At 35.1% G+C, this 72,089-nt stretch overlaps 3 protein-coding genes across 3 annotated transcripts in view; 2 read left to right on the top strand and 1 right to left on the bottom strand.

Annotated features, from left to right (window-relative positions):
• CASC1 overlaps nucleotides 1-9,053 on the top strand; it is a 25,491-nt gene extending 16,438 nt beyond the window's left edge. Inside the window, exons 12-16 of the mRNA XM_051219083.1 lie at nucleotides 2,320-2,517; nucleotides 4,283-4,759; nucleotides 7,043-7,198; nucleotides 8,009-8,110; nucleotides 8,816-9,053. Of these exons, the coding sequence (XP_051070046.1) occupies nucleotides 2,320-2,517; nucleotides 4,283-4,759; nucleotides 7,043-7,198; nucleotides 8,009-8,110; nucleotides 8,816-8,953 (1,071 nt within the window). The 3' untranslated portion in view covers nucleotides 8,954-9,053. The remainder of the gene's footprint in view (nucleotides 1-2,319; nucleotides 2,518-4,282; nucleotides 4,760-7,042; nucleotides 7,199-8,008; nucleotides 8,111-8,815) is intronic.
• A 13,198-nt stretch (nucleotides 9,054-22,251) lies between these two features.
• GTPBP2 (GTP binding protein) lies at nucleotides 22,252-48,762 on the top strand. The gene is made up of 7 exons (XM_051219082.1): nucleotides 22,252-22,658; nucleotides 25,066-25,374; nucleotides 33,016-33,267; nucleotides 35,163-35,551; nucleotides 40,029-40,482; nucleotides 41,994-42,782; nucleotides 46,933-48,762. Exons 1-7 carry the CDS (start codon nucleotides 22,347-22,349, stop codon nucleotides 47,683-47,685), a joined length of 3,258 nt encoding a protein of 1,085 aa, XP_051070045.1. The 5' UTR covers nucleotides 22,252-22,346; the 3' UTR covers nucleotides 47,686-48,762.
• A 16,770-nt stretch (nucleotides 48,763-65,532) lies between these two features.
• Nucleotides 65,533-67,196, bottom strand: MS3_00005926 (uncharacterized protein; the record flags this gene model as incomplete). The annotated part of the gene is made up of 1 exon (XM_012937494.3): nucleotides 65,533-67,196. Exon 1 carries the CDS (start codon nucleotides 66,595-66,597, stop codon nucleotides 65,533-65,535), a length of 1,065 nt encoding a protein of 354 aa, XP_012792948.3. The 5' UTR covers nucleotides 66,598-67,196.
• Nucleotides 67,197-72,089: the final 4,893 nt, after the last annotated feature.

Raw genomic sequence — 72,089 nt, 5'->3', positions numbered from 1 at the left:
TATTTCTATTGTAAATGTTCTCTAGTTATTTGTATTACATTTTCTGATGGATCAAGGGATAAGTGATTCAAAAAAATTCTGCTTTCAATCAGATAGTCATAAATCCTGTACGTTATTACACTCGATTAGATTTCACTAGCTAAATTGTATTGTGATGTGTGCTACTAATGTCGATAGATATAAGTAGTATGTATCATTAATCGAAAGTGAAATACCTGAAGGCAGAAGGTTAGGAAGATCGAAGGAAGAAGAACGATAACAAAGAATGATTGCTGTAAAAACGAAAGAGCCATGACATCTGAGACGATTGATTAACATTTTTCAAATTAAGTATATACTGTATAGTTCTGAGATTCTACTAAGTGATTCTGTAATTTTGTATTCAAATACATTTGGTTGTCTCTATTTGTGTTGTCGTTCACTACAGTATCAGTCCAGAGTAAAACTAGAGATAAATCTCTGCTTTGTTACAGAGTTAAATGATATGAAAAGACTTTTTTTTAATTGTCTAACTTGGATTAACTGTTGAAATTTAACATTGATAAACCGTCCTTATGATGACACTGAATCATGATCATAACAGTTTATTAATACTGTTTAGCCACACCTGAAGCCTTTGACCTAAAGGTCTAATCCATAAGGCGTGGGAGCAACTTTAGTAAATGCAGTCTCATGGTAGGCGATGACCAACAATAGATTCATACGTCATTTGTTTCCTTAGGATCCTGGAGCTCATGTACACCATTAGTTTGGAATCAGTGTTTTCCAACTAAATCCCCTAGATGGATCTTCCATATCCACCAACCTGGTTAAAGTGTTGGACATTCACTTTTCGTTCTCTCAACTTAGTAAACAACACCTCAGCTATGAGAAGGCAGTGAGTAGAACTTCCCTGACAGTGGTTGTATGCACGCGGCCACTTGAGAGCGTTTGGAGAGGGTGAGCTGACTCTCCCCACTCTCGGCCGTACCAGGGCATTTGGATGCAATAGTATTTCGTAATATCCGCAATTTTAATGTTAAGAGGTTAGTGATAATTATCTGAAATAATCCTGTGTTTCTGTCGTAGAATATACCCTCGAAACTAAAATGCATTCGGAATCTATAGTTTAGATATGTTCACCAAGAATAATCTTTCCACATTTAAAAAGCCAAAGAATTAGTGTTGAAGTTACGTACGTAGTTCTATGAAAGGTGAAGTCAGTTGACCAGATAAATGAAATATACGTTAGATATGTAGTACAATGTAATATACTGGCTAATTTTCATCAAATATGATAATGGTGGATGTGTCGCTCAATTTCGTGGATTAGTTGAAGTTAGACATTAACACCGTTAGATACCGGCTCAGTGGTCTAGTGGTTAAGCGCTCGCGCACGAGGCTGATATATCCTGGGTTCAAATCCCTTGACGCGGGGTCGTAGATGCGCACTACTTAGGACTCCCACAATAGGACGAAACGGCCATCCAGTGCTTCCAGTTTTTCCATGAGTGTCTATCTTCAATTGACTCATGATCTGAACTACTGAAATTACTACAATCTCCACAAAACCCCTTCTGAAATATTAAAGTGACCATAGTCACATAATACATCAGTATACCAACTCGCTTACTATTCATTTCACAAGTATTAAGCAACTTCCAATTTCCTTGATAGTGTTTAAAAAATGAAAGGAATTTATTAATGAAGGTTAGTGTTATATGTCTTGCCATTCATGTTAAATCTTTTAATTCGTTTTCCTTATCACATGAATAGATCTGTTTGAATTGATAAGTATTTTAATCAGATCCTAAGTTGCTTCTTTCTGTTTAAATGACTAAATCATCAATCAATTTATGAATATCTTGTTCCTACTGGCATTTATCTGTAGCCCTGAAAACTTAGTAGTAGCGTTGTTGAATTACTGACTGAGTGACTTGGTATCAGTTTCATCAAGATACCATGTACATATTGTTGACGAGTTCCAACTAATATGAAATTCCTACCGACTACCTTTAATCATCTTATCTCTCAAACGTCTTAAATTATGAAACATATTGATTTTGGTGGAGTTTTGTTCTCTGAGCTGGATGGTTTGGTCGTGGAGCTTTCATCGTTCTTCTGAACGACATCATCAGCACAAACTTCAGATAGAAATGAAGTGTTCGAATTTTTCCATATGTGTTTCACAGCGTGATCTGTGCACCTCAATGTTTATTGGTTCTTATTGACCTTAAATTTATCATTGTTTACTTCTTTGTTTTGGTTGTGTCTCCCATTGGTTTGAACTAGTTTGAACTAGTATACACTAAGTTAATGATTGACTGAACTTTATTTCAGTATTGGGAATTACGTCCATTACCATTAAAAAGAAATGATCTAATCAATACAACAGTACAATCAATTCATTCAGATCCAATAAATGATCCGACAAATATTAAAAACTCTTTAATAACAAATGAACATCAATCAATTACAATGATCAAATCAACTACACCTATTATGAAATCAAATAAGCCAATGAATCAAGAAGTGATTGTAAGTTAAAAATTAATATTATATAATTCTTAATTTGTAATTGATTGATACATTGAAACTAGATCTCATTTACATGGCTCAGATAAAATCACATTAGAATTGAAAGCCAGAATCTTTAAGTTTTGTGATAAACCCTTAATCATTAGAATGGTAATCCAGTGTCATATAGTTTCAATTTAAATATAGAGTGATGATCATTAAATCCTCATTGAAGACAGATATTTTATTCTTAATATGCTCGAACTCTGCCAGTCATATCTTTTCACTAAGATTTCAGAAACATCATAAAGCGAATCGATAATGAGTTAACTATTCAGCGAGACTGTAATTTATGGAAGCATCAACCACGTATAAAATAGTAGATCTCAGATTTTTGGCACGAAATTCACTCATTCATTTGGCTAAATAGCTCTTTGGCATTATAGATGATGTCAATTCATGATGAAAACCCTAAATCTAATTCCTAACCTTAATCATTAACTGTAAATCATAATTTTAATTCCTCACACAGGTTTATAACCGTCATTTGGTCCTGGTTATTAGGTGGACACTCTCAAGGTCAATTTAGCGTCGTTCAAAAGTCGTCCATAAGTTATAGACTCACGAACTATTCTAGTTTAGATGAATATATGAAGTCAAGAATTTACTGTCAGTACAAATAAATATTGTACGACCAATTTATTCATTCTTCTAGAGTTGCATTTTGACCTTGTTAATTATTCGATTATCAACCTTGACTGTTTTTATATGAGCGTATATGTGCTAATTACTTACCTTATCCATCATGTATCTCTAACTTATTTTTGTTCAACTAAAAATGCCGACTCACACTTGGCTAAGTTAAGTTGGCTCACTCGCCTTCTCGATTGCGCTTCATTTAGTTTTGCTGACTACTGTTGGAGATGGTAGGAAGAAAGTTAGGGGAGGCCAAACCAAGACGTGGAATCAGTCCACAAAGTCACTAACTTCTAGTCTGAGCCATCTTGGTAGATGCAGACTACTTGGTTGGTGTCAGCGTGACTATCGTGACCAATGGTTGAGAACTGTGGGTGACATGGTTGAGAATCGATCACAATGGCGTGGGTGTATACACTCTCTGTCTTCCCTTAAACTAAAAGATTAAAATCGCTTGATATCTTTCTTTCTACGAACTAATTCTTTCTTCCTGTACTATATCATTATATGCTATCTTTCTTTTATATATTACTACCGTTGAATTAACTACTTCTATGATTTCGGTGTTCATCTTGTGGTGTTAATGCGGTATGGCAACTTGGACCGATACACATATGAGCCTGGTCCTACGTTGTAGCTGACTGACTGACTGCTTCTCTTTCCGACCAACGATTGTACAAGATATACGTATTCAAACCTTCATTCTCGTATTGAACTTATTTAATTCCGTTATTCACTAACGCGATTTAAGTCGATGATTATACACGACGATTGGCGAAATGTATATTTCGATAACGATTCAATTGGAGTCAGATATAGGGCCACTAAAATATTTTAAAAAAGCGAGAAATCCTTTACTTTGAAACTCATTTAAATACCATTCTATGACAAAAGAAAATATACTGACGGCATAAGTGATTAGAAAAGTTTACAGATTAAAGTGAATGATAAGCCTATATTACATACATATAAATCGGTATGAGATATGAATTAGTTATAACATTGAATATATTGCTCTAGGAATTTTATGCTTAACTCATGCTTATTATACTCCATATAAAGATTTTTTATTACTTATTCCTCATTCTAGACAGCTAGTTCCCCTGAACCAATTGGAATAGAACACAATCAAAATGGTATTACGGATCAATCGAAAGAATGTATCATTCTTGGACCTGTAACAACACTTGGTTTATCGAATGATGAATATCAATCAATATTACAATCATCCTCGATAATAAATCAATGTTTATTAATTATAATGGGTGGTTGTATTGAACTTCGATTACATATTTTAGGTGATCGAATATCAATACTTCCAAGTATTCCAGTAACTGAAACAATAAAAGGAAATGGTGGTGATAGTTCAATGACTAATGGATCAAGTAAAGGTATAAATGTAACTGAGAAAAATGATACAGATTTATTAAAACATTCTAAACGAGAATTAAATCATTTATGGGGTAAATGGTTTACACTAAATGAATTAATCACAGTATTACAACAGTCAGGTATGAATATATTTCCTAGAGAAGATTCGGTCAGTAGGATTGATTGCCTTAACAAGGTTTGTATACTTTTTTTTGTTTTAGTCTTCAATATAGATTTTCTCTTAAATTATATAATCTAATTTAACAAAAAGACACTGTAAGGTATAGACACAAATCCGTCCTGTAGTACTGTTGTAAACAAAAATGCAAGTGGGGGGGGGTTAAACAATGTATTTTAATTCAAAATAACAGAAAGTCTTGGTAGAATATGAGAACCATACACTGAATACTTCATTGTAAATTTCCATCGTTGGTCCTTTACATTCTGAATGATACGTTCTATTCGTAATTCTTTTCTATTCTCTTCAACTTGATCTTCTTAGCCTTCTGCTGCTTGCTAGGGTTTCCACTTTCTATTGATGTTACATATTACTTATGTCCGTCGACATAAGTAGTATACATCATAGTATAATCAACCTTTATATCATAAATGCATTACATCTGCAACTCATCTTTTCATTTTATTCTAACAAAAATATTCATACAGGAATCTCGTCTTGATATAAATAAATAAACACATACTTTGACTATTGACCATTAAAAAAAGACTACCCTTATAACTTCATCAAAGATGTCTGGCATCGAAAAATTATGCCTAAACACTCAAAACCTAGAAGTCTTAAAATAGTTGGAACCAATTCGACGGTCGCAACTTGGATTTTATGGAATCATTAGATTCCTTTTTCTTGTAAATTAATCAAAGGACATAGAAACTACAGAAGACCAACCTTTTGCCAATCACAAGAAGTATAATATGGTATCTGTGTAAACAAGAACACGATGTCTCATGAATACATTTAGATAATTACGGAAACGAACTCAACTAAAAAAATATCAGAATTCTAGATGAAGGAAACTTTGAGAATGCTAACAAGATTGTAGAACTCGGGAACTCGTATCATTTCTTAGTCCAATCTATCAATTCATAATAACAAGGTTAGTCTAACGAAACAATCGAACAGAGTAAAAAAGACATGAAGCTAAAAACAAATATTCCCCTAAGACATTTAATTACGATTTGGTTCATCAGAACACACAAATTCGGTACTTGTGGATGGATTTCAAGAATCTTCTTTCAGTTAGGATTATACGTCAATAAAACTACTTCAAACTACAGTGAAGATTCTAAAACCATATTTATCTAGCTCAGAATGTTCCACGCCACCAAAAGAAGTAACCATAATTAACACTAAAATGTTCGGCATGGACATCGATTATTGTTTCCAGCTATTCACTTCATCATAAATAAAGATGATGTTGGGGACGTTAGGGCATTTCTTACCACCCACGCATATATTCGATTGACGAACTTACCGATTAAATGTTTTAAATATTTCAATGGCAGTCGATCGACGAACTTATCAATTAAATGGTTAAAAAATTCCATGGCAATATCGATTATATATATTTGTATAAATACGCATGATTTGTGTGCTTGATGGACCTGGTATCTTCTGGTTGTCTGTAGAATACATTTTCTACATCTTACCAAGACTTCTGGGTCGAGTTAGCTGAGTCGGGGACAACGGACCAGTATAACCTATCGATTCTCTGAATCCTTGATTCTTCGTTCCGTTCCGAGTAAAACGAATCAGTAGTAGCATTCAAGTAATCGAACATAACAGATGAAGAATTTCCAAACTCAATAGTTATTTGAATGATATCTTTCTTAGAACCATTGAACAAATGAGTAAAACTATTTACCATCTAGCTATTAGTACAATGTTCAAATGAATCAGTCAAGAATGATTCAGAATATGAATATATATATATATATACTTAAACATATGGAATCCTTCATGAAAACCTCTAGATGAACTACGATTTACGATGTACATCAACTAAAAATTTTTAATAATGATGTATATACTAAAAGATTGGGATTCTTCTAAGAAGCGGCCATAAAATATATCACATTACAGCAGGGGTTTGTGGAGATTTTAGAAGTTTTCACAGATTGAATTCATGAGTCAATTGAAGTTAGACCACCATGGAAAACCTGGAAGTACTGGACGGCCGTTTCGTCCTGGTATGGGACTCCTCAGCAGTGCGCATCCACGATCCCGCACCCAGCGAGATTCGAACCCAGGACCTATCAGTCTGGCGCCAGGCGCTTATTTGACCTGTAGCATACTCAATGCATTCCATATATTCTGTTATGGTCTATCTCTTCTCAAGCAATGTAATTTGACTACATTAATCTGACCATGGTATACCTAAATATTTTAGAATAAAACCTAAAAAAAAGTATTTTATTTAACAAAAATATTTTCTCATTAAAACATGAATCGATTGTTTAGAATCGTCTTGTTGAAGAAAATCTATATCAGCATATGGCATTATTAAGTCCATCCATGGCTTTTGGTTGGTCAAGATGGAATAGTGAATGTCATGATGATCATACAATCATTGTAACAGCTGTTGAACATATAGATCATGAAGATTCAGTTGATGAGGTAATACTAATTAATTATACTTATCATTTACTATAAATTTCACTGATCACCCCTAAATGCCCTGATACGGTTCTCCCTCTTTGAATGCTCTCATATAGCCACTTGCATATAACCACTGCATAATCACTGCCTTCTCGTGATGGGGGTGTTGTTTACGAAATTGAGAAGACGAAAAGTAAATGTCCGACACTTTAACCAGGTTGGTGGATATGGAGGATCCATCTAGGGTAGCTAGCCGGAAAACCCTGATTCCAAACTAATGGTGTACATGAGCTCCAGGATCCCAAGGAAACAAATGGCGTATGAACTAATTGTTGGTCGCCGTCTACCATGGGTCTGCATCTTCTGACGTCGCTCCACTGCCTTGTGGATTAGACCTTTAGGTCTAGCTAGCAGTGGAATCCAGGACGCACAATTTGTCCTATTTGCGACTCTTCAACTGGATTTACCTGTATCTCAGGGTTAATGTTCACTTCGGAACTGGAGCCCATTACCGTTCGTTTCAAACACCATTGTGTTATCCACTTAGGTACTGAGTTCATATAACTACTAGATTGTGCAATGGGCTAAAATGCCTAACCATAAACTTTTCATCTGATCTATTTCAAAAACCTAATTTTTAAACTCTCAACTTGATAATTATATTTCATTCAATATTCAACAGATTTTTACTATAGATAAAGAGTAGTACTAAATAATTCATACCCATTAACTTTTAAGTTTACATCGCCATACCATATAGCACACACATATACACACCTTGTTTAATTACCAATATGTGTTTATATAAGATTAGTTTTATCTATGTAGGAATCATGGAAAGTGTATAGTGTAACCAGGAAAAAGGTTCAACAATTGGAAATGAAAGAATATGATGAACAATTCAGTCCATTATCTAATCCTGATCAACCTGTAAGTACTAATATATCTAACTTCAATAAATGAATTCCCTGACATCTTTATTTCTCATTACAATAATGTTTTGAGACAATGTATTCTAGATACTTGAAAAACTTCATTTTCATTGGATCCATATCCTCACAGACAGATTATGAATAGTGACCTTCGGGCAAATCTTATAACAGAAGAAATCATATTTCGTGTCTTCATTTGTCAATAGTCAATTAACAGTAGCCAAACAATAAGATACCATCAATTCAAGTGGAATGTTATATGTACTGAAATGAAAGTTGATGAAAATAAGATTATCAGTTTAGGGGGTGTGGAGATTGTTAATTTTTTGATTGAGATCATGAACTGATTGATGTTAGACCACCACTGAAAACGTGGAAGCACTGGACGGTCGTTTCGTCCTATTGTGAGACTCCTCAGCAGTGCACATCCAAGATCCCGCTCGCGGGATTCGGACCCAGGGCCGCCAGTTGCGCGCGCAAACGCTTAACCTACTGGGTCATTGAGTCGGCATCCAATGGTGTTAAGATTACTCAGCTGTCTGTGTAAACGGTGTACCGAATTGACGCCACATAAACTGAAAGATATTAAACTGGGTGTCCATTTCACCTTAAACGTTTTTCTGACTAACGTTTTTTTAGATCATTTACAGTACTTACGTTAAATGTTGTTTTTGTTTTCATATTGTTTTCTTACGTTTTATAGTTCCATGCAGATTTTTATCACATGTATATGGATTTCGGATGTGACGAAGGTACACGACGAGTTGAAGAGATAGATCTAAAATATTTTAAAACTGTAAACAAATTACTTCAAGCCACTCGCCTTTTAGTTTTCTCTTAAAACATATATAAACAATAATAAATACTGATAACAGTCATGGTATTTGTACTGATTAAGTTACAATATATTAAATTTTTCATGAATATACCTATTATTATTAGAAGGGGTTTTGTGAAGATTGTTGTAATTTCAATACATGAGGTCATGAGTCAGTTGAAGCTAGACCACCATAGAAAACCTGAAAACACTGAACGGTCGTTTCGTCCTACTGTGGGACTCCTCAAAAGTGCTCATCCACAGTCCTCCACGCGGGATTCAAACCCAAGACTGGATAAGCAGTAGGTCTCAATATACACAAAGGGAGAAGCAGGATTCTCTGATACAACACAGCATGCACCAATCCAATCACAATTGACGGAGAAGATTTGGAAGATGTAAAAACCTTTACGTATTTGGGCAGCATCATTGATGAGCACAGTAGATCTGATGCAGATGTGAAGGCGCGGATCGGCAAAGCAAGAGCAGTATATTTACAACTGAAGAACACCTGGAACTCAAAACAACTGTCAACCAACACCAAGGTCAGGATTTTCAATACAAATGTCAAGACAGTTCTACTGTATGGGGCAGAAACCTGGAGAACTACGAAAGCCATCATCCAGAAATCACAAGTGTTTATTAACAGTTGTCTACGAAAAATACTTCAGATCCATTGGCCGGACACTATTAGCAACAACCTAATGTGGGAGAGAACAAACCAGATCCAAGCGGAGGAAAAAATCAGGAAGAAGTGCTGGAAATGGATAGGACACACATTGAGGAAAGCAGCCAACTGCGTCACAAGACAAGCCCTCACATGGAATCCTCTGGGTTAAAGGAAAAGAGGAAGACCAAAGAACACATTACGCCGGGAAATGGAGATGGACATGAGAAAAATGAACAAGAATTGGATGGAACTAGAAAAGAAGGCCCAGGACAGAGTGGGTTGGAGAATGCTGGTCAGCGGCCTATGCTCCATTGGGAGTAACGGGCGTAAGTACGTAAGTAAGTACTGGGTCAGTTGTCAGATAGCAACTCACTGAGGACAGTGGTGGATGTGTCGCTCAATTTCGTGGATTAGTTGAAGTTAGAAATTAACACCGTCGGACGCCGACTCAGTGTTATAAATATATAAACAATAATGAACACTGACAATAGTCATGGTATTTGTATTGACTAACTTACAATAGATTAAGTTTCTCATGAATATACTTATTGTTTTTAACTGATATTACATGAAATTTAATTAAACTTGACATTAAAAGTTACTCAATTGTTTAGTTCGACATTAAAGGTTTAATATCAATATACGTTGCATCACGTTATGAAGAAATAAACAGAATAACATGAAATCTCAACAACAATACTATAAGATTCTTAAATTACTGAATACAGTAGAATCACTTTTATTTACTCATAGAACTACTGAAGCTAATCACATCAAACAAAACTCTATAACTCAAAAGAAAAGCCATCGACAGAGATGGTTGGGCAACGTGTTAGGTATGCCTGAACACCGATTACTACGACGCGCAAGGCTAACTAGTGTTAGTGATGGTTGGAAGAAAGTTAGAGGTGGCCAAACCAAAACGTGGAATCAATCCACAAAGTCACTAATTTCTAGTCTGAGCCATCTTGGTAGGTGCAGACTAATTGGTTGGAATCCGCGTAACTATCGTAACTAATAGCTGGAGACTGTGGGTGGTATGGTTGAGAATCGATCACAATGGCGTGGGTGTATACACTCTCTGTCTTCTCTTAAACTAAGAGATTAAAATCAGTTCATATCTTTCTTTCTATGAACTAATTCTTTCTTCCTGTACCATATCCTTATTGCAATCCTTCTTTTATATATTACCACCTCTGAATTAACTACTTCTATGAATTCGGTGTTCATCTTGTTATGTTAATGAGGTATGGCAGCTTGGACCGATGCACATATGTGCCTGGTCCTACGTTGTAGCTGACTGAAATAAGATGAAGTTTGTAATTTAAGAAAATACAAACCATATCCAAATGATAAATAAGAACTTTCGTCTAAATTTGAACGAACAGTTTCACAATATTTGGGCGCCGAGTTAATGTGAGACATTAAGAAGAGAATGTATTTGTAAAATCCCGGCGAAAGAATTTGAAGTAGTTCCAACGTTTCGCCTGGCAATCTGGTCCAAATGATTACGTAATAAATGGGTCATGGCTCATAACTTGTATAGATGTTTTGTTTAGAAAGTTAAAATTTTATCAATAGAACTGATTCAGGGCTAACCAAACTTGATTTAAATGAACTTATCTGCAAAAAGCGTCCCACTTCAACTGAAATGTAATACGTTTTCGAACTAGTAGGGGTAAATCCATTTGCATACCAATCGAATATTTTGAGCAAATAACTGTAACTGGCTCTAAGTAGTCATATTTGCTTCCATGATTCACCGGTACTTAATGTCTGTTATGAATATTCTTGTATGCTTATATCCCACCATAAGTGAAATCTTCCGATCACATCCTTACAAATGCCGTAGGGCTTCACGTTCTTGCCTTACTTGAGTACCACTGTAGTGGCATTGGACAATAGCCACACAATCCACAAAGCTGTGAACACGAGACTACTCAGAAAATAGATATTCAATATTTAACGCGGAGAAATACCTAACAATGGAGAAGGCGCGAACAATGAGTTGAATGTACTAGAGTCGATCGAGTGGCATGGCTCGGCCATGCAGGCGTGGTCTCTGCTGAATGTTACCTTGTATCTTCTATTCATATTAAATATATTGTTCTTTCTCTAGCCTAACCTTGTTCTACATGATGTACTGGTAATTGATACGATACAGTGAGTTGATGTAGTCGATGGTGTGACGTCCACGTAAGATCTTATAGATTAGGCAGTTATATCATGACAAATCTACAATTTCAGGATTAGGTCTATTATTAGAGCAGTACTAATATCATAGTAGACTATAATTCGACACCACCGTCACAAAATCGTCACAAGTATAGAAACGCTAGTCCACTAATGCCCTCTTGTAATTGGTTCATGCTGTGAATGGTGAACAGCTTCTTACGGTACGGAAATTCTAAAACACTTCTGAAGTGGTTTTCAATGCTCATCATTAGTTATATTTACAAAATGACCAGATATAGTCATATATTTTGAATGCACCTTGAGTTCAAACTGCCATTCTCAAAAATGTTGTAATTACAGAAATCAATGAGTCACGTTGTTTTTCTTCTAACACAACTACTCATTGGCTACATCCAAATGATGAATCCAAAAAAGAATATGACTTGTCCCTAAACTCTTCCAATTGTCTATCTTACGAAAGTAATGCATGCTAAATAGCTAGTTGTTGGCTTAATACCCTTAGGCTCGAAATGCCTAACAAGTTAAATACTACTAGTCTCAATCCTATGCTGAATGATGCCTTACTTGACGGACTTAAAACATCGCTTTACATACTGTAGAAAAGAAAGTTTTGGAATGCACCGACTGAATAATTCACATTATTTAAGGTCGGAGCAAACAGTTGTTATGCCGTCTCTCGAGTGATTGTTTGTTCTTCATTGTTAGAGCGTGTATAGTAGAGTTTGTACTTGTCAAAATCACTAAGATCTTGGAACACTTAAAGCTCCCTAAATCCTCAGACTTCTATGGAATCTAACTCAATATCCTGAAGGAATGAGTGAATCTGAAGTTCAGTATTAATTACATTTGTTTTTGCTACTAGAGTAATAGACCTAATCCCAAAATCGTAAATTGGCTATAATGTGGCTACCTAATCTACATGATCTCATATGAAAGTCACATCATTGTCTATGCTGACTTGTCCTACTATGACAATTAACAAAATGACGTCTAGCACTCCTGAAGGATACATTTAAGCTGGGGATACAATGTTATATTTAATATGGAAAGGGATGAGTTACAGAGAGTGACCATGCGTGCATGGCTGAGCCATACCATAACGATCAAGTGTTCCCACGTTCATCACTTCTGACCTTCACTTCAGTGCAAAATATTGAATTCAAATTTTCTGTTATCGTATGTTCTGCTTCAAGGACCGTTCGGTTGAGAGCAAATGTCCCTACAGACCGATTTTTTACCTCTCTTATTATTCTCCTTATGTATCCACCTGTCTAGAGAACACTACCTGTTAGTCATGTCCATAACTAACCAGTCAGATTGTCGTTTAAGCGTCCGCCACATCAATGTGGTCTGATGTGTCTGTAGGCTATCCCTGCTACATGTGGCCTGCCAACTACAGGACATTATTATCCTATTATATTATTGTGACTCATGATTTTTATTCCTTACTATAAGACACGCAATACTGGTCGATATGTCCGTGCGTTCTAATTTATGACTAGAATTCCTTTAACTGTTGTACTAATCAAGTTGTTATCTCTTTGTTTAGAAACGAATAAACTTTACGGGCGAGTTGTCCTTGTTCTGACTACTGCTCATGTTTCCAATTTTATGCTGGATTAGCTATTCTAATAAGACAACCTATAACATGCTAACTCGGACTTTTACACAAGGATTGTGTGGCTGGCATCGGATGGACAGAAAAAGAAAAGAAAGAAAAAATCAGACAATGAAAGATATAGTCATCAGTATTCTTAACACTTCACTCTCTATATGCACACTCCCTTCTAATAAACCGCTTTCCTTATACCAACTTTGACCTCCCTTCCTTCATGTGCGCTTACTCCAACTTGTTGAACATCACAACTCGTTGTTCTTTATTAAAACATTCTCTTATATGGGGCTTCTGACTACATTTCAATCTAACAAGAGATAATATGAATGTAATCTAATTTATTATACCTCTGCCTGTTCTACTACACAATGTTCAGCAACGTTTGGCGTTCGTATCCAAATGCCTTGCTGCTCTTCTATCTCTCTTTTTTCCTTCACAGTCTTGCTCTGAGGGTACAGCTATGGAACTTCTGACGTCTTGAACAAACTTGACGTACGCGTCTCCTCAAGGTCATGGTTTACAGCAAGCGCTCTACAAGTCTACTTTATAACAACTATAAACTTAATAAGTTGGGAAGCATGTTGTGCGCCAACAAATGTTGTAATTTGTAGATCATGTCTGTAAAAATTGGCGTGTGCCTGCTCATGCAGAAATATATTATTATTATTATTATTATTATTATTATTATTTCACATAAACTCTGGAGACCCCAGTATCGCATTTACAGTTCTAGTAAAATGTCTATAGGACAAAACAAATTTTAAACTACCTACTTACTGGAGAAAATCTAACTATTCTTAAGTCCAAAGATCGATTCGCTTAAGTACGGATCGATTTTATTGCTCTATGAAGTTTTGAAAACCATAAATGGAGTAGTTAATGGAAATAGTTCGCAAACAAACTATCTGAAATGTCATTCCGTTCAACTAAACCATGATCCGAAAATGTGTCAAAGATAGGCCACTGCATCCAGTTGGTGTACTTTTCATCTAGCAGTTTCTATGCACTTGTGTAGCATGATATACTCATTCAAAAAGACATACTTCTTCGGGTCTCATAATCAAACAGTATATAATTTGGTTACACAAAGCTGTAGTTCTGCTGCTAAACATCTGTCTAATTCTGTGTAAATAACCGATACATTTACTGTACATTTTAATATTCCATAATATGTTGTAGTCTGCTACAACAATACAATTCTGAACACTTAAAATTTGACTTCTTACATTCGTCTTACCAAAGTTCAAGCCTTATTAGCGTTATCAGGAAGCCAAAGATATTTTAAAGTTTATATTATCTTTACAAGAATCCTCATTCTAAGTTATCGATAAAGTCAGATGAACTCATTCTGATGAAGGTTGTACAAGACATTTATTCATAAAAGACGAAATGGCAATACTTTAGTTCCAACTTCACCACTTTGTTCGCGAACAAAATGTCTATTTCGTTAGTTCATCGTAGTCCAAACAACCCTTTTGTTTTGTGAAATTCATCTGACCAGATTGTCTGTTCTCTTTCCTAATAACATTTTTAAAGCTCATAACTGCCTTTAATATAACCCTCTTCTATTTTATTTCTTATTACTCTTCGACTACAATTTAGCATTAATAAAAACTTAAAATCTTTATAAAAATCATAATATCTGAATTCTTAAAGCAAAAGTTTTAGTATTTTGTGGACAACTGTGTGTTAAATAGATGTAAAAACGGTTGTGAAAGTTTAACAAATGGTATCGTTAATGGAAAACTTTAATTTACTAACGTGAAATATCATTTCTTTCTCCGAGACGAACCGCAAGGAATGATTACAATATATGAAAGTGGAACAGCACTCTCAGAAACATTGGTTGCCTCACAAATATATCTTCGGACCCAATCATTCCAATTTTCTGGTTTGACATGCGTTTGAATCCTCTTTCCTAAGGGTGTTAAGGACAGCGGGGTTGTCACAGACTGATTACTAGCAACATCTTTAAAGGATTTTGCAATAAATCATTGTGTTCGGTTAAGCTTAAAGATGCCACAGGTATTCGGAGTTTGACAGCACCTTCAAATGCAACATCTTTGTAAACAAAGTATACAAACCCAGTTAAATCAGAAGTCAGAAATGAAGAGGTTTGAAAATGTATTTGGAAAGTTATTGATATGTCGAGAAGCGTTTGTTCTAGACTGGCTAGTAGTTACAAGGGAGGAGTAGCACGCCATATCCACTCGTGATCTGGTGCGGATGCGTGGACGAACGCTTTCATCAAAGACATATTCAGTAAAACTAATGCGGTTAGCATCAGTTTCGAAGACTTACATAATTTTTAATTTCGGGGATTCAGTTACCGCTCTAGCTCACTGCCCATCCAGTGGGGTGGTGATGACCCTAAGAATTGGATAGCCAGAAGTAAAAACCTGAGTTTTTTGTTGGTAATCACTCTTCTGATAGCTTGCTATGTCCAGCAGCACCTGGTCATCTTTTCCTAGTATGTGTAACCATGTGGCACAACATAATAATGATAAGTTCGATTTATAACTCAGAAATGGTAAATCAAATTCAGGACTGGTTTACAAACCTCGTCTACGATTGAAGACAGAGGACTTTCCAAGTCCTTGGGTTTCTTATATACGTATGCGTTGAAATTTTGAAGAATAATGAGCACTAATAAGTCAAAACACTAAGGTGATTTTGGTTAATCAGTTAAGTGATCCAAAGAATATTTTTAAACGAATAATTCCCGAAAGAATGTGTTGATGAGCGTCAGCTCCTTTGATAACTATGAATGTGCTATCATTGGTATTCTGCTCCCATAGGTGTGAGAATAAACCAGCTCAAGAGAAACTGTTAACCAAAAATGGAAAACAAAAAGACACGCGCGGCGACCAGCCATCAAAAGGTTTAACGTCTTATGACCACTTTGCAGAGCTCTCAAGTGACCATGTACTAAGCTATTAATCAGCCTTTGTTCCTTCCTACAAAGAGGATTGTGAACGATATAAGATATCATAATAGCGCTCTCTAGCCTTCTGTACCACGTAGTTTCAAGTTTGTACTCTCTTGAATAAATAACATAAAGCGAAATTCCTCATAGACAGAGCCACTCAGAACACCATAGAAGGTGGTCCCAAAATCATATTTTCGGGACCAAGGTGTGATAGCTGGGAATCCATGACGTCAGTATGTTCAGAAGTAAGTTTCCAGTATTTTATTTTACCGTGCTCCCTTTGAAAGGAAACATGGGACTCCACATCCCCATTCTTAACTTACAATAATAATAAGCGGTAAAAATGGATCTGTGCAAAATCCTTTTTTGCATGCATGTGCTAGTGTATGTGCAAAACGCATTTGTGTCTATTCCATGCAACGACAACTGTCTATATGAACCTAAATTTAAAACTACTAGTTTTGACTAATCCATTCTAGAGTGTTTTATTCATTTTTGGTTCCAAAAGCGATTATTATCGTTTATTCTAGAGATACTTTTAGCTAATACAATAGATATATTCTATTGTATGATGTGGTGGGCTGAAATCTTTATGGGAACAAAGATAATAATAGTGTGATGTAAACATACATATAAAAATTGGTTGGTATAAAAAACGAAAAAAAAGATCACATTAGGAGTTACTTGATGGCAAATACGTAGCTGAGTGTTCAGTAAATCCCTAACGTTTGTGTTGTGACGTGCGTTGTCCGAGATCTGATATTGACATACGGTGTGCTATACTCTAACCCCCCAAACGACCACCTCAGTGAGAAAAAAAGAGCAAGCGAGAAAGTGTGTTGGACTATCACTTCACAAATACTCATTCATATGTATACAAACCTATCCTTAGGAAATTGGCACTATGACCTCAATGAAATGGACTTGAACTTTAGGTCACTTCTGATTGTCGATGATTGACCCTTTGGTACTTCTGATTGGCTCTCCTCATCAATTTACTCCATGATTCCGAATTAGAAACGGTAGATATTCGGTGGCAGACATAATTACTAGCTGAAATAAATGATTGATAAAGATCTGGATAACTGAAATATTTAAAGGGTCAATGGAAGACGTGAGAACCAGGATAGGAATTGATGTAGTTTCAGATTACCACCAACTGGCGGTTGTCTAAGTGAGACCAGAACTAAAAAAAGTACTGGAAAACTGGGGAAACAGTATTACAAAGGCCCAATACAGCCTTCCTTTGAGATACTGACAAACTCAATGAACTCAAAACAGCTCTCAGTAACAGGTTCCAAGGATTACAAGATCTGCTCAAAGAGGAAGAAACTACTATGGAGAACAAGTGAAAAGGGATCAAAGAAGCGTTAACTTCAACGTGTCAAAAGGTTCTGAGCCACAGTGACCATCATAATAGGAGATGAATCTTCATGAAAACCCTGTTTTTGATTCAAGAAAAGAACAAGAAGACAGCAATGAAAAACATTTGAACAAGAGTAGAGATAGTCAAAACACAAACTGAATACACAGAAGCAAACAGGAGAGTGGACAGAAGCATTAACGTTGACAAGCAGAAATAAGTAAGAGATCTAGCAATGACAGCGGAAAAAGCTGTAAGAGAAGGAAATATGAGACAAATATATGACACAACGAAGAAACTGGCAGGGAAATATAGTAAACCAGAGATACCAGTTAAGGACAAAGAATGCAAGACGACCTTTGAAATCTAAGAACGGAGGAACAGATAAGTTTATCACTTTGAAGAAGTCCTGAATAGACCGGTCCTACTGAACCCATCAGACATCGAAGCAGCACACACAGACCTTCCAATAGATGTCACCGCATCAACGTTCAAAGAAATCAGGATGGTTATCAGGCAAATCAAGTTTCGGAGAGCAGCAGGATCGACACCAACAGCAACCGCAGACATGCTCCACGTTCTATTCAGGAAGATTTGGGGGAGGGTAAAGTGCCGACAGACTAAAGAGAAGTACACCTCATCAAGATACCAAAGAAAGATCTGAGCAAATATGAGAACTACAGAGGCATCACACTACTATCGGTACCAGGAAGCGTTTCCAACGGTGATGTTGAACCGCATGAAGGATTCAGTAGACGCCCGGCTTCGAGATCAATAGCTTGAATTCCGTAAGGATCGTTCGAGCACAGACCAAATCACGACACCACGGATCATTGTTGAACAACCAGTTTAGTAGTATTTGTCCCTACACATCAGTTTTCCTGATTATTAGTAGGTAGTTCACAGTGTCGACAAGTGTACCTTATGGAAGCTTCTTCAAAGATATGATTTACCTGAGAGGATCGTCACCACCATACAGAATTGCGAAGAAGGACTACACTGCAAATTAGCGAGTGGAGGACAACTAACAGATGAATTCGATGTGAAGACCAGTGTCAGACACTGCTGTTCACTCTCTCTCTCTTTCTCCTTCTTCTGGTAGTCGACTGGATTATGAAGACTTCCACATCTACAGGGAAACACGAAATACAGTGGAGAACTTGAGAGCGGCTAATAAATTAGAACTTTGTAGATCCCCTAGCACTTTTATCCCATTTACACCAATAAATGCAGGTGAAGACAGCCAATGTAGCAACATCCTATGCATCAGTAGGCCTCCACATGTGCGAGAAGAAAACCAAAGTCTTCAGGCGTAAACAAAAAATGTGATCACTAAGTCGAAGGTCTCATAAAAGTCTAAAAGTCTATGTAACCACATACGTCACTGAATATCAGAGTATTTCATTCAAGCAATGGGTTTCTGCTGCACGATATACGTGCTAGAGACTTATATTAGGATCTAAACGAGACAGGATCTATTTTCAAATAATGTCGAGATGAACTGTCTGTAACCAATAAAATACACCCATTTGGTGACAGTGTTTGTCAGGAAATCGCGAGCCGTGATTCAATAATGAACGAATAGTGACATACGAGCATGGTTTTTATTTTTCTCTAACCTTATTCACTATCGTTCCGTATTTTTTGTCAGGTAGAAACGTGTCCTTGATCTGTCTTGCATTTTACATTTGAGAGATAAGTCACATAACTTATTACTTGATGTCAATGTTGACCCATCGAATATGTCTGTGGAAGTAAATAAATCCCCGAAATTAAAAATTATGTAAGTCTTCGAAACTGATGCTAACCGCATTAGTTTTACTGAATATGTCTTTGATGAAAGCGTTCGTCCACGCATCCGCACCAGATCACGAGTGGATATGGCGTGCTACTCCTCCCTTGTAACTACTAGCCAGTCTAGAACAAACGCTTCTCGACATATCAATAACTTTCCAAATACATTTTCAAACCTCTTCATTTCTGACTTCTGATTTAACTGGGTTTGTATACTTTGTTTACAAAGATGTTGCATTTGAAGGTGCTGTCAAACTCCGAATACCTGTGGCATCTTTAAGCTTAACCGAACACAATGATTTATTGCAAAATCCTTTAAAGATGTTGCTAGTAATCAGTCTGTGACAACCCCGCTGTCCTTAACACCCTTAGGAAAGAGGATTCAAACGCATGTCAAACCAGAAAATTGGAATGATTGGGTCCGAAGATATATTTGTGAGGCAACCAATGTTTCTACAAGTAAGTGCTCTAAGTTGGCTCGTCGTTACGAGCAATGCTAATCCCGTATACCTTATTCTAACTTTCAGATAGGCCAATCTTTTCATTCTTCTTGAGTTATATTTTGACCTTATTAATTATTCGCTTATCAAACTTAACTGTTTTTTATATGAGTACGTTATATGTGTACGCTTTTTATTCTTTTCATCACGTATCTGTAACTTAGTTCATTGTGATTATAAATATTGATTACCGCTTGTCTAAAGCGGAGTTGGGTTATCCTCCATCTCCACTGTGCGTCATTTTGCTTCGCTCAATTCCATTTGCTTCATATGCAAAATATGTGTATTCAAAAGTCCATCACACTTATTTAAGTCCGTTATTGACCAACGCGATTTAAGCCGATGATTATACACGAGGATAGGCGACATACATATTCCAATACCAATCACTCATACGACCAAACTGGAGTCAGATCTCGGGACACTAAAATGTAACGCAACATACCCAGTCGTGATCTGGCGCGTACAGTCGACCTGATGTTTTTGCCTAGAGTATGTCCAGCAAAACTGGTGAAGTCCGATTCAAAGTCGAAGACTTGCAGAACTATTCATTTTTGTGATTTATTTACCACCACACCGCGTTACTTTTATGTTCGTAGATTTTGAAGCTTTATGGGATCAAACAACTCATTCAAATGGCTCAAATAGTTCGAATAATTTTGAACAGAATATAAGAAGCTCTCATTTAACGGGCCTTCGTGTCTAGTAGTAGTGGATCACTGATACCTCCAATCAGGAAGCTAGGTATATTATCGATAAACAAGGACAAAGAAATTGGTGATGAGAGGCTTTAGTACTGAACCCTGAGGGACCTCACTAGGACATTCCACAGCCTGAGAGTAAGTGAATTTAACCCTGACCTTAAAATGTCTGTTTTTTCAGATATGAAGTGAGCCAGTCAATTAAAGGTGATTAGATACATAATCGTTCGAGCTTATTTATAAGACATGTATGTTTGACCCTACTAAAAGCCTTTGAGAAGTTGAGGTATTTTACATCAACCTTCCCCTTGCTATCAAGGATGACTGTCCATCTGTCCAGAGTGGTCAGTAGGTTGATTATATAACAGTGACCTTTTCTGAAACCGTGCTGTTGGAGTGAAAAGAAGTTTACAGGTAATAAGTAGTCACGTAGAACGTCGCACATCAGTGACTCCATAATTTTTGAGGATACTGAGAGAAGTGCTGCCGACATGTAGCTAGAAGGTTCGCTGCGTCGACCTCCTTTGAAAATAAGTGTAATGAGACCTGGCTTCCAGTTTTCTAGTAACGTTCCTCGGCCTAGCGAATGTCAGAACGTCACGCTAAGCGGTGTTGCCGATTCTGAAGCTGCCTCATTCAGTATAACAGAATGGATCACATCCGGATCAGGTGTCGTTTTTAGGTGCTGCAGTTTCCGGTACACTAAATCCTGTGGAGTTTCAGATGAAACTTTCGCCAATAGAGTTAGTGAGGGTCGGTTCGAATGTCCGGGAGTACTGTCCAGTCAGGAGATTAGCGGCATCACCTTCACTGTTGGTTGGGCCTTCAGGACTTAGCAGTTGCGAAACTCCAGTTTTGGCTTGTCGAAGAGAGGCTTCATAACGGAACAAGCCTCTTAGATTGGAAAAAAATTTATCGATAAGCTTCATTCGGTACTGAAGCCTTCTTCCTTCTATTGCCTTTTTGCATATGTTCCTTATTTGTTTGTATTGCCTGTATGTGTCAGTTCGTTTGTATTCCGCCTAGTAGTGCCTTTTCCGGCTTAGCAAACGAAGAGTGCAGATCTTGGTGACTGTAGGTTGCTTGTAGATTTTGGGTACCATCTGAAGAACAGACTGCCTCCTAGCACACAAAACCGTGTGCAGTAAAAAATCTCAATAAGCGTTCAGATCAAGTTGAGGGCGAACTTCCCGATTCACCTGCTGTAGATTATCCCGTTAAGCTGACACATCCAACTGTTCGAAATTCCAGCGCCTGTTGTTGGTGTATTGTCTTAGCTCAGTTTCTCCGATAAAACTGAAGGCTGTGGCGGCGTGGTCGCTTTCATCTAGGAAAGCGAGGATTGAGAGGCTGTCAACCAGGAATTCTTCGTTTGTAAGTACCCAGTCTAAGCGCAACGGCGTAACTATTACTTGCAAAATTATTATGCTATCAATACAATTTATGCTTTGACGCTTGCAGTTTGCAAACGGACCTTGAAAAACAATTAACTATCAGTTTCCCTCTATCAAATTCGAAGCTCGAAACCAAAATAATGGACATTGAAAGCGGTTAGGTTGAATGACCCCGGTTTGGCCTTGAAGCGGATGTCGGAAAGGCATAAATTTTATCTTTGATAATAGCTTCTGCTTCATCTTTTACATGCCGGGATGGATGAGCTCTCTATGTATTTTTCAGCCGGTAATGAAACATCGAAGTCCAAGTTGAATGAAAAGTCAGCAAAATCATTCACAAGGCCAACTAATTTTCGTAATGACGCACAACAACGCAAAAGCTTCAGAGGTTGTATCAAGAAGAATAAAACTATAGATAACGGCTCAGATAATGCTAACAACCCGTTCCTTAGCCTAAACTCTACTCCCAATAATCCCATGTGTGGTAGCTACAGCTGTGGAAATATCTCTACAAAAATGCCACATATTCTTCCTCCCGAAATAGAAGAGGGAAATATTGAGTACAAAGTAAGCAACCTATTTTTATTTGTTGTCCTGTCAACATATTCAGTATGTAAGGAAGTGGTATATGATTAACCGTTCCCGTGTATATGATACCATTAGGCCTCCAAGTGGTTTTAGACAGTATTGTATAAGTGATAAGCCTGAACTATAGTGTCGAAAATTTTGCAGGTGTTAACTGTTTTGGCCAAAGAAAAGGGATTGATAATTGGATGCCTTGTTATGTCATGGGTCAGTATTCGGATGTTTTTAGGATTTCTGAATTGTAAGCAATGTTAGTTCATGACTACAAAACCCAAACCCTACCACACAATCCTAACTCCTGGCACTGATTTTCAATCCGGTTTTGATGTTTACACCCTAACTTCTCTCAGTCTTTATTGATTCATCAGTATAACTTGACTGAATAAGCTTTGGCTTGACAAGTTCCGCGTCTACTAGCTGTAAATCACTGATGTCTGTAAGTGTGGAATTACGTATATAAAGAAAAAAACAAAATTGGATACGAATCGACCTGCTGCTCTGAAATTTCAGCGTTGGAACATTTCTTTCAAAGTTGGTATGCAAAAATAATATGTTTGAACTATTTCCTAATAAAGGAACCTGAAATGAAGAATTACCCAGGCTGTATACGAGATTTGCATCGTTTTGCGGATGAACTAGTCCCGCTTTTCAAAGCGTCGGTCTACATGCTTACGTTGGAATTTACAGCCTCGATAAGTGTTGACTTTGAAGGGTTTTTCGACTTGTTTTTGCTAAATGAAAACAATGGGAATAGACTGACTTTCCAAGCATTTTGTTTGAGGCTCCTAGCAAATATTATTTGTTTACACAATGGATCAATAGTTATTTCACGTCATTTGACCACATTGGTCGACTGAGTCCTTGACTAGTCCTTCCTCAGATACATACTTGACATTTCTGTCTTCAACCTGCACGCGAAGTATTTCTATTGCGATTTCCGTATGTCCAGTAAGACGGATAGACGTGTCCTTATGAGGTGAGAGCTAACCACTGATCCGTTTGAGTGATGACTAACAGTGGGTTTTTAGCATTTATCACATCTCTACTGATCTATTTTTGTCTAGCCATTAAATATCATAATCTGATCAAGTACTTTGTGACCATGTAACTCTGTGTCTGTATTTTATTATTATTTATTTAAACGCATAAATATTGGTACAAGAGGGCACCAAATATGTATGCGCCACACCATATTTGTGTGTGGGGGCTGTGATACTGCCCGGGTGCCCAGACCGAAGCAGGTGTTTTTCTTAGGGGGCCACACCCCGAGCCTCTGACCTAAAGGTCCGATCCACAGGGCAGTGGAGCATCGTAAGTAGATGCAGTCCCATGGTATCTGGTGACCAACAATTGGTTTATACGCCATTTGTTCTCTCAGGATACTGGAGCCCATGTGCACCATTGGTTTGGGATCCGGTTAAAGCGCCGGAAATTCGCTTTTCGTCCTCTGATTTTCGTAAACAACACCCCCACCACGAGGTAGTGAGTATGGCTTCCCCGGCAGAGGCTGTATACGCGTGGCCGTGTGAGAGCATTTCGAGAGGGAGGGAGGGCCCACCCCACTCTCGGCCATACCAGGGCATTTGGGGCATATGACCCTTAGACATTGCGAGTAAAAAATTAATCATAAATTAACTCATTCACCAGGTACTTGAGTGTGAACGACATTCCATGTGTCAGGGTTAACGATACTACTTAGTTACCTGAATCGAGATAGTTGGAGCGGTGTTCGAATCTCGGATTTACTGGCTTCAAGTTGAACCGCCTAACCATAAGACCACCACTGCATCTTTTATAGTCTCTCTGCATAAGAAAATTTCTAAAGTATTCGTTTCCAAAATACTTTTGTATTCGACGTATCTCCTGTCACCACCAACGAGATCATTCGGAAGAAAATATGCGGGTTTAACGAGGTTCTGTATTTTTTCACTCATCCTTATTCACTGGAATAAATTAATAGATAAAAAAAGCTTACCTCTGTTCATCATTAGGTCAGTGTGACATGTCACTATATATGCTTAAAGCAAACGTTTTCTCGAAATAAATTTTTGTATGTACATATTTGCTGCAGTCAGTCATCGTTACCTGTCCGTTAAGCTGGGGCACCAAAACCTCTGTCGATCTGACTTACCCTATCTACATTAAACCTACTCACTGTAGTAGCTATAAATGACAAACAGTTCTATTCCAGGAGGCTAAAAGAAGTATAAAAATCTAAATGTTTGATAGTCGTGTTTATGCTAATAAGGTACGACTCCACTAATCTGCAATTAAGTGAAAGTCATTTGTAGTCAGTTATTTAAATCATAAATACTTTTTTAAACCCTTCTATCTCTGTTTTCGCTAACTTTTCCTTACACCGATTTTAACCAATTCCTTTTTTACGTAGCGGAAATTAGTTGATCCTACACCAAATCGTTTTGAACAGCTTGTTACTCAAATGAAATGGCGTCTTAATGAAGGTGGAGGCAAAGCCATTTATAAATTAGGTGTAGATGACGATGGTCATGTCAGTGGACTTCGTCCATCTGAATTAATCAGTTCGTTAACAACACTTGAACGAATGGCAAAGCGTCTAAACTCCACTCTTCATCCTCTCAGAGAGCGTGTTATTGAACCGACAACTATTTCTTCGGATAAAGAATGTCGTAAAGCTATTGAAGTGCTTGTTCGTCTAGCGCCAACAACCAATGAAGGTGTAAGTCGAATGTTATATTCAGTACTATTGTATCAATTTTTTCCTGTAATGTAACTCACCGAGTACATATCCGTGTACTCGGCTTTGGACTACATTAGGCGTGTGAGCTAATATAATCCTAACTGGTTGCCTGAACCAAAGTAGGTAGGACAGCATTCAAACCTTTGACTAATGGTCAAAAATAGAGCGCTATAGCTACCAGGCCATCTGTTATTATTTTTTTGCAAAGTCTAATAAATCTATACTAACTCTAATCTGAAAATAATTATCGCCACAAATTGATATCAACTGAAGCAAATCAGAGTATTAGACAGCGCCTGCACTCTGAAACATTTTATTTTTCCACTATTTATGGTGTTTTTTTATCAATCTCATATTTTATTTCCACTGTTATCCCTCTGTTACTGTTGATGTAATTATATTTACTGTCCTCTTTTTGCTCAATACATCAATTTCTAGATTACCTATTTGGGGTAATACTCATTTTTACAAACCTATCATAGCTTATTTCTTTAAAATGAGAACTAAGAGACTGTTCTTCTTAGTAAGTTCAATAAAAGGCGTCTATAGTTCCACGTTCAAGCTACCACACTTCGTAACAGCATCAGGACAAAATTATCAAGGTAAACAACCGAGAAAATATTGATTGAAATAGAAAATGACATACGTCAACTCTAGTTCAAAAGGAATAAGCAGGAATGGAAATTATGGGATGATTTCAAGCTTAAGATTTATAGAAGAATTAGTGGTGAATGCAGCTGCTACTCCGTAATCTACCCTCCCTTTATCAACCACAAATTATAGTTACCTTACGGTCCCCATCTTGGGAGTCTATATCTTCCAATATGGTTCAGCTCAACGGTCTGTAGTTTCATGTAATAATTCCATGCCTTAGTTTGCTTGTCTCTAGCTTTATCCTAACCAACAGTACACGTTCTAGTAGGTGATAAATAAACTGCCTGGTTGAAAGAAATAACACAAACCAACATCTTTGATCCTCTTCCTCATCTACGGCAATTTGAACTAGTTTAAACTATCTGCCGTTTTACACCTCAAATTCTTCATTATTCTTATCTGGCGTGGTAGTTAAAGCAATTAACTTTTAATCAACAGGTCTCAGGTTCAAATCCTATTCCTTGTACGTTAGTTCACTCTGCTAGGAGGGGACTTTTTTTACGGTCTGCCACAAAATCAAGTACATAGACTTGTTACTTGGTAAAGAGATTGCATTATTGTGTATGATTATCACACTAAATGTTTCTGTAAATTTGCTTATGTAACTAGTGAATATCGTTTACTTCCCTATTATTTAAATATTAATAACAATAATAATCATTAAACATATGATTTGTGTGATATGGTGTAACAGCTGATAAAACTACTAATCCAATTGATAATGATTAACATATAAATTAATTTATGAAAATATTAGGGGAATAGTAGAATGATTATTCTTTCTCTATTTGTGTTAGAAATTATTATTTTAGATCCTGGTAATTGTTTCTGTAATAATAATAATAAACAGTCAAATGACAACCGGCCATGATCGCAACGTGATTTAACTTACCTGTTACTTTAATCCATTCTATCTAAAGTCTTTATTCCCTAAGATTATATTATTATCGAAAGATTTATTGATTACGGAATATCACTAACTTCAATTCAGATCCATTCATTCTTTGTCTTCCCTGAACTTAGAAAGTATTTTAAATCTTATATTCTATGAATTTTTTTTATCCATCGTGATGTATTTTTTTGTCTGTCTAATGTTTTTTAACCATTGTTGATATTACTAATACTAATACCGTATTTATTTTGATATTTTCATCTCGTGTTGATATGGTGTGCCAACTTGAACTTATGCACGTATATGCTAGGTTCTACGTTGTGTGTTGACTGACTGGTTTCTGAAAGATGTTTCACTAACGGCTAATGGTGATCTAATGAACATAATGTGTTTTCCCTAACCACTCTATTTCCTTACTGATTTTTTCGGTGGGGCTATAATTTATGGAGAACCTTTGAGCAACGCTAAAATAACCTAGGGAATGTCCACCCACTAACTAGGACTAAATGATGGTTATAAAGCAGTGTGAGGAATTTTAATTATGATTTACAGTTGATGGATAGGATTAGGAATTAGATTTAGAGTTTTCATCAAGAACTGAGATCAGCTATAACGCCGAAATAGTATTTAGCCAAATAAGTATGAATTTTGTGCCAAAATCCGAGACCTTTTATCTTAAATCTGATTGATTCGTCCAAAAATTATAGTCTCGCCATTTTTTCTTCTGATTGTCGTAACGTTATGATGTCTCGGTAGTATTAGCAATGTGTTATTCAGTACAAATCTAACTATTAAGAAGATACAACCAGCCTCAATTAATTATTGACCCAACCATCAGACTCATACTAAGTAATACTACTATTTTTCAGGTACATGAAGAAAGTGTTAGTTTTCATGTTATCTGTATCTTACCAATCCCTATCTCCTGTACCATATTAATTTCTCTTAATCATGATGAGTATTCGTGATGTATACGAATACTTTTTTGTTGTATAATGTTAGTTGTATGATCCAATTACTGCCTATACTTTTACTACCCCTATCACTACGGAATTTAAATCGACAATTGTATCTGTGTGCCAACGTGGCATGACAACTTGAACTGATGTACGTGCGTCCGAAGTTCTACGTTGTTGCTGACTGACTGGCTACAGGCATAGATCCTTGAGTGACTGATATTAAGCTGACACAGACTGGATAATTAGATCATTTGTAAATTAAATTTAACTGACTTTCAATTCATAAAAATAAACTGTATGATCGGAAAAATTATTATTGCTTAACCTTCATTAATTACCTGCGGGAGATAACCGTCCCACACTCGATATGGTTAAACTGCACTGGTCACGACTTATCACTAGAACTCCAGAAATGGCACCAGTTCGTGAATTAAACTGCAAAAAGTTCACAATCTCCACAAATTCCCTCAATTCTAATAATCTTTAAACGGCCAAATTATTTTAATGAGTGAAAAATAGATTCATCATTTGCGGTTTAAACTCATTAACTACCTTTGTTGCAAATTGATGGATTCAATGGAGTTTTACGTAACCCATTTATAAAGTACTAGGATTTGAGTCACATTCATTTTTATGTGATTATGTTTGGAATTCAACTATACCGATAATTGTAGTACCGAGTCAACTCACTCGAATAAGATAATTGACTCATTCGATAGTTCACTGGTTCCCGATTCACTTGACCAGCACATCAAAACACCCAACCATGAGATGACAAGACTTCCAAGAGCGCTTTTATTTCTCAAGATAATAGTGAAATTAATAGGCATCACAGTATATATTATTTTATATTATCAATGAAGTTTTGTATTGTCCGGGTGTTCATATTCAGAACTGAATTCTGATCAGTCTCTGGTATATGACCATCCTGAGATGATTGCCGCTATATAGTTATTTTGTGAAAAATTTTAAATCATATAGATTGTGACTAGCGGTGAAATCCGAGACACATGTTATGTCCTATTTTGGGACTTGTTAGTAATATTTAATTATATTGTCGGTTCTGATATTCACACCGACTCGAACCCAGTACACATTTCTTCAAACACTAATGCGTTATTTACATTATGTGTCGTTTTTACGCCCCATAATAATATTAATAAATATGAATCAAACGATATTGGTACATTGCATAGGTTATATTACTATTTTATTTATTTATTTATTTATGTGAACACAAATATTTGTACAACGGGGCACCAGATACATGTGCGCCACACAAATCTCATTTGATTTGTGTGAGGGCTGTGATGCTGCCTGGATGCTCAAACTGAAGCAGGTAGTTTTCTTAGGAAGCCACACTCTGAGCCTTCGACCTAAAGGTCTGATCCACAAGACAGTGGAGCATCGTAAGGAGATTCAGTCCCATGGTAGCCGGTGACCAACGATTGATTCATGCGCCATTTGTTCCTTCAGGATACTGGAGCCCATGTACACCATTTGTTTGGAATCGGGGTTTTCCAACTCCCCTAGGTGGACTCTCCATGTACACCGACCCGGTTAAAGCGCCGGACATTCGCTCTGCGTCCTCTCAATTTCGTGAACAACACCGCTACGAGAAGGCGGTGAATAGGACTTCCCTGGCAGAGGCTATATACGCGTGGACATGCGAGAACATTTTGAGAGAGAGAGCCAACTCTTCCCACCCTCGGCCATACCAGGGCATTTTGGGGCAGGTTATATTACTATCAACATCTGGATGATTACCGATTGCGTAACAATATTGACTTAAATCAATCCTGATAGAGTAATACACGATCACCCAAACAAGAGTATCTGTAACGATGTTCGAATTTACATTCATTCTTACCCAAAATTCAAATACTCTAATTGAAAGATCTTCACTTTATAAATTGATAAATGATGATTAAAGTTATTTTATTCTTAAATGATTATCACCCTGTAAATAAGGTACTTTATAATCATTAATCAGTTAGTTATTGCATATAACACCTTGAAAGAAATAAACTTCGGTGATTCACACTAAATAATCACATTTTTTTCTACACAACATTGAAGTAAAGGTAACATTTCTAGTAGAATTCGTGTGTTACGTATGATACGCAATTATTATTACTATTTATAAATGGCATATAAATAAGAAAACTCGTGATTTCTAATAAAACTTTCACTCACCTATGTAATTATTGCCTTGATTTATTGAATCCAGTAGTATAAACAAATCCCCTCGACACACAGATATCAATGTGTGATACTTTTTTCTTCTCTGCGTTGCCAAAGACATCGCTATTATTATTATTATTCTATGATTATTGTTATTACTATTACCTTTCCATAAGAACGTCAATGTTTTTTTTTACTATTACTCCTAGTTATGTATAAAGTATTTATTATTCGGCAGTACGTGAACTGTACATCTTCATAACGTGTGTACATTTGCTGGTTGCTATTTTGACGTGGTGATCGGGCTTGTCTATCGTGACGATTCAAACGAGCTATATTGGCTGGAACACATGTTTCTTTACGTCCTACCATGTCAGGTAGGGCAGTTGGCGGACGACGAGACGTTAAGCAGTAACTTAAGGTCCGAGGATGAGACTATACTGCTGACTGTACAGGAGTTTGACAGTAGTAAGGTGTTTCTCCCAGACAACCAGCATCTACTTATCTTGAAATTCTCATTAGTCCTGATAGTCTGGTGTCTGACGAAGTCTCGGCGCAGATTCAGAAGACCTGATTGGCTTTTGCCAATTTACGTCACTTGTGTTGTAGGCGGGATATACCTTTTCTAACCAAAGGGCGAGTTTATTGCGTAATAGTTTGCTCCGTTCTACTTCATGGATGTGAAACATGACCATTAAGAGTAGATAATATTCTTAGGTTACTGGTATTCCATTATATGTGTCTACAAAACATCGCTCGTGTATTTCGGGACTGGAGTAAGCAATGTCGAAGTTAGAGATAGAGTACTAAGCAAAGATGGTAAATCGTGTGATGAGGTAATAAATCTTCAACTGAGGTGGTTGGAACATGTGTTACGAATGTCCATTCACCATCTACCTTGACGGGTGATGTGTGGTTCTTTTCATTTAATAATTATCCTTATAGTCTTTATCTTATTCTTCACCACACTTTATGTATATTGTGTTTTCAGTGAGCAAATGTGGAGTATTTGAAAAATAATGAATACAATCAATTTGATTGGTTCTGCGTTTCTTGTTCTTTATTAATATTCATGTGTTGACCACCTTGATAGAACGCTTTTTACACTGAAAGTAACTTCTCGAAATATTGATCCCACGAATTGTAAAGTCAATTAATTTATAAATGATACTCATACCTTAAGAAGTAATAACTATATCTGGTTATACCAAACCTTAGAAAATGACATCTGTAGTTTATCGTTTAAGCGCTTACACTAAATCGACTCGGCAGTTCTCTTAACCAAATAGTTAGAGACTAAGTAACATAGCTCTGAATTATTCTCTACGGCACAGGTGCATTTACTCTTTGTCTTCTATTAGCTTTCAAGCTTCTTAATTATCTTTAAGTTTTTTCATACCGTAGATCTGTATTCTCTTCTCGAATCATATATTCTATCCCCAATCTTTTCTACTTCTACTTATAATGTTACTACTTATTTTACCCTGGAATTTCACTGTACTGATGTAATGTGGCAACTTGAATCCCTCGGGTTCTATGTTACATATGACTGATTACATTTATATGCCTTAGATCGTATACATTACAGTTGGAATTTTAGATTGGTCACTTTAAGTAGCAGTATATCTCTTTAAGTTAACGGCATTAATATAAATTTACTCAATGTTTACTTTGTTTTAATAAGAATAACCGCCTTGTTCAAACATCCTTCATCACACCCTCATATCAACTTTAGAAACTACAATTACTGCTTGCCTTATTGAATTGATCGACTTTTGTTTCAGCATATGATGTCGCTGGTTTACTGTTCGGCTCTATCAAAATCTTGACACGGATAGAAAAGCCTATTAAAGTTTTATTTTTCAACGTACAATAACCATGATAGACAAGTTATATATAGCTGTATAACTATGTCATATTCAGTTGGGACAGCTATTAATAGAACACACTATAGATTGACATTTTTGAAAATAAAATGCAACAATCATACAAGATTTTAGAATGCTAGATTGTTAAGTTTGTTGTTCAGTTTGATATAAGGTTCGAATATTGAAAGCTCCAACAAGTAGTTTGGAGCGTAATTTCAGAAGACTTGGAATCGCACTTCGTGAACTGGAATCCATAGTATGTGAGGAAAAAAGATAAAGCGATGGGAGAAGGGTTGGTAAAAGGAATTAAAATGGAAATACGATTATGAACAACGTGGTTTTCAGTCCTGATAGATGTGTATGAGTGGTTGTCATTTCCCGGTTGTCCACATCATAAAAAGATACTTCTTTGTGAGATACCTGAAAATAAAACTGTATTGAGGGTAGTTTTGACCAAATGGGAGTTCTAACATAGACCCCAAAGGACAAATACTTTAGACCGGTTACATATGGCCATGTTTTTAACTCCTTACTTTCAAGGCCTTACGTCTGGCGAAGGAAATCCATGGGGCAAAGCTAAGCTACATTTACGGTCGACTTTTCCATTTTGAGGAGGTAATATCTTTGAAAATGGTGGTATTCTGAGGGGAACCTCTCACTCCTATTACATTCACGTGCAAGTGAAAGTACGACTTTACCCTCGAACCTTAAGTTTACTGCTTTTAGTCTTACTTCTCCGCAACAGACCTACTCAGTATAGTAATACCTAAATGGAACAAGTATCTCTTTCATTGGAACTCAGCTGAATCATCGTAATGTTCGGGCCAGACCACCATGCCAAAGTAGCAGATACAGTCGTTTTGTATAGTTTTTAGGATGAAATAGTCGAGAGAAAAAAACATCTTTCCAACTAGTCATTCTCTGCTAACAAAAAAAATGTAAACATATTTTCAGAATGGTTATCATAAATAATTTCTTTTATTAACATTAATCTTAGTAACTATGTTGGGATTCTCATTGTTGTGTTTCTTTTGTTTTCATTAATATTATTTAAATTATCTAGTCACCAGATTTATGTGTAGCTTTAGTTGGTGGAATGGATTCAGGCAAATCAACTTTAATTAGTGTATTAACCGATGGTGAATTGGATAATGCTCGTGGTAAAGCACGATTAAATCTATTTCGTCATTTACATGAAGTACAATCTGGTCGGACAAGTAGTTTAAGTCGTGAATTATTAGGTTTTGATGCAAATGGTAATGTTACTAATTATAAATATGCTGATGGTAGAGTTTATCGACGTTCAACAGAAGAAGTAAGTTGATTATTAATAGTTGTATATAATGTAATTAAACACCAAAATATTTTGTAATTTCATCATTGTTTCTTCTTTTTTTTGTTGATTGGTTGATTTATCCTATCAACTAATCAGAATACACACCCACGATTTACTTTTTGATTAGTCTCTAACCACATGATTATTTGGAATTTCTTAGAGAAAACTATGCAACACTTAGAAATAATTTCATCAGTTATTTCGTTCAATTTTAATTAGTTTTCTCAAAGTTAACCGATGTAAACATTGTGAAAATTTTATGCAAATAAACTTTCCATAAATATATACTACTCAAATGTCACTTTGTAAGTGCAGTTTGTTGAGATATCAGGCTCAGTTCATTGCAACTTGTTGTTTAAGTTTAGTTTTGTTCGTTTATGGCTGTCTATTCTTGCTATTTCTGTTTTTATCTTGTCATAGATATCCAGCTACAAATAATAGGCCACAGACCAGCATTCCCCAACCCACTATGTCCTCAGCCTTCATTTCTAGTTCTGTCCAATTGTTCTTCATTCTTCTCATGTCTGTCTCCATTTCTTGGCGTAATGTGTTCTTTGATATTCCTCTCCTTGAGGATTCCAAGTGAGGGCGTACCTTGTGACGCAATTGAGTGTTTTCCTCAATGTGTGTCCTATCCAATTCCAGAGCTTATTCCTGATTTCTTCCTCCGTTGAGATCTGGTTTGTTCTCTCTCACTGTAGGTTGTTGCTGATAGTATCTGGCGAACAGATCTGATGTATTTTGCGTAAACAACTGTTAATAAACACTTGTGATTTCTGGATGATGACTTTCGTAGTTTTCCAGGTTTCCGTCCCATACAGTAGAAGTATTTTGACATTTGTCTTGAAAATTCTGAGTTTGTTGTTGGTTGAAAGTTGTTTTGAGTTCCAGGTGTTCTTCAGTTGTATATATGCTGTTCTTGCTTTGCCAATTCGAGCCTTTCACATCTACATCAGATCCACCGTGCTCATCAATGATGCTGCCCAGATATGTGAAGGTTTTTACATCTTCCAAATCTTCTCCATCAAGTGTGATTCCATTCGTGTATGTTGTGTTGTATCGGAGAATCTTGCTTTTTTTGTATAATTATGATCGATTTTGGTTGTATTAGCGTTATTTTATGAAGTTAGATTTTTGTATCTAGAGTACGTAATGCGCCGGGACAATCAAACATAGGGCAAAAGATAAGTGAAGGACGCTGGCAGGCATGGTATTGGTCAAGATTTGGCTTCATTTTCTGAGGGAATAGATATGTGCTATGGATTGGAAATATGTCTTTATTTTATGAGGGATATGTGGTTACGTTTTTAATTGAGTTGTTCACACACTCTCGATTCAGTCGGCCAATAAACACTCGCTCACTCTTGTTTCTTCACTCAAGTTGCTGGTTTGGATACCGATATAATAAGCATGTAAATCAGCATCAAACTTGGACATCTGTATAACATAACTCTGTCCAACTTTATTTCTCGTCAATTCGTTTACCAGTTATAGCTTTGTGTAATAAGCTTCGAGCCATACTTTAAGCGTAAGAACCATTGAAACTACTTGGCTATCTAAACTGAGGTAAGTGGGACGGAGTTCGAGCCTTAGCGGCTAAATCCCAAACATTACGAACACTGACCCCATTACTGTTGAAATCTTGGTTCGACTCGTGAACATTCTGCGGGTAAAGTAAACATAATAACCACTACACTATTAAACCCTTGGTGATAAATAACTTTGAGTGATACTTGCGATGATAAAAAGAGGAGAGGAGGTTACATAGTTTGAGTTGGCTATATATGTTGAATATTGAAACTGTCAATTATTTCTCATTCAAGTAAACAAAACACAAACTTTTCATATCTTTTATTTTTTGTTCTCTTCTTAAGGTTGTTCGAATGTCATCCAATTTATTAACTTTACTTGATTTAGCTGGACATTCAAAATATCAACGTACAACATTAGCTGGTATTTCTTGTAATCAACCAATAATGGGCATTTTAGTAATATCTGCTACAATTGGTTTAAGTAGTATAGGATTAGATCATATACAATTAATACGTTCATTAAATTTACCAATGATCATTGTATTAACAAAAATTGATCAATTATCTCATGGAATTGAACAAATCAAACGTATTCATATAATTTATCGTCAATTAATATATCAATTTAAACAAATTGATAATGCATGGTCATACGGTGTACCATCATCACCAATATCACAAACGAATACAGACTATTCATTTTTAAATGATTGGAAATTGAATTCAGCTAGGTAATTCAATTGTAATATGTGCATTTTTTTAAAAAGTTTGCATGTTTTTTTTTGTTGGTGTTGTTGTTAAAATGTTCCTTTGTACTTTAAACTGTACTGTCAAAAAAAGTATCTATAAAGTACATTTTTTTCGTTAGAAAAACCATAAAAAATTTTACAACAACAATAACCATCATAAGCAAAGATGGATAGTGGCTAGCAGTGGAATCCAGGACGCGCGTTTCGTCCTGTTTGGGACTCGTCAGCTGGATGTATCTGCATCTCGGAGTTGATGTTCACTCTGGGATTCGAACTCAGTACCGTTCGCTTCCACTGCTAGCCACTATCCATCTTTGCTTATAATGCTTGTAAATTAAGGCAATATCGAGGTATACGCACAGTATGCACATATGCCAATAAGAGACTGATCAATTTCAGTCCTAAAACATCAATGGGAAGATTCAAGTAAAACAATAACAACTGAATTAAACAATAACCATCGTTTAATGAGAGGATTGTAAAGATTATTGAATTTGTAAGTAGTTTTACATTATGGACTGTATTTATTATGATAATCATCGAAGAATCCTATACTAGAACGAAACAACTGTCTAGTACTTCATGGGTTCAAATCCCGCGAGCGGGACCGTGGATACGCACTACTGAGGAGTCCCACAATAGGACGAAACGGCCGTCCAGTGCTTCCAAGTTTTCAATGGTAGTCTAACATCAATCGGTTCTTGATCTCAATCAATAACATAATAATCTCCACAACACTATGCTGATAATAACCATGTGCTCACTAGTGACTACATTCGTGAAGGAATTCTCGGAGTTCTGGGGAGAAGCCGTGACTAGTGGAGCTAATCCGTGTCGGGTAGAAACAGGTGTCTACCTCACTATAATGGAAGATAGTTGCGCAATTTTTTGGATTGGTTGAGGTTAGACATTAACACTATTGGATGCCGGCTCAGTGGTCCAGTAGGTCAATCGTTCGCACGCCAGACTGAAGGCCCTGGGTTCGAATCCTGCCATTGGGACTGTGGGTGGGCATTGCTGAGAAGTCCCACAATAGGACGAAACGACCGTCCAGTGTCTCCAGATTTTCAGTGGTGGTCTAACATCAATCAGTTCTTGATCTCAATCAATGAATTTCAATAGTTGTCTCGCTTAAAATCAATTTATGATGTAAAACTACAATGTAAAGTGGCTAACTGGATCACAAGTTTACATCTCTTCCTCTCTTTCCATTTAAATTCAACTCAAACTATCATCAAACGTTGTACGTAACATTTCTTGTTTCAAGGCATTTACACAAACTCCATAACCCATTATTTAGTTACATTAACTTAACCTTTAAAAAAAAGAATCTTAGCAATTCACGTTTTCGTACCTAGTAAATTAATATATCCTTAAGTAAGAATAAAACAACTGTTCAATGTTTCATAGTTTTTAGTAATTTTCGAATTAATATATCAGCTCATGATGATGAAAATTACTACAAACTAAACAATCTGTACAGTGTCTTTTGTTTACTCACTTGTAGGTTGCTAGTATTTGATCATATATGTCTTCATAGTATTGCTCGCGTATGTCAGGACTATTCAATGACTAATGCTGAAACTAGACTCGGTGTTCTTAGCAAAAATAACAAGTCGGTTAATGAAGTAATGAATCTTTATTGATTGAAGTGGTTGGGATATAGATTATGTAATTCATCCTCTACCTACCTCAATCCTCGATGTTGACTGGTGTAGGAATCATTCAGTCATATGTAACATAAAACCTGACAGTTATATGCGTTGGCTCAAGTTGTCACATTATTGGAAGTAATAGCAATATCAGAAGTAGTAGAAAATATTAGGCATAGGCAATATGATCCAAGAAGAAAGATTAAGTTGATTGGATAAAAAGCTTAACATAATTTTTCAAATCAAGATCTAAGAGAAGACAGAAAGTGAATGCATCTGCTCCAACCATTGATTACAATAATGGTGTAGAATTAGATTAGAATAAAGCTAAGAGTGAACAAATTGAGGTATAACATCAATACATGAATTCATTGACTATTGGACAGTAGGTGCACACTACTTGGTCGTGGTCATTCCATAAATCCGCTCTTCCTTCTCAATCCATATTCTCTATCTTCAGTTGTTTTTTTTTACTTTCACAAATACAACAACAGACAGCTATGTAGAATAATAGTTCATTCATTAAATATATACATTTTCATTTTTCTTTTTCTTTGACCTTTCTTTCTCTCATTATATTATAATTTTGACTTTATCCAAATAAACAAAAGCTGATTGTCACATGTATCAAAGAAAAGATCATTTGTTGTTGTTGTTGTTGTTTTCTTCTTCAAAATGACGTGATCTATCAAACGGAATATTTGATCTTGTTTCCTTTATATTCAAAGAAACTTATTGAAATATGAATAAATTCTCTTTCTGTTTCTTTCTCATTATATAAATCATTTATTTATGATGGTACATCAGTCAAATCACTAACATATATTTACATCTATGTCTTACTCTAATTGCATACTACTATTTATAGTGTTGAATAACAAAATGGTTTAAGTTGTATTAAAAAGCTGAAAAGAATCAAATAAAGAAATAATATGACTTTGTGAAGTGATTGGTTGTTAAACTGAACCATCTTGTTGATGGCGAAACTCTGGAAGAGGTAGAATCCTTCACATACCTGCGAAGCATCATCGATGAACAAGGAGGATCAGATGTATACGTAAAGGCAAGGATTGGCAAAGCAAGGGCCGCATTCCTACAATTGAAGAACATATGGAACTCAAAACAACTTTCAACCAATATCAAAGTGAGAATCTTCAATACGAACGTCAAGGCAGTTCTACTGTATGGAGCTGAAACTTGGAGAACTACAACAACAACCACCAAGAAGGTGCAAGTATTTATAAATAGCTGTCTACACAAGATACTCAACATCCATTGGCAGGATACCATCAGCAACAGCCTTTTGTGGGAGAGAACAAACCAGCTTCCAGTTGAAGAAGAAATTAGGAAAAGACGATAGAAATGGATAGGACATACATTACGGAAATCACCAAACTGCATCACAAGGCAAGCTCTAACTTGGAATTCTGAAGGGAAACGGAAAAGCGGAAGGCCAAAGAACACATTACATCGGGAAATAGAAACAGATATGAAAAGGATGAATAACGACTGTAAAGAGCTGGAAAGGATTGGCCAGGACAGGGTTGGATGAAGAATGCTGGTGAGCGGCTTGTGCTCCTTCACGAGGAGTAATAGGCATAAGTAAGTAAGTGAACCATCTCGTTAGATGTCTGGTCTTTCAAATGTCGATTTACACAATGATCTCGTAATCAATAGTTGAAGAGAGACATTAGATGAAAATGACCCGAAATTAACTGGTGTATCCTAGTAGTCGCATATAATGTAATATTGGAACGATTGTTTATATCAACAAAATTATAATCTTCTAATATTTCAATGCATAGAATGTTGAGTTTTGGATGTCCGGCTGCTTAGTGTAGGCTGATTTCACAGAGGAGAAATAGTCGAAAGTAGCGTTATTTGTTCTCTAAAGAAGTGACTTACACCATATCACAAAACGTCAAAAATTCGTCTTTATTACTCATTTAGATATTTACAAATATATTATTTTCATTGTTTAGATCTCGAACTGATCTTAGCTAGATCACCATTGAAAACATGGAAGCACTGCACGACCTTTTCGTCCAGATATGGGACTCCTCAGTGGTGTACACGCACAGTCCTGTACGCTGGAATACGACTCAAGATCTTCGGTCTCGCTCGCAAACACAACCTCCAAACGTCTGTGGTATAGTTAGGTGTTCATATGCGAGACCGAAGGTGTTGAGTCCGACTGCAGAGTACAAGGCCATGGTTATTGCTGTAACGTGTGTGACTTGCAGGTCTTGATAAGCAGCGCTTATATCGATCGATCGCTTCTGTGACAGTGGACACGTAAACACGGACGGACGACCTAGTGCCCTGATTGGCCCCGCTTCGCAGTCTGTCCCAGCCAGTTGAGTCTAGAACACAAGTCACAGCCTCTGAGTTATGAATCATTGTATTTCAGACATACTCTATTTATATACTAACCAAACAAACCACATCGTACCATAAAATAGAAAACAATATTTACACAATATTTAACAAGTGAAACAAACATCGACCAATGGCAAATGTACATTTAAGGTCCAAGGCCACCATAGACTTAACACGATAATTATTGGTATATTTTTCCGACTATCCTAACAGTTATACATTGTTGAAGAGTCCCATATTTGGACAAAACGACCGTTCAGTGCTTCCAAGTTTCCAACAGTGGTCTAACATCAATCGGCTCATGATCTCAATCAAAAACTTAATAATCTTCACAACCCCTATACTGGTAATAAAAATGTATTATTATCATTCCTATTATATTCTTTCATTGTTAAATTTTCTTTCCTTGAAATTTTTATCTTTAATAGAGGGGATTTCAATGATGATTATTTTATGCCACCATTTTTTCCTGTTTCATCTGTCACTGGTCAAGGTATTGATAACTTAATGCATTTTTTAAGTCGTCTAAGTTGTTTAAATCAATCACCAATGCCAACGTTATCCATGTCACCATCATCAACAACGACAACAATCCATCCATTTGAATCTTCTGATCATCGAAATCCAGATCATCATCCTCATCAACAACAACAATCTTTAGAATTCAATAAATTTTCCAATGAAACTCATATTCAATTCATATTTAATAAAATAAATGAACAAATGAAAATTATTAAAACTTATCGTGATTTTAATGGTACATTATTTTGGATTAATCAAGTATTTACACAAATACCAGGGGTTTCTAATCCAGTTATAGTTGGACGTGTACAACTTGGTCAATTATTAAATAATCAAATATTATGGCTTGGACCAGATCAAGTAAATTTATATTCATTATAATTAATAATTATTGAATGAGATACAAAATTTTATTTCAGAAATTGATCTATGTTATTCTTCAGATTGATCATAAAGATTAAAGTAGTTGAATGTTTCTTAGTCAGTCAGTCAGTCAGCTACAACGTAGGACCGCCCTCATACTTCTAACACCACTCAAGAATGTTTCTTGGAAGTCTCATTAGTTCTGATGGATTTACTTTTACCAACTTATGCCGCCTATAGTATAGGCAAGATATTAATCAAGGGATAAGTATACTACTCATCAGTTTTTCATGTTCTGCTCTATGCTTGTGAAGTATGGTCTTTAAAAATAGAGGATATCCGTAAATGAGTAGTATTTGATAACAGGATACCTTCGAATCATCAGTCGTGTATATTGGGACTACGAATTGATTAGTACTGAAATTAGATTCAAGGTAACAAATAAGACTATCAAATTGGTTGATAAAATAATACTGTGAGTTTTAATCGACTGATGAAGCTGGAGAATGTGTTGCTTATGTCTGATCACTGCCCACCTCGACAGGCGATATTGACTGGAGTATCTGTAGGTTGGAAGAAAGCTAAAGAAGCTAAAACTAAAGTGTATCATCAGTCTATGAAATCATTGGACGTCGGTGTTATAACTTGTGCCCTGTATCCCTATTAATGTATAACGTGATGATGCCGCCAATTAGAGAACAGTGAATTGTCGACCGGATCAATGACTTATCAAGCCTATACGAGCAGTGTAGAGTCCTTAGCGATCCTGCTTCCCGCCTAGCCCTACCTGTTAAGTTCAGAACACCAATCTCAGCCTCTGCGATATGAATCATTTAATTCAAACAAACTGGGTTTATATACCAACCAGACAGATCACATCTCACCATAAAATAGAAAGTGACATTTGTACAAGATTTAGCCAAAAGTGGCTGTGATTGTGGGAGATATTAATTGATAGACTGGGCATAACTCAAGAATGGTAAATGGTTTAATAATAGTTCATAGGTCAAAATAAAGCTTATGATAAGAGGAACACGAATATGCATAGTTTAGTTAATTAACAATTATACGATAAAAATATACGTATAGTATTACTCTAGTAATAGATTCCAACAGTTACCATTCATTATTCTCATCGGGATATAACAGTCGGTCTGAGCCATGTTAGTTTAATGCCCACTCAATAATTGCCACCCATGGTCGGATACGTTGGTTGAGATGACTCAGATGCATTCACTGTTTGTTTTCCTTTGTGTCCAGAATTCCAAAACTATTTTATTTTTTCTTCTCGAATGATATCTTCTATACTTAATCACTTTTGTGATCACTGACACTATTTCTCTAGTACTCATCTTTATAACTTCATCTCTCTTTGTTGATTTAGTGGGTTAACTTAAACCAATTCACATATATACCAGGTTTTACGTTGCTTATGACTGACAAACAAGGCTCTTTTACTTTATCTTCTTGACGTAAAATTATCCCCTTCTGTTTCTTTTTTTTTGTAGTTTGGTGATTTCTATCCAGTTCAAATTGTTAGTTTAATGCATAATCGTCAAGTACATGATATTGTATACGCTGGACAGTCAGCATCAATGGAGGTGTATTTTTTACCAAAATCATGGAATAGTATGAATGATAAACAACGTCAAAGCATCTTACATAGTATATCATCACCCACTTCACTGTCAATAACATCATCTTACAGAACAATGAATGATCATAAAAAGTCATTTTCATTATTCGGTAATAATAATGACAATATTTGTAATGATGATGATAACTGTACTGGGAATGAAGAGAATATTCCACATAATAATAATAAGAAGAAGAATGTCAACAGTCTATCGTCATCATCGTCAGATATTTATCAATTTTATTCACCAATAAAAATACGTCGTGGAATGATTCTTCTCACTTATCCAATGTTATTAACTGCATATTCATTGTTTAAAACATCATCACCGGGATTATTACCATGTACCATCGATTCTTCCCCGCTATCATCATCACCATCTGAATTTATTTGGAATGAACAATTAAAATCTAAACATTGTATTAATTTCACCGTAGTATGGACAGTTAAATTGAAACTAATTCGTCGTCTACCTATAGTATCTTTTAAATTAGGCAATCCACCGGTAATTTTAACGCCAATTCCATCAATTGGACAACGTGTAAGTATTTATGCTGGATGTGTTTGTCAAACTGGTGTTGTACTAGAAACGATAAATCAATGTAAACATGAACAAGAAATGCAACAGAACAACTTGAAAGATTATATGGTGAATAATGAGGTTTGTAAATGATTATTCCGATTGATGAATCATTTTTTTTGTTCAAGATAGATAACAAAGAACTTTAACTGGCTGATACTTATCTATTTACTTACGCCTGTTAACCCCCGTAGCGGAGCATAGGTGTTCCACCAGGATTCCCTATCGAACTCTGTCCTGGTTGATAGGCGGATGCTTAAAATATTGAGTTCCACATAGGCTAACAGACGTAACACTTTACTTACGCCTGTTACTCCTCGTCGAGGAGCATAGGCTGCTGACCAGCATTCTTCATCCAACCCTGTCCTGGCCAATCCTTTCCAGCTCTTTACAGTCGTTATTCATCCTTTTCATATCTGTTTCTATTTCCCGATGTAATGTGTTCTTTGGCCTTCCGCTTTTCCGTTTCCCTTCAGAATTCCAAGTTAGAGCTTGCCTTGTGATGCAGTTTGGTGATTTCCGTAATGTATGTCCTATCCATTTCTATCGTCTTTTCCTAATTTCTTCTTCAACTGGAAGCTGGTTTGTTCTCTCCCACAGTAGGCTGAGACGTAACATCACTAGATTATAAAATCAATGACCGTTGAACTCATCTGTATTGGTGAATATATACTATCTGATTGGAAGGAGTTTGCACCATCAGTGGTTGTTTAGACGTTGAATGACATAATCCAGAGTCAGTAGCAGTGACACAGTAGTTATCACTCTTGATCTTCCTCTGCATATTGAGTTTTGTTAATCCTCTGTACACATCTTTTCGATCTGTATCCTTCAGTGTTCATTCTTTTTATTATAATTGATTATGATATTATTTCGACTACTTTGCTACTGATTGATCACTGAGTAGTGACCAATTTCATGTATGTTAACTTCGTAGTGCTGGTTGAATTTTACCGATCGTGTTCCAATGTGGTCACTAGTCTAAGTAACTCGAGATCGCGTGCGCTATGCTGAGATGTAAGATTGTGTTTTGAGGTAGTGGACAGAAAACCCTGGAGCTAAGTTTTGTGCTATTTGAAGCTCGGCAACAATGTGTACCTGTAATCTTGAGGGAACTGATGTTCCTTGGCAGATCCGATCCTATGTCACCCACCTTTGTTATCAGTGAGCTATTCATGCCGCAAGTGACCTCCGGTGAAATTAAAATGCAAATAAAACCCTAGATACAGGGTTTCATGTCGATTATCTCCAACCGCTAACTTTGCTACTCACTCTGTTAACTTCATCTCATCGCGCTAATGTGTGATATGGTATTTTGAGTTCATGCGAAATCTATACCATGTTAATTATTGTTTTGGAAATCTACTACGATACACGATACAATGCATGTTTCCTTACTAAATCCATAATTAGTACATCAAACGATAGATAAAGTTCAGTAGTACGTTGTGGCCAATGGATAACTCTTCATGAGACAATTATTCACACAAACCTCTTTGATAAACTGAATTCCAAAAGATAATATTCTTGGTCAACAAACAAGGTTTTCTTTATTCACTCACTGCACAACAAAAAACGTGATTGATAATAAATATTTTTTTATATCCCGATGAGTAGAAAAATTATATTTCTGAAGTTTTGTGAGCTTGTTTATTTATTTAAACACATAAACATTGGTACAAAAAGGCACCAAATAGATATGCGCCACATAAATCATTCGATTTGTGTGAGGGCTGAGATACTGTCTGGGTGCTCAAACCGAAACAGGTGGTTTTCTCAGGGGGGCATACCTTGAGCCTTTGACCTAAAGATCTGGTCCACAAGGCAGTGGAGCAACGTCAGAAGATGCAGACCCATGGTGGCCGGTGACCAACTGTTGATTCATGCGCCATTTGTTCCTTCAGGATACTGGAGCCCATGTACACCATTTGTTTGGAATCAGAGTTTTCCAACTAACTCCCCTACATGGGTCCTTCATATCCACGAGCCCGGTTAAAGTGCCGGACATTCACTTTTCATCCTCTCAATTTCGTAAACAATACCCCCATCACGAGAAGGTAGTGAGCAGGACTTCCTTAACAGTGGTTGTATGCACGTGACCATGTGAGAGAATTTCGAGAGGGAGAGAGAGCTGACTCTCCCCACCCTCGGCCATACCAGGGCATTTGGGGGCAATGTAAGTCATTTATTTGCTCTGAAGAAGTGGTTCACGCTAAGTCACGAAATGTCAGAAATACAATATTTCTACTCGTTGGTATATATATATATATATATATATATATATATATATATATATATATATATCGTTAACCTTCTACCCAGTGCTCAATTTATTTGGAACTATCAAGTCCAATCTTGGCATTACTACCTACAAAACAAACGTGATTATATGTTATTTAATAAAACATACAATTGAATGAGCTTTGTCATGGGATCCACTTTCCCGGTGGAATTATCGTCTAACTATCAGGCATAATTCCTGCCAATAATTTCAACTTAATAAATGTGTTGCAGAAGGGAAGAAAATGAAATCATAATTAATCTATGACAGTAGCTTTGTCTTCTTATTTTATATAACAGCTGATACTACTTGTGATATACTTCTACTACTACTACTACTACTACTACTACTACCAATACTCTTACGCCTACCTATATAACCCCAATCATATGATTGTAACAGATGACGGAGAAATATGCTGTTGTTGTTGTTCTCATAGACACATTTAAACTTATTATGCAAATTAACTTTTATACTGAAATAGAAACACTCCATTCTTTATATCAGTTAGTCAAGTTGATCTCATGTGTTTTTTCAAGGTATAAGGATATAGTTGCCACTTTTCGGTTGCCCACACCATGAAAGAGTAATTCTTCTTGATAAACGTGACAATGAACTTGGGTTTGGAGTGATCTCCACGACCTGATATACGGATCACAGTGTTCAAGGGATAACTGTCTCAGTCCGACTTTATTTCGAGTAGTTTTAATGTGTTGTCTCCATACTTTTCAACTCTTACCTCACGATACAGAAACCTATGGAGCAAAACGAGGTGCACTACGTTTGGAGTCGACCTTTTTGAATAACCTTCTTCTGTTGTGCTAAGACAGCGTCTCCAGAGATATCGGTTGTCTGAAATAAACTCCTTACTATCCCCTCACCCTTGCACAATTGGCAGTGCTACTTCACCCTTAGACCCTAAGTTTACTAATTTTAGTCCTACTGCTCTCCAACTGACCTGATTGGCATAATCGGATATAAAAAAACGAGTGTTCTAGATAATATGTCTCGATTTTATCGTCATAATACTCAACCCTGACCATCACGTCATGCTGTAACAGCCATGGCCAGGTCATATATATATTTCTTGTGTAATAACTAGTTGTCTATTTATGAAATTACTCCTAATTTCTAGAAACACTACTTTTGTGATTATGAATGATTTTTGACTGAAAAAGAGAGAAACTGTAATTCTTTTGAGAAATGAACTAACTGATTATTTGTTGTTTTTTTCATTTTATTCACTGTTATATTCAAGTAGAGTACTCAATGCATAGATCAGATCTTCGTATTTCATGTGTTACCCGTTGAATAGGAGTTCTTTTAATTTTTAAGACTAAATATTTGAAAATAGCATAAAATTCCTGGATTAAGTTGGTTGTCTCAAACGTGTTCAATCTGTTGCGTAAATAGGATTTACGTTTCCAATTGCAGTCTTAAACCACAATGGGAAAATACAAGTAAAACAATACTAAGTGAATTTAAATTCACCCCATTGCACAAGCAAGTGGTTATCAGGACTCAGTAACTGAGTGGATAACGTGATGGTGTTTGGAGCGAATGGTACCGGGTTCGAGTCTCAGAGTGAACATTAACTCAGACGCAGGTACATCCAGCTGACGAGCCCCAAATTGGACGAAACGCGTCAAACTGGATTCCACTACTATCCACTATCCATCTTTGCTTAGGAAAAGATTGTGAATTCAGGCAATATCGAGGCGCACGCACAATATGCACATATGCCAATAACAGACTGAAATACATTTTATGACTGATCATCGTTATATACTACTTATGTGGATATAAGTAGCTCACACCACAGTATGTCACCCACCTACATTTTAACTAAATCGGTTATTACTCATCATTTGGATTGTTCAATTGTTAAGTATTTAGTTTATTCTATGAAAAATAATTATTTATTTTACTATTTGTTTGTTTGTTTCTCAGAATCATTTAGATGATACAACGTACATCTTACTACGCTTTACACGTCATCCAGAATTAATTGAAATTGGTCGACAATTTATATTAACATGGAATGGAAATTTAAAAACAATCGGTTATGCTGTTGAATTAATTGATCCATTAAAACATCATTATAATCTTTCATTGAATACTCTTTCTAATAATAATACAACAACTACTACTAGTACTAGTACTACCAATGTTCAAGATCCTATTTGTTGGAATAATAATATTCAACAAAATTCTGTATCATTTCAAGAGAATGATCATTATGATTGGTCTAGTCTACGACAGTCATTTATTAATCGAACAATCTCAATGAATAATTATCCATTTGGATCTATAGATAATTTACATACATCAACTAATGTATTATTATTATCTTCATCATTACCATCAACAAATATGGAATTTTATGGTCATTTAACAAATAATGAATTATGTAAGAGGTCAGCAACAACATCATCAAACTCTTTAATTCCTGTAAATCATTTAACAAGTTTATCAGAATTAGTACAAAATCATGATATTGATATTGATGATAACATTAATCATAATAGTAATAATAATAATTCAACAGATATTGATCATTCTACACAGTCTATAATTGATATCAATAATGTTAAACAGTTTTCTGAATCATCAATATCCTCATCAGGAGGAGACGTCACAACATTCACACCATCATCGTATAATAAGAATAAACGACGTCATAGACGAAAACAGAAACGTTAATTCTTTCTAGATCCTCTTTAATTTATCTCTGTTTTCTTTTAACAATTTCATGATTTATTTATTTATAGCTGGTCACTTAGTTAGTTAGTTCAGTTTACTATGATTATGCTGTTGTCTAGCCTACTATAATAATAATCATAATTTCTTATGAATATTGAGTAAGGCAATTATTGTTGTTAAAATTGATCATGTTGTACATGTAAATGGGTTGTTGTTTTTTTTAAATTATTTGCACATTATACATAAAATAGTTGATCGTTCATTATTATCATTAACCTTCAGTTAATTTATGTATACATATTTGCTTTTTTCCTAGTAATATGTAAATGTAATTCAATCCCTATGTCCCTTTGTGTGTGTGTGTGTTTGTAACTAGAATGGTGGTGGTGTTTCATCGTAACGATCTATCGACCAATCTATACATCATTACATATGATGTAATTTGGTCTGTTTTTTTTTGTGTGTTTTCTTTTTTTTCAATCTACTCTTACACTTAATAGTGATTACATGTTCAAAATAAAATTGATCTATACTACTACTAGTTACTAGGGTGGGGATCTCTTTCCCATTTTCTGTTACTTTGTTATCTTCTGAAAACAATCAACTAATAGAATTATTATTCGGATAAACCTTCAATTATGATGATATAAGTAGTGTTGTTGTTTTTTTCTTCATTTCTCATCTGACTTTATCGCATGAATACTGGATGATGTATATGTTTGTATGTATGTGTGCGTGTGCGTTTTTCTTCTTACAATCAAACAAACTTAGTCAGATTCACTAAGGAAATAGTTAGTTATTCAGTATATTTAGACTTACTTAATTACCTACTTATTCCTGTTACCTCCAAATGGAGCATAGGCCCACCGACCAGTATATTTAGACTATTCCCTATCAAGTAGTTGTGCACTTATTTATTATTGTAAATTATTAGATTCTTTCTTTCTTTCCTCAAGTCTACCATAACTTTCATTGTAAAATTTTATTATTTAATATCACATTGTTATCCTTATTATTATGAGTGAAATTTTGTTTATTTTTTTTCTTTGTTTTATTTATATAAATATAAAAAATAAACAAATAAATTGACTTATTCATTTGATGAATTGACTTCATGTGTTGTGGATTACTTCATTGATATTTATGTACGAATGTATTAATTTACAAGAAAAAAATTTGTGGGGGGGGGTTGTTCGTTGATCTGTCTGTTTGTTTGTTTTTTCTTGTTCTTAACTGATCCTGTTGTTATATTTATCGATCAATCTATAATGACTATTTTCATGTTTATCTAGTTGTTGTTGATTTTATCTGCTAGGATTACCGAGGGGTAAGTAATAGTGAGGTTAGATACAGGGTATTAGGGAATGATGGTAAATCAGTTGATGAAGTTGTGAATCTTCATCGACTAAGATGGTTGAAACACGTGTTACTTTTACCTGAACACCGACTACCACGACGTGCAATGTAGAGTAGTGTTGGAGACGGTTGGAAGAAAGTTAGGGATGGCCAAGATAAAACGTGGAACCAGTCCTTAAAGTTACTATTAGTCTGAGCCATGTTGGGAGATACAGACTACTTGGTTGGGATCCGCGTGACTATCGCAACCAATGGTTGGGGACTGTGGGTGACATGGCTCAGAATAGATCACAATGGCTTGAGCGTGTGTACACACTCTATCTTCCCTTAAACTAAGAGATTAAAATCACTTCATATCTTTCATTCTACGAACTAAATCTTTCTTCCTGTACTATGTTCTTATATGCAATATTTCTTTTACCTATTACCACAACTGAATTAACTACTTCTATGAATTTAGTGTTCATCTTGTTGTGCTAATGTGATATGGCAACTTGGACCGATGCATATATGTGCCTGATCCTACGTTGTAACTGACTGACTAGTTGTTTAAAGATCCCCGTCATATTAGTTGTTGTTTATTGCTCATTCTGACATTCCTAAGGTCTAAGTATAGTATATGAATTCCCGGTAGTGATTCTAAAAATAACCACCACGAATTTCCATTTGTTGTTGATTAACCAGCTACAAAACGATTATTGTAGATTAGTAGTTTTTTTTTGGAAAAATAATGTTATAAAGGTTACACACGTTTTAGGTAATTATTTTTAATAATATCGTAGTTTTTTATAGGTCCCTCCGTCGCTTTATCCAAACGACAAAATTATGTAAATGCAGCTATATGGCTACAATACATCCATCTTTTTGAACGTGTTTAAAAATGCAAGTTGTTTCGATTCGCATGGTTTGGCTTGATTTACATAAAAATAATCTGAGCGACCAATTTTCTTCAGAATTTTAAATGTTTTAAACATTATACAAAGGTGGTGCTACTCGTTCCGAGTTATGCAATAAAAGTTATTCATTTTTGGATTTCGCCTAAGTTTTCTCGGTGTCGATTGCCACTTTCTTGATCAAACCGTTCTCGATATGTTTGCACTTAGAGTTTTGACTACTGAAATGTATTAAAGTAGTTAAACTTATGTTTCTAAAATGGCGGTGACCACGAAATTCTATTGTCTACTAATAAACAGGATTGTTAAAGGTCAATCATGTACTTGCAAATGTTCGTTATATTTGCGTGTAGTTTGTGCAATTTCAGAACTTCATATTATTTCTGTAATCCAGTTAATGAAGTTAGAAATGATGTCGATGTTTATGTAATGCTTCAATATCTGCAGTTAGAAATCCTAGAAGAGAGCTAAACATGGAAATATTTTTTCTAACTTTAAAGAAATTGAAATAGTCGTCAGTCTTTGTAGTTAGTTTAGAAAAGATTTCATCCTCAATTAAGTGAATTGTTTTCATAAGGTTTCCTCAGAAAAAAAATGTGAGTGTGTACCATCTGGCTGAAATCAGTCGTCATGATGTACTGGACCTACATGTCGTATTAGAAGGTACTTGTCACCGAAGAGTATCTACAGTTTTAAGAGTCAATTCGTTGCTCATAATGCAAATTTTACAAACCTCGAAATATAAATTACCCGAGTTTTGATAGGGGAATTACGTCTTTTAAGTGATTGGGTTACAATTAAATCACAATGCATGCTATTAATTAGCGGGAAATATACTCCTGTATTATGTGAGTAATGTCTGTGGGATCATGGATGCGTACTGCTGAGGAGTCTTATACTAGGACGAAACAACTGTCCAGTGCTTCCAGGTTTTCAATGGTTGTCTAACCTTGATCGATTCATGAATTTGATCAAAAATGATATCTATTCTATGGACATGAATATAAAACCTAAACCGCCTAAAGCACAAATAACCTCGGTTGAAAAGAAAACACTTTGCATGAGAATTGATTTTAGGGGTGACGAAGTTACAGATTTCCTAAAGAGCAGAATTTCCAATCCTCTAAAATGGACGTTCTTCGCAACACCTTTTCCAACCGATTAATAATCTTAAGGATAAATTATCTGACCAACTCTATGTTTATTTATCAATTACCTGCTGATATGAAGCCAGGTCGTTAGATGCGTACTTTATTTAAAAGAATTCAAGAACATTGCTCAGCGTAGTTAAAAAGAGGCGGAAACGACTCACTAATCGAACATCTTGTGAACACAAGTCATTCAATCAAAGAGGACTCTACGTTCAAAGTCGTTTACAAGGTCAGTATAGTGCTGTCAAAGGTAGTTATATTGCACCTTCTTAAAATTGCCGAAGCAATAACTATGCATCTGGATAAACCAACATTGTATCCAAAAGAAATTAGTGCAACTTCTTCTATCATGGCATTAATCTCTCGTAATTTTCTTTCCTCTTCATAATTTTCTACCTTCATAGCCATCTGCTTCCCTTCTATCTTCTCTATAGACCTTCTACCTTCAACTGGTTTTTTCTTCTGTTTCTCTAATCCTCCTGATTATAGTTCATTTCAATTTCAACATTTTATCTTACCATGCTGAGTTTTCCTTTCCCAATCATAATTTCCCTATATATCTTTATGATGTATATTCAATCCCCCAATAACAAAACTATTATTAGTTTCCTTGATAAAAATGACGTTGCAATACCTTTGCCTATTCTACCCCACTGTTAACATGTTTGTCAAAATCCCTATTATCACTAATATTGTGATTATTATCATCGTTATGAATAAGTAATTATATTTACAATTGTACAGTGTTGAAAATGTATTTGCGGAAAAGAGAACTCTTCACTGAATCAATCTTTCTTATTTTATATCACATTAGGTATATTCCGTTTGTGAATCTTTTCATCAATGAACTTGTAGTGGAACCTTATAGAAACAAAAAAAACAAAACAATGATCTGATATATTCCATTTGATATTGATACTGTAGTGAACGAGAACATAAGTGGGGACAATCGAATGTAATTGAATACAAAATTACAGAATCACTGAGTAAAATCTGAGATCTATACAGTACATAGTTCATTTGTAAAATGTTAATCAATTGTCTCAGACTTCACTATTCCTTCATTTCCACATCAATCATTTTCTGTTCTCGTTCTCTTTCCTTTCATCTTTTTAATCTGCCACCAGGTATTTCACTTTCGATTGATGATACATACTACTTATATCTGTCAATATCAGTAGCACACACCACAATAAATATTAATTAGCATTGATAAATATCCGGTCATCATTATAGTAGTAGAAGAAGGTAGAATTCACAAGTGATAATTATAGTAAGGATAATGAAAATCTGTGAGTAAAGCAGATTGATTAGGATTGGATAACCGCCCCCCCCCAGGCTAAATCTACACGGCAACTTGGACACGAAAGAAAAGGTGTAAAATATGAAAAGAACACTTTACTGCATTGTTAGTTTATGTACAAAAAATCTAGGGTATTTATAGCATTTTAGATGGCTTTGGGCTTCTGAAAAGTTCTGGGACCCTTCTAAACAATATACTTACTCAGTTTAAATATTTTTTCTGGTTAGCGTTTTTATAGCGGACTAGTTTTCTACGAGATGGGGTCGCTAACCCCATGCTCAACCCTCCTCCTTTATCCGGGCTTAGGATCGGCATTAGCCCCCGGAGGGGCTCCAGACGGAGTTTCTACACATTGCGGCATGATAGATAATTATCACATCAGAAATGTGACATGTGACTTTTCACTTTCTAGATATTTCTCGTCAACTTCTAATAAACGCTGATAGGATGAGATATTTTCTCTGAGTTTCCAGGGCCCCTTTATGCTTTTTTTTGAAGAGTTTTCTGGATCTCCCCAACAGTACATAAACATTAAAATTTACTACTTGTGTTACTCTGTATTCTCGGATTTTACGTATAAAATCATACGAGTTTTTAAGTTTCAAAGTACAGAATAATAAACGATACTTGTCTGGTATTCTTGATGCTCTGACCAGTAGGTTGGAAACAATTGAGAATGGTTTGTATGTTATCAAACGTTTAGCATGTACCATTACTGTATTAAAGGATTCAGAAGTTTACCAAGCTTTCTTACTAGATACAAGTGTCAGCTTGATAAAAACCTATGGCAACAAGCTTTGCAAAATAAGTAGGTTTCAAAAAAAAAACATGCTCAGAAATCCTTGTGAAAGCTATTTTTTGAGTCCTACCTGTATACCTTTGTCGATGAATGCACAGAAGTCCGTAAATTTAACTGTAGGCAATAACAAAAGTTTAATAGTCTGCTTTTAATTTCTTCAATAAGCATTAAATATTTTATGCTGAAACCTGTTTAACTGTAGATAATCTAATTTTCAATGATTTCCAATTTCTTCAGTCAGTTTTAAAGAATTTTTGACCAAGCACTTCATCCATGTGGTAAGATTTGAAAGAAAAAAAAACATCTTAGTTTAAGAATTGGATTAGCGCTGTAGTTAGTTTAAATCCGGGAGTTTGAAAACCCTCATTCCAAACCAATGGTTCACATGGGCTTCAGGATCCTAAGGGAACAAATAGCGTATGAACCAATTATTGGTCACCGGCTACCATAGTGTTACATCTCATGACGTTGCTCTACTGCTTTGTAGATCAGACCTTTAGATCAAAAGCTCAGGGTGTGGCATCCTAAGAAAACCACCTGCTTTGGTTTGGGCACCCGAACAGTATCTCAGCCCTCACATAAATCGAATGATTTGTGTCGCGCATATCTATTTGATGCCTCCTTGTACCAATGTTTATGTGTTTAGATAAATAATAGAATAAATAAGTTTAAATCCCTTAATAATACAAGGGGATAGTTATGTTTTAAATAGGTTAATGGTAATTTATCTCACTGTGAAAGTAGGTGACACGGATTCAAATCACATATAGATCTGATAGATTAAATAAAAACTTTATCTGTTTTTTTTACGATGAAGTAACGATATCTTTTATATTTCCCACTATGCATATCGAACCAACCACTAACACAATAATCCTTTGTTGACTAATAACTGATATGTAGTGTATGCTAATGATGTTGACAGATATAAGTAGTATGTATCATTAATCAAAAGTGAAACGTCTAGCGACAGAAGGTTGCGAAAATCAAAGAGAAGTGAAATAAAACATAGAAATGAAGGAACAACAAAGTCGGGGACAGTTGATGGATATTTTGCAAATGAAGTAATCTAGTTCACTACAGATAGGCATGAAACAATAATCGCGGAACCCTAACGGTTATTTGTAACGTATTCGAAACTTTACGCTACCAAACTGTAGTTTCCATTAAGAGATTGTTTTAATCGCATACTTGTGTTATTATAATCTTATTGTCGATTATTTTCACTATTAAATGTAAGCTCATCCAATGTGCTTACTGAGTTATCGGCTCTCTTCTTCTCACGTTCGCTTCTCTTCCAAATTCTCTCGTTTACACTGCACGTTACACTCTCGCAACATATAAGATACATTAAGACAAAATACAAACCTACCAAAGGCTGGATATTGCAGCTAGTTTAGCGACCTCTCCTAACTCTAACAGCCAGTCAGAGTACATATACAGTGAGTAGATAAATCTATTCTTATCTCTCTCTTGGGACCACCGAGTAAGTAATGCAGTTGTTAGGAAACGGGTACTAGGTAAGGATGACAAATCAATTGATGAAGTAGTGAAACTTCATCAGTTGAGATGGCTGGGACACGTGTTACGTATGCACAACACAACCACCGACTGCCCCGACGTGCGATGTTTTATGGTGTAGAATAGTGTAGGTTGAAAGAAAGCTAAAGGCGGTCAGACCAAAACATGGCACAAATCCATGAAGTCACTGACAAGTGTACTGAGCCATGTTGGTAGGTGTAGACTACCTGGCTGGGGACCGCGAGATGATAGCAACCGATGGTTAGAGACCTTCAATGACATAGCTGAAAATCGTTTGCAATGGTACAGGTTCATCCACTCTTTGTATTCTCTCTAATTCTAATCTTCTGAATTCTTCATGTCCCTTTCTTTTCTCTTTCCAAATTTATTTCACTGAATTATACTCCTTGAATAACATCTTCAAACCCTGATCTTTCCAATTACTGTTTATACTCTTACTACTTCTACCACTATGGGATTTGAATCGAGAATTGTGTCTCTGTGCTAATGTGGTATGGCAACTTGAACTGATGTACGTACGTACAAAGTTCTACGTTGTTACTGGCTGATTCTTTTAGAAACTCGCAGAATTATAAATATTAATAATCTGACGATAATACACTACAGATAAGAAGTCACAATGTGTGCATGACTGTACAATAAATGTAAAAAGAAAAACAAAGTTATCGGTCTAAAACTAATTAAAGATAATTAATAGACAACAAAACACAATAACAATAGTTAATGAGTTGACGATAAGCTTACAATTAGAAGAATCTAAAAGTATCATAACCAAAGTATTTCAATTATAAAGTTACATCTCTCTTAATGATTTATCTTCATCTAATAATGAGAAGCTTTACTTCTCTTTAGAAGTCGAATACATTTTGTTATATAATGCTAACATATATAAATAACCTAAGTTCATTGTATCTTGATATTTGCCATTGATTACTTAATATCAAATAGAGTGAATAACAATTCTAAATCACTTAGACTATTGACCATATTCGAACTTGATTGTTGAATTCATTAGTTGATTTAAGCTAGAACAACATCGAAAATCTGAAAGCACTAGATGACCGTTTTATCCTAGTATGCGACTTTCAAGCAGTGCGCATCCACAATCCCTTGCATACTACTCGAACCCACAACCTTTAATCTCGTAAGCGAACGCTTGACCTCTAGGCCATTGAGGCAACATCCAATGGTGTTCATGAGGAGTATCATACTGGGACGAAATAGTCGTCTAGTACTTCCATATTTTCACTGATGGTTTAGATTAAATCAACTCATAAATCGAAATATTTAAAATTACTGCAATCTCTACAAAACCTCCATTCTGATAATACAATTCAACCAACATTAAAGACGAGATAAACATAAATTCACTAAATACTAAATGATTTTTTGTTTCTAAATAATAACCCAATCTATTTTAATTACTTATGATTACTTCATGGGAAAAATGAACAACAATGGGAAAGAACTAGAAAAGTAGACCCAGGACGAAGTGAGTCGGAGAATGATAGTCAGTGGCCTAAGTAAGGAAGGAAGGAAGATTACCTCATAGCTTCTTCTTTTGCTGACATATGAAAATCTCATATTGAATAGAATTACAGTTAATAATAATTTTCAATTGTACAATCATAATTTTGTTTATTTTCTTCATTCTGTTATGTTTTGTCAAATATAGACATGTATAATACGTTTGATGATTTGAACATTTACAAACCACAACTATGTAGAATTCAACAAAAAGAAGATTTACAGGACAAAGAAGAAGAAGAAGAAGAAGCAAAAGAAGAAGAAGAAGTAGCAATACATCAAGAGACAAAGTTTCATGAAGTTTCCCTGTTCTTCTTTACCTTTTTTTCTTTTTTCTTACTTCTTTTTCTTCGTCTTCATCCGTAAATGTCATATTTGTCTTCTAGCTAGCATTAGCTAGACGCCATATCTATGCATTGTATACATACATATATGCTTATGTATACATCTATACATATACATTTCAATTCTCATCTTAAGTAAGTTACTATTTATTTGGTTATATGATTGAATTACTTACAAACAAACGATTTATTATGTGATCATCACTAATCCTATTGATAGAAAACACCACCACCATCAACACCAACAACAAAAAAAAAGAGAAAAAACTGAGGGAATCATTTTTGATTTGTCATTTCTATATACATATATATTCCAATCATGTATCCAAATGAGTTATCTTCATTATTGTGATTATTATTATGAACTACTGATGACAGTTACATAAAATAACTTATTGAACTTAGTTTGTCTCTAAGCTAAAGTAAAAACAAAGAAAAAAAACGAGAGAGAGAGAGAGGGGGGAGAAAAGAAGAAGAATTACAATAAACAAATTAAGGGAAAAAAGAAGAAAAAGCAAAGAAAAACAACAACAACAACACCATCCTTATTGAAAGATTGAATACATAGAAATAATGTAATCTGTCAAAATTTTAGACAAGTTTCATTTCTTTTTTCTTTCTGGAAAGAAAAAGTAAAACAACAACAAAATTGTCTTCTCTATTTCTTCAATTCTATAACATTCATAGTTGATTTATTCTAATATTTAGATTTTCTAGAATATTTGTCTACTATTACCAACATTCTATTGAATAGTTAGTTACTACTATTCAATGATTCAGTAGTATTGGTTGCAAAATTTATGGTAAAATGATACCAAAAAAAAAGAAAAAAGAAGAAGAAGAAACCAACATTTACACATATAAAAAAACAAGATACATTTTTGATGTGTAAAACATTTAGTTTTAGTTAAAAATAATCAACTAGATACTACTGTTGTTGTGCAGTAGATGAATCCAATGAACAAAGTTGTTGTTTTTTATTGAGATCATGAATCGATTGATGGTAGACCACCATTCGAAACCTGGAAGCACTGGACGGCCATTTCGTGCTATTGTGGGACTCCTCAGCAGTGCGCATCCACAATCCCGCTCACGGGATTCGAACTCAGGGCCTTCGGTCTTGCGCGCGAATGCTTAATCTACTGGACCACTGAGCCGGTATCCAATGGTGATAGTGTCTAACCTCAACGAATCCACGAAATTGCGCGACCATCTTCTGTTGTACTGAGGTAGATACCTGTCTCTACTCGACATGGATTAGCTCCACTGGTCACAGCTTCTCACTAGAACTCCGAGAGTTCCCTCACGAAGCTAGTCGATAGCGAACACATGTTGATTACTAGTATAGGGATTGTGGAGATTATTAAGTTCTTGATTGAGATCAAGAACCGATTAATGTTAGACGACCTTTGGAAACCTGGAAGCACTGGACGGCCGTTTCGTCCTATTGTGGGACTCCTCAGCAGTGGCATCCACAATCCCGCTCACGGGATTTGGACTCAGGGCCTTCGGTCTCGCGCGCGAGCGCAAACATCAATTGGTTCATGATTTCAATCAAAAACTTAATAATCTCCACAACCCGTATACTAGTAAAGTTGTTGTTATTGTTGTTTTAGGGAAAACTAAACATAATGTGGATTAGTTGAAGTTAGATATGACACATTGTTGAATACCGACTCAATAGTTCAAAGGTTAAGTGTTCACGTGCAAGATTGATAGGTTCTGCGTTTGAATCTTATGAGGCATACATCGTGGATGCGTACTGGTAAGGAGTCCTTTACTAGGATGAAATGGTCATCCAGGGCTTTCAGGTTTTCCATACTGGTTTAACTTCAATTGATTCATGAATTCAATGATTAAATTACTACAATCTTTACAAAATCCCTCTATGATTATAAACGTAATATCCTTAACTTGAACTTTTGAAGGGAAGTGGAAAACTGGAAGGTTGAAGAACATACTACGTCGAGAATTCGAAGTAGATATAAAAAGAATAAATAGTAACTGAAAACATTTGGAAAGGATTGTCCAGGACAAGGTTGAATGGAGAGTGTTGGTAGGCGGCCTATGCTACCTGAGGAGGGATAACAGGCATAAGTAAGTAAGCGAGTAAATATAATCTCATTCTAATCTGATAGTATTCAATAGTTTTCATGTTTAGATTAGAATTGTCTACTGAAGATATCTTGGAAGATTGATGCAGAATAGTATGATCCCAGTTATTACAGATATTGACATACTTATTACATAAGAAGGTGATTAATGGGTGAATATGTATATCATGATGTAGCGAAGATTCTGATAGAGTTAATGAAGTCATAAAACTACCTTTTGTTTCATTTAGGATAAATAAACTAAGGGAGATGAAAAGTTCCAGGACATTACAACTCATAAAGTTAATAAACATTAGATGATTATGTAATGAACTAACTGAAAACACACTGATGGTAATAAAGAAAGATATGAACTAAAGAAAAATGACAATGATGTGATTTGAACTTCAGAAAAAGTTGAAATAATGAACGATGTAATAAATAAAACCAAAAGGGGGGGAGGGTTTATTGTTACCAGGGCAACAAAAAAAAATTCATTACTACCTCTTTTTGGGGTATACAAATTTGGTTTTACACGGTTAATCGCTATCGCTTGGACAAATTTCAAAAGGTTGGAGTTTGATCATTTTATTTATTTGAAAGAGACAATTTCCTTTCACCACTAATCAATTAATGTTACTTGAAATGTTTAAAATATGAACATTAATTTCATTACTTTGGATAAACTATAATACTGTTAACATTCCCAAATATATTTTTAAGCAAAGATGGATAGAGGAATCCAGGATGTGCATTTCGTCCTATTCGCTTAAAAAGCTTGTGACTTAAGGCTATATCAAGGCATCCGCACAGGATGTATATATGCCAACATGAGACTGATCAATCGCAGTCCTAAATAACAATAGGAAGATACGAATAAAACAACACCAAGTGAATTTAGACTTCACCCCATTGCACATGAAAGTGGCTATCAGGACTCAGTAACTTAGTGGATAACTCGATGGCATTTGGAGCGAATGGTACTGGGTTTGAGTCCTGGAGTGAACATCAACTATGAGATACAGGTACATCCAGATGACGCGTCTCAAATAGGAGGAAATGTACGTCAAACTGGATTCCACTGCTATCCACTATCCATCTTTGCTTATAAAAGCTTGTGACTTAAGGCTATGTCGTGGCATCCGCACAGGATGCACATATGCCAACATGAGACTGATCAATTGCGGTCTTAAGTAACAATAGGAAGATACAAGTAAAACAACACCAAGTGAATCCCCAAATATAGTTTATATTAATCTGTATCATATCGATTTGTAGTGAACGAGGACTTAGGTGGGGAATAACTAATTTATTGTTTAACATTAAATTACATAGTTCTTTGGTAAAATGTGAGAAACTATACATTAATTACTTCATTTGTAAATCATTTCATCAATTGCCTGAATCTCCATCATTCTTTCATTGCTATTACAATTCCTCTCTGTTACTTCTAAACTTTCTGCTGCCAAGTGTTCCATTTCTGATTGATATTACATACTACTTATGTCTGTCAATATAAGTAGCATATACCATAGATTGGTTGAGATTTTATTGGAATTAATAATAGTAAAAGTTAGCAATGGTAGACCACTTCATGATCTCGAAAAAACATAGTGAATATTTTTTTATTGTGAATTCGAAAAATTACGCTAATCTCATTCATTTTAATCATATATTCAAGCAAGTGTACATTATATGCCCCATATTGAATACCTTTGTTTCTGCAGCAATTTGGAAGACTCTTCCGGTCTCCCACATTGTACAAGCATTCCATGTACCTAAATTAATGGTTGCTCTGTTTGTTAGAAGGGGCATCAGTTTCGTGACTTCCGAAGGAACTCGGCTTTCACTATGAGGCGTCATAACTCTTCTAAATGAAGACCTTCTGACTCCCAAGGCAGAGTTTAAATGGTTTGAATAATTTTTTCTGGTTAACGTTTTTTAGCGAGTTAGTTTTCTACGGGATGGGGTTGCTAAGCCCATGCCCAACCCTTTCCCTTTATCCGAGCTTGGGACCGGCAGTAGCCCCAGAGGGGCTCCAGGTGGAGTTACCTTAACCTCAACATATTCTCTAAATATAGTTTACATAATGAACTAACTTTAAGCATAAAATTATGAAGCACTAAGGAGCATCATCGTTCGGATATTAGACTTCTAAGAAATGTGAATCCATAATCTTGTCTGATATAGAATAAAGAAATCCAGCGATGACTGTGTTACCTTTATAGATCTATGAAGTAACATTGAATGGTTAAAATATCCAAACCCATTCAACCTACAACATTTCACAATCCTAATCTATTGATGATACTTCTCACGCTTTTGACATCCTCAAACGTGTAACTGGAGTAAAATAAGTTGACTTAATCAAACCCAATCTCAATATTATAATGATAAAAATAGGAAGTTTGAATTTCTTATTGTTGGATTACACTACTGAAATGGATTTAAGTGAAGCGTCTTTTGTTTCACAGAATGTTAATTGTTTTTTTCAAACTATATTATTCATCAAAGATGGATAATGGTTAGCAGTGGGAAACAGGACGCGCGTTTCGTCCTATTTGGGACTCGTCAGCTGAATTTACCTGCATCCCAGAGTTGATGTACACTCTGGGACTCGAACTCAGTACCGTTTGCTTTAAACGCCATCGCATTATCCACTTAGTTACTGAGTCCTGATAGCCACTTGCTTGTGCTATGGGGTGAAGTTTGAATTCACTTGTTTATAACTCTTGTGGCTTAAGGCAATATGCACGGTATGCACATATGCCAATAAGAGACTGGTCAGTTGCAGTCCTAAACATCAATGGAAAGATCTTTCATCTTGTTAATTTATCTATGACTATGATTTATTTCAACATTTAACCTGATAAACGCTTAGGATTTCTTCAAAGATATACTGTAGTAAATGAGAACACAAGTGGGAACAATTAAATGTATTTGAACACAATATTACAGAACATCTTAGTAAAATCTGTGAATCATACAATGAATACTTCATTTACAAAATGTTAATCAATTGACTCAGAATTCATTGTTCTTTCGTTTCCACACCAATTATTCTATATTCTCGTTCTCGTTCCTTTGATTTTCTTAACCTTCTGCCTCCTGGCATTTCACTTTCGTTTGATGATACATACTACTTATATCTATCGATATTAGTAGCACATACCACACTCGTCCCCCCCCCTTTTAAAGCAGTCATTCTCGCGGTGGTTCTGCTCACTGTGCCACTTTCTTCTTCTCTACAGTCTGTGCCTTTCTCTCCTTCATTTTTAAAAAAGTATTTATACGTATGAAACTGGAATTTAACTGTAAACAATCTTCCAATATGACTTAATGAACGTTTACATGTATCAATCAAAAGATTGTTTCCATACAGCAGAACTACAATTAACTTTCATGAGCAGGAAACCATTTTCCGTATTTATAAATGATAAATAAATACAAGAACATATTCTAGTATTTCATACAATTAGATCCATTGATAACTTTGAATAAAGTAAAAACAACTAATTTTTTATAATAGAATGAATTCATCAGTCTATTGCACATATATCAGTATAGGGATTGTGGAGATTGTCAAGTTTTGATTGAGATCATGAACCGATTGATGTTGAACCACCATTGGAAATCTGGAAGCATTGGACGGCCGTTTTGTCCTATTGTGGGACTCCTCAGCAGTACACATCCACGATCCCACTCGCAGGATTGTACCCAGGGCCTTCAGTCTTGCGCGCGAACGCTTAACCTACTAGACCACTGAGCCGGTATCCAATGGTGTTAATGTCTAACGTCAACCAATCCAAAAAATTGCGCAACTATCTTCCATTGTACTGAGGTAGACATCTGTTTCTACCCGACACGGATTAACTCCACTAGTCACAGTTTCTCACCAGAACTCCGAGAATTTCACATATAATCTAAAAGTACAATTATTAACAAATATTTAACATCATTCATCTAGTAACCTTCATACATTTGTAATCATTTTTTTAAAAATCTACTCTCTAACCTTTTTTATTTTATCAGTATAAGGTTATGGAGATTATTAAGTTTTGATTAAGATCATAAATCAATCAATATTAAATTACCATTGAAATCCTCGAAGCTCTGGACGACTGTTTCGTCTTAGTATGGGACTGATCAGTAGTACGCATTCACGATCTCACACTTAGAATTCGAACCCAACACCTTCGATCTTGTTTTCTTTTTTCGTCTTCTGTTACTCATCATTTACGTAATCTTATTGTTCATATATGTGTTTATTTTATCATGTTGAGTGTTTTACTAAATCAATTATCAATTTGACTACCCTTAAGTAATCTCTTTTATCTCGATTATAAATCATAGAAACTATAATATTACCTGTTCTACTCTGTATTATAAATTTCCAACATACAAATATACATCTATGTTAATTATGTTTATTCATATACTTTGTATCAGTATGTTATTATTATTATTATTTTGATTACATTCCAACCGTTTACCTAAACTTCACTAAGTAAATTGTACTAAATGGTTAAGATTTGTATCTCAGCTGGATGATTTTGTTGGAGTTTTATTCTCTGAGCTGAATGGTTTAATCGTGGAACTTTCATAGACGAATGAATTCATTTTATTCTGTAAACTTTGTTCTTCTCATTCTGTTTAAGTATTTGATTATGATATTATGAAGATGACAAGGTGATAGTTCTAGCTTTGAATAATTAATCCACTGTTCTATATGGTAATTTTAAAGTGTTTGTCGAAGATTTCTTCATATTCGACTGCTTAAATCAATAAAAATTATTTGCTATTCATAAGATGAGTTCTGAACTTTATGTACTAAATGAAATATACCTTATTTTCATTCATCATAGATTTATCTCATTAGGGATAACATTGATAACCAGAGGAAACTGGAAAACTGTTTCTTTCTAGTATGCAAACCCTCAGTAGTGTGTATTCATAGGAACTAAAGTTGTTGGGTTCGATCATTGTGAGGTTATGAGTCCACATCGTTGAACGGTCATATAATGGTATCTCATGACTGTGAATCATTCACAATGCCTCAAATGCATTTACTATTTATCTTTCCCTAGATCCCAAACTTTAAAATTGTCTTATAGCCTTCTATCCTACGAATTCATAGTTTCTTCTTGAGTTATATCCCTTATGGTAAATGTTTTTTCTACAATCAATAATACTGTTATTACTTCTACAACTCTAACATTTGTCTTGATCTCAAACTTGAACTGATACATATATATGCCAACTCCTACAGTATATATGACTATTTGACTCAATATTACACTAAATGAAATCAATTTATCACAAATATAGCCTGAGAAATAATAATAATAAATATACTAAAAGAACCTTCACAAGATCCTTTCAACGAACACATTGATATAATTTTTTTATCTAATTTCATAGATGAGTTATTGCAACAAATAAGTCAGTCAGTTAGCTACAACGTAGGACCAGGCACATATATGCATCGGTCCAAGTTGCCATACCTCATTAACTCAACAAGATGCACACCGGATTCATAAAAGTAGTTAATTCGGAGGTGGTAATATATAAAAGAAAGATTGCAATAAGGATATAGTACAGGAAGAAAGAATTAGTTCATAGAAAGAAAGATATGAAGCGATTTTAATCTGCTAGTTTAAGATAAGACAGAGAGTGTATACACCGACGCCATTGTGATCGATTCTGAGCAATGTCACCAAGAGTCTCCAACCATTTGGTTAGGACAGTCACGCTGACCCCAACCAAGTATTCTGCATCTACCAACATAGCTAAGACTAGAAGTTAGTGACTTTGTGGACTGATGCCACGTTTTAGTTTTGCCACCCCTAACTTTCTTCCAACCATCTCCAACACCGGTTAGGATTGCACGACGTGGTAATCGGTGTTCAAGTACAATCGACCAATTCTATGGATCATAAATTAGTATTAATCTCTTAATGAATTAAAGATTTTTTTAGAAATACCATCGAATTCCTTGATTATATTATGATCTCTAATTTTGATTACGACGATGATCAGAGTGACAATCAAAAGTCAAACACTCTATACAAACAATTCTCATATTTATTCAAAAGATACAATAAGATTTTTCGATCAAAAGTATACAATTTAAACAAAAATTTTCATCATTATTATAAACGACTATTCAAGGTTACACAATAAAATGTGATTAATGTTAAAGTGTATGTGTATGTGTACATGAAAAGATTCTACTGTATGGGACGGGAACTTGGAAAACTACGAAAACCATTATCTAGAAGATACAAGTGTTTATTAACAATCGTCTACGCATAATACTTCGGATCCATTGGCCACAGACTATCAGGAACAACCTACTATGGGAGAGAACAAACCGAATCTCAGCTGAGGAAGAAATCAGAAAGAAACCCTGGAATTGAATAGAACACACATTGAGGAAAGCACTCAACTGTATCACAAGGCAATCCCTCACTTGGAATCCTCAAGGTCGATGGGGGGTGTAAAGGAAGACCAAAGAATACATTACACTGAGAAATGGAGATAGACATGAGAAGAATGAACAACAATTGGATAGAACTATAAAGGAAGGCCCAGGACAGAGTGCGTTGAAAAATATTGATCGGCGGCCTATTGCTCCATTGGGATTAACAAGCCTAAATAACTAAGTAGGTAACATGAAAAGAGATAAAGAGATTATTCACTTTACACAAAAATGTTATCAAATTTTCTTGTATTATGTGTTTCCATATGATATATATATATATTGGACATTGGATAAATCGTAGAATATTGATTATGTTACTTTCTTCCTCCCCCCCGCTCCCAAATTTTTTTTTAAATTAAAGATATTCAAGTGCTTGTGGACATGTTATTAATTCTCTTAATAATCTCCATGCTTGTTTTGCTGTAATATCCATTCCTAATGTAGAATATCCTCGAAATATATCTAAATTTGGTAAAAAATAATGTGGACATCGACGATGTTGTAAACATGATATTAATTGTAATAATATACTATTAATACGATCACCTAATGTATATTGTGTCCAATCATCATCATTTGGATGTTTTTCACATTCATGTAAAACAAGTGTTTTAATATCATATTCTTGAATGACTGAATTCATCATGTTCATTGTTGACGATGATGTTGATGCGGTTGATGAGGTTGATTTGGGATCTTTAAAATTGATCTCCTTATTATTAACACCAGTTAAATGTCGATCAGCTAATGTTTTTAATATACTAAAACATTGTCTACGTATTGTATGATTTAATAATAAACGTTCTTCTGCATGATAAAAATCTAATAACCATGCATCTCCTTCAGCGGATGCTTGTTTATCTTTTGTATATACGGATTCTTGACTTAATAAACAAAATCCTTCATATTTTACTTCATTAATTAATTGATTTGATGGCCATTTGATTCTATTAGAAGGAGTATTTGTTAATTCTATATTCAATTCATTATGATTGATAGGCCAATGACTAGCTGATCTAGGCCATAAACCATTACAACGAAATGCTGGAGTAATTTGTAATATATACTTATCATGTATACATAATTTCACTTCAGTTGTATGCCCTAACATACGTACAATATGACGATAGGCTGATTTTTGTATTGCTTGTCCAATTAAACTATGAAATCTTGCACGTATTTTTCTAGCTGATAAATATCCCGATGCTGTAATAAATTCAACCCATAATGACATTGAACGTTTACGACCATCGGATAATTTTAAGACAGCACCACCAGGTATACTACCATCATCCATAAAATTAAATACACCCATTTGATTTAAATAGAGTGTTATCTCAAAATGATTTGATGATAGAACACGTAAACCATCATAATAAACTCCATTTTGTGAATTATTATTACTATTACTACTATTCATGGGATTCGTTGTAACACTAGTAGTAGTACTACTACTAGTAGTAGTAGTAGTATTCGTTGTATTCAGACTATTGATTACATTCGAAGTAGTATCCGGTGAAGTATTATTATTATTATTATTATCATCATTATCATCTTGTTTCTTTTCTATATTATTCGTATGAATCACTTTTAATGTACTAACAAAACGTGGTTCTTGTAATTCAACTTCATGTAAAATCTCTTGAGCTATTTGTACAATTTCATGCAATGTATTCGCTATTGTATTACGTCTTGTTTCAACCCGATTTATATAAAATAAATGTAAATAATGATAAATTGGATTAGGTATAGCGGATAATTGACGAAATAATTTTGGTTGTGAATGAATTATCTGATGTGGATATTGATGTTCATGATGAAGATGATGTTGATGATGATGATGATGAAAATGATGATGGAGATGTTGAGCTGATTCATCATATTCAATAGAATGATATTTTTTTAATAATCCATTCTCTTCATCATTCTGATTTGAATCTTCAGTGTGTTTTCATGATGATGATTATTATTATTTCTATACATTAATCTATGGGTATAAATGGTTGGTAACAGATCCATGAGTTGTTGTTGTTCTTGTTGTTGTTCTTATCGTTACTAATGCAACTGATCTATTCTACTATGTATGAAATGTCTATCCACGTAAAGAAATCTCTTTTTTTAAAAAAAAGAAAAAAGTATTTATCCAATAGCTAAGATGTTCACAATTGAATACAATAAGAAACAGTTGTTCTTCACTACAATTCATACATAAACGCCCCCCACACACACACACACACCCAAACACACACTCACATATCCATACTATCTCAATATGTTCAATGATATTCTCTAATCGTTTAGAACATTTAATTATGATGAAATATGTATATTATATATACAATGAATAGGATAAATACATTCAACACACTAAGTCATTCATTCGTTTGTATGAGTTGAATGCCTTTTTTCTTTCTTTTTTTTCTTCTAGAAATATCATTGATTTATGAGTGTTGAATGTTTGAGAATAATTGTTGAAAACAAAATGATGGTTAGAACTAATACACTACTTGTCTTTAGTTGTTATTAGTAGTATGAATATTAGTAGTAAAGTTGATAAGGATCTATTTCCAGTTTTAAATTATTGATAAAGAACAATAAATCTTCATATTCTAATCAATATGTATCTATCCATCTCGACAAACATGTTGTTTATTGAAAAGAAAAGAAACAATAATGATTTATGTATTGTGTTTAGTATTAGAAACAATGGGAACATTGAACATGTTTGAATGTCTATTACATATATATATCTACATTCTCTTTCTTTCTCTCTCTCTCCCTCTCTCTCCCTCTCTCTCTCTCGAATGTATACATGTTCATCCTTCCGTCCTATTACTATTACTGCCCATAGTATCCAATTACTTACTGTTGGTTTCATTCCGTTGTGTGTGTATGTATTAAATTGAATACTCTTTTCTATTTAGAATGTTTCCCCCCCCCTTTTGCTCGTTAAAATAATTGAAAACTATCTCAGGATTAATAATAAATTATCAATAATATACTTACCAATAATAAATGTATTGATTTTTCCCCTTTTTTTTAAAAAAATGCGATCCAATCAAATTTATTTATATAAAAATGAGAATGAAAATTTTTGACCAATCAAATGATTACAAAGTTGCCAGAATGGTTTACTTCATTTGAACTGGTAACAAAAGTCATGTTTTGTAATTGTTTTTCTCACATTAATCTTGAATAAATAAATAAATAATATGTGATCTAACTATTATGGAATCTCAACAGTTGAGATCATGAGTCAATTGAAGTTAGACCACCATCATGGAATACCTGGAAGTACTGGATGACCGTTTCATCCTATTGTCGGACTCTTCAGTAGTGCATATCCACGATCCTGCATCACAACATTCGAACACACGACCTAACGGACTTGTGCATGAACTCTTAACCACTAGACCAATGAGCTAACCGTCATTCAACGGTGTTAATATCTAACTTTAAATAATCCACTAAGTTCGAGCGACACATTCACCATTGTGATCAGTGAGTTAAGATCTCACAACTGACCCGTTTGGACTCCACAAGTCAATGCTTCTCACTAGAACTCCAGGAAATACATCTTAAAGTCAGTCACTAGTGAGCAAATGTTGATTAGTATCAGAAGGGGTTTTGTGGAGTTTGTAATTTCAATAGTTTTGAGATAGGAACTCGCTGATGACAATGGTCGATGTGTCGCTCAACTTCGTGGATTAGTTGAAGTTAGACATTAACACTGTTGGATGCCGACTCAGTGGTCTGGTTGGTTAAACGCCTGGCGTGAGGCTGACAGATCTTGCGTTCGAGTCCCGTGGGGCGGGGTCTTGGATGCGCACTGTTGAGAGATCCCACAATAGGACGAAGCGGTCGTCCAGTGATTCCAGGTTTTCCATGTTCGTCTAGCTTTAAATGACTCATGATCTCGACTGTTAAAATTACTACAATTTCCACAAAACCCCTTCTGATATCATGGAATGGTTTTTCGTTCAATCAAATGATTTTGTTTGTAGAAAAATTTTCAAACAGCCTAGTTATTATTAGTTGTAACTGGTGAAGTTCAGTCATATCGGTAATGTGATAGATATGACTAGTAAGATTCGATAATTACGGTAGAAACATGGTAAACTGATGAAAGTTGGAAATGTAAACCACTATATCCGTTCAGTATTGAATTAGGTCGTTTATGAGCACTTAGCATTAGTCTTATGTTGTTATACAAAAGATATTTATAATCCCTCTATTACAAATATATACCAATTGAGATTTATTTGTGATGAAATTCATCTTAACAGTACTGTATTTCATTAAGGTAAATTGTTCATTAAACTTACCATTCAACCAAACCTTTGTGACATAATCAGATCTAAAAGAAGAGATGAGTTTAATCAGGTGTTTGAATGATAGGCTTAGAAACAGATTATTATGAAACGGGTCTATTTATTCCTTTCAATGAACACTGAGGTTAATTTCACTCTATGTTATATTTAACTTTCTTCTACGATTCATGTTATTATTTCCCCATTTTCTATTTTTCATTCTGTTAATTCTCCCCATCCTCTTTGTTGTACTAACAGATGATGATGTGACAATACGGCGAGATACATTGTATGTAACTAACTTTGTTTAATATTAAATGGGAAGCATACAATAAAATGAGCCTATCAAAAACTGTATTCTTGTTACAAATAAGAGCATATTTATACTTCTTCTTGATAATAGATAACAGTTCTGACAATAATCTATCACCTTTTTTTAAAGATATTCTAGGTATGTATTATAACTTGTCGTTTGAATGCTTATTGTCTTGGCTCTTTTAATGCTACTTTTTGTATCTGGTCATCACTGATTGTTACGTCGGAAACGCTTATCACATATACTCGGAATGAGGGACCTCTGCAATTCCTACGACGCGAAAGTAAGAACACAAAGACTCGTATAAGTGACGATTTATTAACCCCAAAACACGACGACGACGATGACTCTAGTACAAAATACAATCATTTATATGCTGATTGTATACCCATTTTTGATTAATACTTAGGATGAAATCACATATATGAAAAATACTGAGCATAGTCCATGTCAATGAAATACAAGAATATCTCGTATATTATACAGAATAAAATATCATATGAGAAAAGAAAACAAATACCACACTGAGTAATCATTACATGGAATCAAAACGGAAGTAATCTTGAACAAAACTCATAATCGATAAATCAATCTCATATGGTCCCATCATATCAGTATTATAAATGCGGAATAATTAATATAAGCTGATAAATCCATCAACTATAGATTAATATAAGCAAAGTTAGATGGTAGTTAACAGTGGATTCTAAGACGCGCGTTTCTTTCTATTTGGGACTCGTCAGCTGGATATACCTGCATCCGGAAATTGAGCCCAGTCCCAAATAAAACGAAACGCGCATCATGGATTCCACTGCTAGCCACCATCTATCTTTGCTTATAAAGCTTGTGAATTAAGGCAATACCAATGCAATACACACAGTATGCATATTTACCGATGAAAGATTGATCAGTTACAGTCTTAAACATCAATAGCAAGATACAAACAAACAATAATAAATGAATTTATAGATTAGTATTGTTATGTAAATCTAGAAATTAAGGAGGACTAAACTTCTGATATACTAATGAGTAATTTTCCTTCAGAGATCAAAATAACCGTTTTATTACATCAGAACTATAATTAACCTTCACGAACAGAAAAGTATTTTCCAGATCTGTACAGAATAAAATTTTCCACCCAGTTACCACTATATACATCTACCAGTTCATGTGTTCCCATCGAGTAAAATACATAGGTTCAGACCAGTGTTCAGTCCTAACACAAAAACAAGAATATATTCCAGTATAGTATTACAAAGGTATGAGTAAAGCGGTTAGGATTTGTGTCCTTTATTATTTAACTGACTCTGGTCAATAAACTAAACCACATTTTGATTTTAATATTCTTTACAGATTCCATCAGAATCTATTCAGATTTCTTTACATTCAATTGCTTGAAAAAACTGAATAAGCTCTTGTCATACATGACAGCAATTCGGAACTTTGAGTACAACATGAAGTATATCTTACCGTTGCCCTTACTAAGAACTTAAACTATCATTACTATTCATAAGAATAATATATTTGCAATATCCTAATGAGTAGAAAAACTAAATTTTCAAATGTTCGGATGTTTCGTCACTCAGTATAAGTTACTTCCTCAGAAAATAAATCTATGGATAAGAAGAGATTCATTCTCTGAAGAAGCAACTTATATTGAGTTTTTGTGGGTCGTGGATCTGACTCCTATTTAGATCGTATGGATGTTTGCTACCGCCTATTCTCGTATATCATCGTCGACTTGAATCGCGTTAGTCAATAGCGGAATTAAATAAGTCGAATAACGAGAATTGACTTGTGAATACATATATTTTGTATATGAAGCGAATGAAACAGAGCAAAGCAAAAATGACACGCAGGGAAGATGGCTGGGAAGCCAACTCCCATTTAGTCAAGCGTTACTCAATACTATTACCATTATGACTACTAATACAACTATTGTTATGGTTATTTTCATTTCATTCCAGTGACTTGACATTGGTAAAAGGTTTCCCTCTCTTTCTTCATTTCTCATTGTCTCCTAATCGATTTCACCCATAATTTTGTTCTGATATCATTTGATTTCACTTAATTTCTTAAATACCTTTAATTACTATGACAAAAAAACTTCAGTTATCTTACTCCATCCACACTAGGATTCACTATTATCCTGTTAAATCTACGTGTCTTTTTATTTATACACATTTTGTGGAAGTTACACAACCTTTCATTTCCTACTACTAGGTCCAGAGTTTCTTGTCTATTTACTTCAACCACCATCTTACATCTCAGCATAATGAACTTGAT

This window comes from Schistosoma haematobium, chromosome 3 (assembly GCF_000699445.3).
Source record: "Schistosoma haematobium chromosome 3, whole genome shotgun sequence".
Lineage (NCBI taxonomy): Eukaryota > Metazoa > Platyhelminthes > Trematoda > Strigeidida > Schistosomatidae > Schistosoma > Schistosoma haematobium.
Note: the sequence above shows the minus strand (reverse complement) of the source record. Positions and strands in the feature narration are given on the sequence as shown.

What these genes read in the sequence shown, in the direction of transcription:
- GTPBP2 (XM_051219082.1), top strand. Translation starts at nt 22,347, where the DNA reads ATGGATGAGCTCTCTATGTATTTTTCAGCCGGTAATGAAACATCGAAG. An exon ending in CGCCAACAACCAATGAAGGT is followed by an intron (nt 25,375 to 33,015) that starts GTAAGTCGAATG and finishes TAAATTATCTAG; the next exon opens with TCACCAGATTTATGTGTAGC. An exon ending in TGGAAATTGAATTCAGCTAG is followed by an intron (nt 35,552 to 40,028) that starts GTAATTCAATTG and finishes TATCTTTAATAG; the next exon opens with AGGGGATTTCAATGATGATT.